The sequence below is a fragment of the Manis pentadactyla genome, chromosome X (genome assembly GCF_030020395.1).
Source record: "Manis pentadactyla isolate mManPen7 chromosome X, mManPen7.hap1, whole genome shotgun sequence".
Classification (NCBI taxonomy): domain Eukaryota; kingdom Metazoa; phylum Chordata; class Mammalia; order Pholidota; family Manidae; genus Manis; species Manis pentadactyla.
Window position 1 is genome coordinate 2,387,726 of NC_080038.1, and position 72,089 is coordinate 2,459,814.

Here is a 72,089-nt window from a genome sequence, read left to right on the forward strand (position 1 = left end):
TTTATTCCTAAGGGAAGTCATATGATCATTATATCGTGTCTTTTATTTAGTATTGTCCAAAACAGGTGGAAGGGGTAGACAGAAATAAAACAAAACTGCTCCTGGAGAAGGTACAGGAATAGACAGACAAAGGATCTTCTAGAAAAGTAGAAAGCAAGTCCTATGGAAAATAACAACTTTTCCAACACGTGCTGGAAAAACTGGATTACACCCCAGACTTCAACCTGTACTTGCTCCATATGCTAGAGCTGACCCAAAGTGATTCACTGACCTATTTGTAAATCCAGCACTAGAAAACGTCTACAAGAAAATAGACAAGAAAACTCCAATGTCAGGTTAAGCAATTATTTCTTTGATAAGACAGCAAAGCATGGTCTCTGAGAGAAAAACAATATACAAATCACATGACCTTTATCAAAGTGCATGTATGTGGATATTTGAGAGACTCTATTAACGGAAGGAATAGAGAAGCCATAGACTGGGAAAAATATTTGCCAGTCTTCTGTCTGCAAAAGGAGTCTATCCAAAATATATAAAGAAGTGATGATGAACTGTAGGAACACAAACAGAGCAACCAATATCGGGCACACGACTTTATCAATGAAAATATACAGATGGCAGAGAAACACAGAAAAGGAAGTTCCCCAACCTTACTCACTGCGTACCACAGCCAGATACCACTACATACTTATCATTACAAAGTCTAGAATGCAAAGGACTGACAGGGGGTATTGGGAGGATTTAAAGTGACCACACAGTTGTCATCCACTGTTGGTGTAAAACGAATCAAGGCCCTTTGATCGGCCATTGCACACCGAAGTATCTACACAAGAGTAGAACTTTACAAAGGCTTTATGTATACATCTGTGTTGAACTGGTTAAAAACATGATGTTTCCACAGACTGTGACACAGTGGTAAACGGGAATGTACCCTACCTGGAGAATAGGGTTAACCAATAAGACTCTTTTCTTGTGGGAAACATTTTTTTGAGCTAAACACAGATTCATTTGAGGAATGCCTTGGTAACTGATTCATGGGATAGATGCCACATTAATTTTATTAAACTAGGCAGTAACATGGTGAGTGTTAGACAATAAGTTTAAGTGTACCCCCTCAATATTAAGGAAATAACACCAGGTTTGGGGGCACAGCCTTAGACTATTTATCCCATGTTGGAATTCAAGATAAATAGGAAATAAGTATTACTCTCCTGGAACTACCTCCTCAGTATTGTGCTCTGTCATTTACTCTGAAGGTCAAATGCCTGGACCAGTTGAAATTTCACTTAAAAGTAATCTTACTCAAATAAGAGAATGTCATGGGTACTCATCACTGCCAACCAGGATATTAAAAGAAGACTTCTATGTAAACAAGGTCTCCTGATTGATGACTATAGGTTCACGACGTGTTTCTTCAAACATATCTAATCCTATAAAAACTGGTGCACATTTCAGATCTCCTGCAACACCCGGCAGTCTCTCAGCTTCAGCAGAAGGACGACAGGCACCATGAAGATGCAGATTTTGCTGCTGACCCTTGTACTCGGTCTGGTTTGTGCAGACCAGGTACCTGTACTTGAGAACGACGTGCTGGTAGGAAGGAAGTTCTTCTTTGGTATAAGGTGTTGGGTGTTTGTTGTGTGTGTGTGTGTGTGTGTGTGTGTGTACGCACTCGCACTGGGTTTTATATATCAAAATACAGGTGCACCTACATCTAGACATTTACCTCCTACTCCAACATGCTCTTTGGCTGACTTCTGATACACGCCTACTGGATATGTCTTGAATTTTCTCTACACGGCTGATATGTCCATTAAAGGGCTTCTTTACATATCTATTATCATTTAGATGAGAAGGTTGCATTAGCCAAAACAGTGCTAACTGGCCTTCTAGAATTGATAGCAGAGCTTATGCTGTTTCAGGAATATCTCATTTCTTGTTTACCACAGATGTAGGTTTTCACAGTATCTTATAAATCCATCTTTGTTCAGTAAAGTTACACAAGTGTTGTGCTGATGCAGAAGTGAAGGGAAACTCATGATGGATGAGGTCAAAGGAAACTAAGAGAGACTGACTAAAATCGCTCCTGGAATTTTGCTTTAGATTTCAATTCAATTGAACACTCTTCAGATCGCATCCTCTAACAAAGGGAAGATAACGAATGAGGGGCCATTCCAAGCTTATGCCCGTCAAGTTGAACTGAACCCACAAAACGGCAAAATCTTCTTCACATTCTATGTCAAGTGAGTAAAAATAACAGAACAAAAATGCCTGGGAATGCCTGGCCCTGACAGAGGGTCTGTCTGATGCTGGGTCAGCAGGGAAGTATACCGATTATGGTCAAGAACACAAATCTCTGGGGTTTGTGCTGAAGGGTCTTTAAATATGTTGTCAATATTTAAAGAAGAGCCTCTAGAAAATGCCCTGAGCATTTGTTTGGAGGGAAAGGTGTCAATGGTGCTCCTCAGAAGCACCTCATGGGAGAAAAGAGATGAGAACAGCAAGAGGGTGTGGGGTCCTCAGCACCTACAGATTCTGACCGCGACCAGACTCTGTCCTGCCAAATTTGTAAAGGACCTTCACCCTGAGAGGAATGCAGCTCCTCAAAGTGTGAGCAGGTGGTGACGCACATAATCTCTATCCCCATGAACTTTCTCAGAGCAAAGTTTCATCATGACTAAGCCATCACAGCCTTCATGGCATCAAGTATTCCTGATGGAAGTTGAGTGTCTAGTAGCCCCCTATTAAGAACCCCAATGACTAAGAGAAGATGAACACTGGTTTTCAACCTTCCTTAGTCAAAACAGAGCCAGGGATACAGTTACATAGACTCGTAGCAATAATGCATTCTATCATCCTGGTATGGATGAGGGGAAAGAGGACATCAAAGCAGAGGAATGGTGTGTGAGGGGTGTAAGAGGGTCACAGCACATGGGACAGGGACATGATGCCTCTGAAGGGGGACTGGGATCATCAGACAAAGGACACTGGAAAGAGAAGAGTTGGCATCATCAGAGGCACCCAGTTATTTTAAAGAGGTGTTCAGGAAATGACAAGTAAGGTCAGGGTTAGTAAGTGCAGAACAGACGGGATGGTTCCAGGTGAGATTCGTTAAAAGAAAAATTAGGGGTCCTTCTGAAGGCTCTTTATGTCCATGTATCAGTTTTATCTTTCCCCCCATGAGAAATGGGGACGTATTACATTGGGGAGAAGCCAGTCAGTGACAACTTCTTCCTGATTCTGCTTGAATTATGGCCTTCAAGAATAGCTTTTCTTACAAATATCATATTCTCCTTTGATTTCTCATATTTACCGTTTTTGTGTCCTTCCATGTTTAACTGACATGTTCTGATCTTTCTCAAATCAGCTGAACTGAACAGTCATTGGCATGGGATGATATGCATCCCAGTGAAGAGCGGCGTTCATGAGTTTGAGGCCACGCACACACCCGTCTCACCACTGCTCCCCTCAAAACAAACCCATTTCCGTGAGCACAGAAAGTTCTCTTTGCAGCATTGTACTAGGCCACGTTCAAGTACTTTGTATATGTCAGAAAGTGGACATCGTCCAGCTATCGGATCAGGTTGTGGGCATTCCGAGTAACTTCCATGTGAATAGCTCAGTATCAGCGTCTCAGTTACCATGTGTTTTCAGTGTTGAATGGCTGCACTAGAGTCCGCATGTGTATTGAAGTATAGCAGAATGTCAAATTATTTTCGAAGTGAATGAGACTTTTCATTATCACTTACAACAGATGAGGTGTTCTTTTCAACACATCCATTGTAAACCTTGGCATTGACATAATCTATGATTTTATCCAGGCTTGTGTAACAGAAATGGAATCTCAGTATGCTTTTACTTTGCATGTCTCTGAGGACAAAAAAACATGAGGACTGTTTCCTATGGCCATTATTTCGAGAACTGTCTGCTCAATGACTTGCCCGCTTTCAGCTGTATTATTAACTGTTTCATCATTTGCATTATAGTACGCATTCGTTCCACTTTCCAAATGCAACTTTCTTGCCATAGACTCACACAGAGGCACATAGTGTTTGTTACACACCAACACAGATTTATAATCATAACATTCATTGCAAGGGTATATTTCCCTGTATCACATACTAATATCATGTGCATATGGGTGCTCCTTCTGGGAGTGCATACACTGCCTCTGTACACATACATGTGCCTTGAGGTACATTTTCTTAACCATGTTTTTTTAGGAGATGAAGGTGTTGGATTTGATTACACTCTTAAGTTTTTTCTTTCTTCTTGTGATTCCTATCTCTTCTGTCATCTAAGATCTTTGCCAGGGTTGTGACTACCACTAAGCCCTGTGTGGAAAGCTGTCTCTCTGTTTGCAGAATGACCTGTTTTGCATCTAGAGCATGTCTTTGACACAGTTGCTCAAACCCCACCTGAACGAAACATCCTTCACTTGAGAGTTACATGATCCTGGATAACTCATTTCTTCTCTTTTGATGGCACTGGTTCATGGGCATTAAAATGAGGCCTGATACAGGGTCACAGGGAGTCAAACAAAGAAACTACTAGTGACAGATGAAATGTAATTATTGCTGTCGATCCACTGCAATCTGTTTTGTTTTTAAGGGAAAATGGAGTATGTGTACAAAAACTGGCCGAGGGAACAAAAGTAGAAGACAATGTTTACCAGGTTACCTGTAAGTACAACTATTTTATTCGTAAAAGCATCTCAGGGCTGGAATCTTGGCCCCTTCTTTCTGGAACTCCATATATCTGAATTCTAGGCCTCCAAAGAATTGAAAGTGTAACTTAAACACTGCCTGATAAGGGACAGCTGTGAGATGTCATTTATAGTTGACCCAGAGAATGTGAAGTCAGAGGGTTCAGTTGTAATGCAAAGTATAAAAATACGTATTGCCTTCCCTGCAATCCCGGCAGAATGATGGCACAGCTGGAGAGATGTAGGGCCTCAACCAGGTGGAATGTAAATTAATTGTTCCACCTGCCATAGCCAGCATATCCTCCCAAGTGAAACTGTCATATTACCACACTGACTTGGTAGGGGCAGCCACACATTTGTGAAGAGATGCCCATAGATGCAGCGTCAGAGGAAAGGCCGTCATTACTATGAAGTGTTCCCTCGGCTGCCTGGTGTGGCAGGCCCTCAAACAGTTATGCAATATTTTGAAGGGCATGTCGAATTTGATCTTCAAGAGAAATCAATTCATTGCTTGAGTGAAGGAGATACAAATAATTTTAAACTTGGAACTGGTTTTATGCCATTTAAGAACATGTACCGTTGTTTAAAGAAACCTTGGCTTCACTAGAACACAGGGCTGGAAACCATTTTAGTAAGGGCATGATGTGAAGTGAGGCGACCGTGGGGAAAGGCCTCCCTACCGTCCTCACTGCCATCGTCCATGGTAACACCACGGCACGGCTGCAGGGACACAGGGATCCATAGACAATCTTGTTGCCAATGGTGCTTTTACGCCATGATGAAGCGAAAACCAATGAATTAAGTCAGGCAGATATTTATTGACTTACCTATTTATGTATATTTACATATCGCTTTAAGGATGTGAGTGGGTATATGTATAGCTATGTATTCCTCTACCACAGATTCCGGTGAAAATGTATATAAAATTCTCTATAAGGATGAAAATGCTATGATCGCAGAGATAAATAACAAGGATGCGGAAGGCGTGGAAACGAACATAATTGTATTGTATGGTATGATTCTCTCCTACTATATACCACTGACCCTGTCGTACATGTCTCCACTGTCCCTTTTCTAAATCACAAAATCAGTGTGTGCTCACATGGATCCTTTATTCCGTATGCAAGGCCCAGGTCCTTCTGTCCACGGAGGGGTGTGGTCGGCAGAGGAAAGTGGTAAGAAGGACGTAGGGGAGGGGCGGCAATGTATCGGATCATCGATGACATGTGAAGCCCATTTATTAAAATTAAAAATGTTTTAAACTTAACTTTTATTAGGAACAGTTATTGACAGAGCAACTTATTTCAAGTCATGGTTCTATTCAGTTGACCCCAATTCCTTCAAATCTTAGAGAATTTAAGAAATATATTCTATTGCCAGGACAGGAAAGCATTTAAAATTCACCTTCACGATTAATCTTCCCATCACTGTTCTTATGAACACTGACAATTACACTGGGGCGTGCACGGGTGGGCTGCAGTCTGGGATACAGGGTCTCTATTTGGACGAGGTTGGGTAGATCTGAGGTCTAGTAAGATGGAGATTCGAGCTCCCAGTTTACTTGGGTCCAGACCAAGGCATGAATGTCAGACATGGGGTCTAGGAAGGAGGCAGAGATGGGGCAGATCACAGGGATTCTAGATGGACTGGCCCCAGATTCACAGTGCTCCTCATGTGTCCGTGGAGTGAGTGGCAGAGCTCGCAGAGGGCACGGGTACTGAGCTGTGTGGGTTTCCCTGTCTTACCCACCAGAGGCAGGCAGTGGGCACGGTGATGTGTTCAATGTCCACCCTGGTTACTGTTCGATCACAGTCTGTGAAGACCGGGTTTCTACATTCATTTTCCCCATTTCTGGCTTCAGAAATTCTCCACATCTCTAACTGACAGATTTCTGCATTATGCATGCTGAATTTCAGGCAAAGAAAGTGATATTAGTGAGAAAGCCGTGGCAAAGTTCAGGAAGATAACGGCAGACCTGGGAATTCCAAAAGATAATATCGTCAATATCATCAGTTCTGGTAAACGGACTCTTATTTTTTCCTGAATATATCAAATATCCGTTATGGCCATCGACCACTGGGAAACAAATTAACTCATTTTCAAATTCCTCTCCCACCATGTATCACCTATAAAGTCCCTTTTAAAAATACAGATATTGTCAGAAAGAATGCGAAATGGAGTGATGCCTTTTTATCTCATATACTTTTGTTTTCTCTCCAGACGACTGTCCTGCAATTTAATGAAAACAGGATGCACAACCTCTCAGTGGTGTAAGTAAACATGACCTGTTACTAGTCTGCTATGCCAAGTAACTCAGTCAGCCCAGGTGCAGACTGCATGGAGGGCCATGTTCTTAAAAGCAAGTTTCTGGTCCTACTTCCTAATGTCACTAGAGAACATGTTCCTACTGGGTGAGCTCCTGAGATTGGTCCTGTGCCTGATGAAACTGCACCTGCATGAACAGGTTAGTAATGAGCAGGTTTGGTGAGAAAGCACGGCCAGGCCGGGACTATGCAAAAGACGGTCGTCAGAGATTGGCAGGACCTGGTGGGGACGCATGGAGACATGCTTAGTTTCCCAGTGCGTCCTGCCGGATGGTTGTTCACATGTATCCCTACCCATACTTGGATAAGTGAACCCAACAGTGTCTCAGCAGCCATGCTGACTTCCCGTCATGGGGAGAAACACGTGGGAGGGTTCCAGCCACACCGTCACACCTGTACCTTCCACGGCTTTTCCCTAAGAACACCATTTCCCCAGAAGTTGTTTCAAAGAGTCTGAAGTAACATAGCCTCAAGAAAGGATACTGATCTGGGCTAAGATGTGCCTTATCTAGGTTGGAGCAGAGGGCTTGGGGAGAGCCATCAAGAAAAACAGCAAAGAAAAATGTCAGCTCCCAGGATGAATGGAGTATCTTGATGACACACAGTTTGGAATTCGTGCAGGGGGCGTGATTCAGTCACACACTCTGAACTCATTTTTAAGAGGGCCATTGCCATGTCCATGCTTTCTGATATCAGGAGAATTCTGGCATGGATCCCAGTCATGAAAGGCACCGACTCGTGTGCATATCTGGGAAAGTTCGCATGGATCCTCTCCTACCACGGACGTGGGGAGCAATGTGTTCCCACTGGATTAACTGGAGGGCCTGCAGCCCCGCTTCCTGAGGCTCCCCCCTTACTGTGTCATGCAGTCAATGCACACGAACCCCGTCTCCTGTTTTATTCCCCCTTAGTAATGCCCCTGAGAACCGGTACAACGTCTCCCCCATGGAATCAGGACCAGAAGATGAAGAGAACATCCCTTGCGTCTGCACTACGTCACCTCTCTCTGCCCATAAGCGAGCCCCGTTTCCCATGTCATCTCTGTCACAACCACTCCTGTCCTGCTTGGTGCAGTTGGATTTCTGAAAGCTTAAATAAACTGATTTAAGATAGCAACTGCATACGTGTCTGTCTGGAAAATCATTTAATTTAGAAAACATGCTTAAATATCCACGGAAAATACATGGACACGTCCTAAAGAGTCAAGGGCAGAGGGAGTAGAGGGTCTGCCATCATGGAAAGAGGAGAGGGTCATGGACACTTTTACTGTATTGGGAGGAGGCAGTTTGCCCAAGAAAGAAGTCCCTGGGGAACATCGTGTGCATCACAGGGAATGGAACACCTGGGCAAATCCATGACATTAACCCCAAATGCATATGTATCATCATCGAGGGGACACGTGGGTATAATACTGACACACAATTATATACTGAAATTACAGAAACATTTCAAGAATTAAAGAAAGATTCCCTGCATGTGTTCAGCTGACTCCTCTGTCCCACAAATGTGCATCTCTGTTCCACAAATGTGTGTGCCTGTGCACCCTATTTGCAAGGAAAAGGGGTTGTAACCACAAACCATACAGAAGTGAAGAGAAGGGTGAGGGAACACCACAGATAACATTAGGCCAACCAACTTGTATGAAAGGGGCTCAAACATGATAGTTGTGTTACCCAAACTGACACACGATGAAATAGAAAATGTGTACAGTCCTTTCCTATTAAATAAATTGAATCCACCTGCCAGAACTCTGCAAAAAGATGTTGCAGGTCCACAAGATTTCATTAGAGAATCCTTCCAAACAGCACAGAAGAAAGAGCATTTAATGTAGACACAGTTTTTACATGAGATGCTGTGGGAGACGAGACTGTCCAGCTTACTTTGTGAGGTCAGGAAACTAAAGGCCCCCAGTGACAAGGACATCTTCAGGTCCACAGTCGTATGAGTTCATATTAAACGTGATCCTGTCCCAACTTGCTCCAGGCCAGCATTAGGTACTCTTGACAGATTGTATAAACTCTTCATTATATGTCTGTACATATATTTTGATATGTTTTTATTGAAGTATTGTTGATATACAATATTGTTTGTGTATATTACATATAGTTTCAGTTGATATACCATAGTGTGCATATATATATATATAGTTTATATACAATATTATATTTGTACATATTATATATATTTTCAAATATATGACATATGGATTCAGCAGGAAGATACATTATTGTATCCTAACTTCAAGTGCAGTTACTACCTGTCAACATAGGAAGCTGTTACAGAATCATTGGCTGTATTCTCCACACTGCCCTATCATCCCTGTGACCAACTTATATTATGATTGAGAATTTTTGTGCCCTTTTACCCCCTCACCCTTCCCACCCTGCCCTAAGGTTACCTGCCCTAACCTTCCCCCGTGGTAACCACCAGTCACATCTCAGTGTCTATGAGTCTGCTGCTGTTTTGTTCATTGTGTTTTGCTTTGTTTTTAGATTCCAGACATAAGTGAAATCATATGGTATTTATCTTTCTCCACTAGGCTTATATCACTGACCATAATACCCTCTAGTTCCATCCATGTTGTTGCAAGTGGCAAGATTTCTTTCTTTTTTTTACAGCTGAATAATATTCCACTGTGTATATGTTTCACATCTTTACCCATTCATCTATTGATGGACACTTAGGTTGCTTCCATATCTTGGCTATTTTAAATAATGTGGTGATAAACATATGGGTGAATATATCTTTTTGAGTCAGATATTTTGTTTTCTTCAGGTACATTCCCAGAACTGGCATTAGTGGGTCATATAGGATTTCCATTTTTCGTCTCTTGAGAAAGATCCAAATTGGTTTCCACAGTGGTTGCACCAACCGATATTCCCACCAGCAGTGAAGGAGGGTTCCCCTTTCTCCACATCCTCGCCAACACGTTATTTCTTGTCCTTTATATAGTGGTTATTCTGACTGCTGTGGGGTGATATTTTGATTTGCATTTCCCTGATGTTTACTGATGTGGAGCATCTTTTCATGTGCTTGGTGGTCTTCTGTGTTTCTTCATTGGAGAAAGCTCTGTCTAGATCTTCTGCCCATTTTTAATCAAGTTGTTTTTTCGTAGTTGATTTCTTTGAGTTCTTAATATATTTTGGAGGATAAGCCCCTTTTTAGATGCATCATTTCATTTATGAATGTATTCTTCCACATTGTAGGTTTCCTTTCTGTTTTGTTGATGGTTTCCTATGCTGTTAAGAAATTTTTAGTTTGATGTATTCAACTTGTTTATTTTTCTTTTGTTTCTCTTGCCCAAAGAGATGTGTTCAGAATAAAGTTACTCATGCTTACGTTCAAGTGATTTTGCCCATGTTTTCTTCTAGGACTTTTACAGTTTCATGTCTTATATTTAGCTCTAATTCATTTCAAGCTTACTTTTGTATGTGCACTTAGACAGTAATGCAGTTTCATTCTCTTGCATGTAGCTGTCCAGTTCTCCCAACACCAGTTATTGAAGAGGCTGTCTTTTCCCCATTGTATATTCTTGCCTCTTTAGTCATATACTAATTGACCCCAAATGTGTGGGTTCATTTCTGAGCCTTCTATTCTGTTCCATTTATCTATGGGTCCATTATTATGCTAGTACCATACTGTTCTTATTACTGTAGCTTTGTAGTAGAGCCTGAAGTCAGGGAGTGCAATCCTCCACCTATCATGTTTTCTCAGGATTGCTTTGGCTATGCACAGATTTTGTGATTCCATATAAATTTTGGGATTATTTGCTCTAGTTCATTGAAAAATGTCATTACTATTTTGATAGGGATTACATGGAAACTGTAAGTTTCTTTGGTTAGGATGGTCATTTTGACAATATTAAATCATCCTATAAAAGAACATGGGATAGATTTCCATTTGTGTTTTCTTCAATTTCTTTCATCAGTGTGTTGGTTTTTAGAATACAGGTCTTTCACTTCCTCTGCTTACCTTTATTCCTAGGTATTTTATTCCTTTTGGTTCAACTGTAAATGGAGTTGTTTTCCTGATTTCTATTTCTGGTGGTTTGTTGTATGTGTGTATATTTCAAAAAACACAAACATACTACATACTGGAGGTAGTCTTTGTGCTACACACATATGACATACATAAAATATGCAGAGTATCACATTTTGGTTCTTATTTTTGTATTAATGCTTTCAGGGAATATTCATATACTGATTCAGAGTGATATAATTCAATACTTTTAATTTCATGTAATTTCTATTTCGAATGTACCAAAGCTTGCAGAGTATTAAATTTAGTTTTAACTATTTCAACATTACAAACAACAAACCTGTTTAAAATTTCCATAAATGGAAATACCGTATCAAAGTGAACACATTTATAATTTTGACCAATACAAACAAATGGACCTTTCTGAAAAGCTTGTATTTTTTACTTCCGAGCATGCTCTGCCCACAAATCCACATTGACCGTGTTCTTCCGACTTTCTCCAGAGCTTGCATGCAGACCTTTCCTGGGGTGACCAATTTCCTATTCCTTCTGAAATAGGACCCCCAGACACTCCATGTGCCTACCTGGCTGCACTTTCACCCTACAACTTAGAAACAGGTCATATTTTGGCAATTTTTGGTTATCTTGTGTGCTTTCTATCTCCTTCCCCTGAAAAAAGGAACAGTGACTGAGCCTGTCTGGTTTGTGCTGACTTTGGAGACCCTGTCTGCTGTGGGTGCATCACATACACAGAATCAGAATTCATGGAGCCCACACAAAACACGAGGTACTAGGAATCCCGCAGAAGACCCTTCCTTATAATTCATGCTTGGATTAAAGTTTATACCAATTGGACAATATTTTTTAATTTTGAAAATAATAATAAAAATTGTTTTTCTGCAGAGAACTGGGTCTTGCTGATGTTGAGTGCAGACAGCTTGAGAAGGCCTGGTATGAAACTCGGTGTTGTTGATTATGGTTAACAAACTGCACAAACTGATGTTTACCAATCACTCAGGTGGTTGGGAGTAGATGGAAAAAGCAAATCCTACTTAACAGAGAATAAACATTTTACTAAAGGACTATGTCCAGACACTCGTGGATTAAAATAAGGCTGCAGGAAATAAAAGACCCTCATTTCTTAAAACAAACACACATGTGGGATGTGAAACAAAGAACAAACAAAAACCAACGGAAAAATGCCAAGACACTTTCAGAAAAGCAAAAGTAATCAGTGGACAGAGACAAGGTGACATTGCTTTCTGGAAGCTTCCCTTCCATGTCTCCTATTTGTATGACACTATATCCTATCCTGTTCATACACATTTGGAAGCCTAAATGTATCCAGAATTTTCCAGAAGGACTGGGGAGGTCACGGACCATGTCACATGTGGTTTTGGTCCCTTTCCGTCCACATGGATGGGCCTGAGGGATTCTCAAGGGCGACCATGGGCTCGCAAACAGCTCCAAGGAGGAGCAGATCTTCATGAGGAAATCTGAGGTAAGGCGCAAATGTTCCTCTCCTGCTTGTGTTCAGGGTTTTTCTACCCTTTGCCTGGGCTCTTTGCTACTTGAGAGTAGATCCAAAGGACATGGCCCTGCCTGGGACAACGGCAGCCCTCCCCTGGGTCACACTAGACAGGCGCCTTTGCAGAACATGGTGAAATGCACACCCTGGGTAACTTTTTAATAGAGAATATGTATCTACTCTTGCTCTGCGTCTAGGAGAGGACTCCATAACAACACTTTGCATGCTTTTCTTCCTTATTTTCACATTCCTATTCTTTACTGCACCCACTACAGCCATTTCCTGTTTCCTTCATGTATCTCACATATGACCACCAACATTCTGACGTCCTTGTGCACACACCTGGACCTGTGCACCCCGCCTCCTCCAGCCCTGCTTCATTGTGCACCTGAGAAGAACGCCTGCCCCTTGCACTGAAGAGGTACTCCCGTGGGTGTCACTGAATGCCCCTTGGGCACGGCTCTTAGTCCAGGTTCTCAGCAGGGACTTTGGAGTCTCCTCCCACCCAGAAATGTCCACACTACGCAACACTGACTTTAATTTACCCAGGAAACAACAACGACCCCCAACCCCAGGACACACACAGACTCATTCGTTTACCAGTTTCAGCCACTAGGGATGCAATGAAAAGGAAAAATAAAGCCTATGACGTTGTGAAATGTACTCTTTAGTGAGTGGACACTGTGTATAAGTAAAATACAGAGGGAAGGAAGAGGAGTTAGGGTGTGTTGGGAGGTTTCCCACACTGCAGGGAGAGGCAAGCTTCTGAGTGACAATAAGTTGTGCGGCTGGAGCAGGGGAAGGGAGGGGTGCTGGAACCGAGGGTGGGTTACGGAAATTACTGCCCGGCACGGGGGTTTGATTCTGTGCGAGAGGAATGTTACCACATATCATCCAAGATTTCTCAGCCAGAGCATGCCTGGCAGATCTGCTAAGGACCCCTAAGAACTGTCTGCTGGGTCAAAAGATGTCCATGACTCTGTAGGAGGTTCTCTATCCCCTACCATTTTTCACTCACATTTTCATGAATAATAATGAAAAGAGTTGGGACCTGAATGTCATGTTTCTTTAGGAAAAAAAGTAAGAGGATTCAGAGGCTGGTAAGAGCAAACTGTTGTCATCATCACTTAACACAACTACTGTTTACTTTCCTCTTGGTTGGCCGATAGAATGATCTTCCTCCCCTGGATGGTACCAGGACACACTCTAAGGGAACAAAAGTGGATCAGACTCCAGGAGGCCCAGCTGGGAATGTGTGCGGTACTGAGGAAGACCTGGTTGCTGTGATAATGGGTGAAACCCCACGTCGGTGCATGAGACCCCTGCTCGAAGTTACCCAAATCGGGGAGCTGACCAGAAAGTGGATGAGGACACTGAGACACAAAACCTTCTCTCCTAGACACTGCATGAGAGATTCCCTAGGGCAGTACACGGAGATGTATGTGAATGACAGCAAGGAAAGCATTCTGGGACCAAGAGGTGGAGAGCCAGTTAGAAAAGACCATAATATTAAACAAAGGACTTTGATGTGTTCTGAGAATGAAGGCAAATGGACAGTCAGGGTGCAGGCTGAGGAGTCCTGAGGCCAAGCCATCCTCAGAAGTTCAACCCACAACAAACGGAAAGGTTCTGGGGTTCAGATGTGCCCTGAAGGAGATGGGACTGAATTTTCAGTCAGATGACTTGGAAATCATAAGGATACCATTGTTTCTTCTTTTCTGTAGTAGAAGCACAATACATAGTGAGGGTATTTATCTGATAAATTGATAGGCATGAAAATAAACATATGTGAAAATATGAGGGGAAAAAAATATGTTCTTTGGCAATTTCAATGTCCTTGACATTAATACATACACAGAGATAGAAAGAAATTTTATTCTTTCCTTGCCAAGTTCTAGAAATGAGGGGAAACTCCTTATATGGTCTCTCCTGTAAATGAATAAATAAGAAAGATTTTTTTCTATGCAGCTTAAGTCTTATTTTATTTTATTTCTAAATGAAGGCATGTGACCTTCCTATCCTCTCTAATTAATAGTGCCCAAAACATGAGTAATGGTAGGGAGGAACAAAACAGAACAAATCCTATTCCTGGAGAAGGTACAGAAATTTATAAACAATGGATCTTTGATAAATGCATGATGGAGATTCACTGGAAAATAGGATATTTAATAAAACTTCATGGAAAATTGGATTCCACAGGCAAAAAAAGAAGAGCTCCACCTTCAAACCATATTCGCCCCATATGTGGAAATGACTCAAAGTAATACAGAGGCTTATTTGTGAAATCTAACACTAGCAAATCTTGGGATAACAGGAAAAAACTCATGTCAGGTTAGGCAACTGTTTCTTAAAGCATAGTCACTGTGTGAAAACAATACATTAGTGACCTGACCTTTAACAGAGTGAAAATATTTGCATCTTTGAGGGATTCTATTAAGACAGCGAACAGAGATGCTACAATCTGGGAGAAATTTTTGGAAACTTCAACCTGCAAAAGGACTCATCCAATACTGGACACATGATTTGGAGAACCCTTACCAAAGAAAATACACAGATGGCCGATGAACACATTAAAAGGTGCTGCACCACTTTATTCATTGAACAAATGTAAATTAAAACTACAACCCGATACCACCACATACTTATCACAATGTCTAGAATGTAAAAGACTAAGGGGTATTAGTGATGATCTGGAGCTACCAAACTGTCCTCCACTGTTTGTGTAAAACTGTAGAGGCACTTTGATCAACAACAGCACAGCTGGGCACCCACGCAAGAGTAAACTGCACAGTCTGTGCAAAGACATGTCCATGGATATGCATTCGTCATTATTTACATGGAGAAAAAGTCCACCTATCCACAGAATGGCACTCCTTAGTTACTGGGAATGTGCAATACAAGCCACAGTATAGCTACTATCAAAATAAATTATGCTGAGAAAAAAGGAGCCGGAAAGCACACACACAGTGTCCTTGAATCACCTCTCCTGTATTATGATCCATCTCCTTTGCTAAAGGTCAAATATCCATACCAACATAAGCTTCTTTTAAAACAGTACCATTATTAAAATAAAACAATGTCCTAAAAGCACACCACTGCCAAACAGGACATTATAAGAATGCATGAGAAGCAAGGACGCAAGACTGGCAATGATTGGCTCATTGTGGGGCGTGCCCACAGTCCAGTCCTATAAAAAGGGGCACAGACTGAGATGCTTGCCAACACCCGGCGATCTCCCAGCTTCTGCAGAAGGACGTCAAGCACAATCAAGATGCGGGCTCTGCTGCTCACCCTCGTGCTTGGTCTGGTTTGCGCAGATCAGGAACCCACGTCTGGGGACGGTCACCCACCGGTACCAGGGGTCGGGCTCTCGGGGAGTCTTGCTTGTGTGCGCCACTGTGCTTGCCTCTGGCTAGTTTATACGACCGGTTTAGGCTTTTACACACTTTGGTCTACGAGGATAAAGCAATCCTGTCTTTCAGCTATTTATATTTTTCCATTCTATTTGTATGCAGTTGAAAAATAAAATAGGCCAAAATGATAGGTATGAGCTGGCACGGAATTCTTATCTCTTTCAAGAAGGTCCCAATTCCATGTGTTATTTGAGCAAATAATAGTATTTCCATTTCCTATCATTCTACCAGCGAGAGAGTGGAGTCGTGCTTGGCTCCGTAAAATCAGATTTTTATTTCCTCTGAGGTAAAGTGGAAGCAATGATTACGATGGGTGCGAGTCACACAAAAAAAGAGACTGACTAACATTTCTTTGGGAACTTTGTGTTTTAGATCGCAGGAGTCTGGTACACCCTTCTCACAGCGTCCGATGACTCTACAATGATTGGTGAAAATGGTCCATTGAGGGGATACATACGTTTGATTGACTGCGAGGATAACTGTGACACAGTCAGAATTCATTTTTATAGCAAGTAAGTAAAATTTGCCTAAACGTGAGCCACAAAAAATGTGGACTTGTGCCATGCAGTCCAGTCAGGCATTTACAGTGAAATGTCTACACTATGTTCAAGAATTTGAGTCTCTGGACTTGATCCACCACCGGAGTCGGGAGACAGTTTGGGTTCATCACATATAGGGGTGGCGCACAGGGGCATCGGGAGGGCTGAGATGAGGGGCTGTGCTCTACACCCTCCTGTGGAAAGGACAGCCCCCCAACAACAAGAATTATCCAGGCTAACATGTCAGCAACGGCTGACGTTGGCAAGCCTGTGCCGGAGTAAAGCACCAGTGGTGTGGAGAGTCTCCAAGATTATTCGATTTACAGCATTTCCTGTTCTTAGCAATCAAAATGCACTGTCCCTCTGGCAGGGCCTCAAGCGTTAACAAAAGCATAGGGAATAAAAAACATTGTCTTTAATTTTAAGGATGAATGAGGAATGCCAAAAGCAAGCAGCGGTGGGAATTAGAGCTGAAAATGATTTTTACAACACGGACTGTGAGTACATGATCTCTGCCCCCAAGGGTATCTTCTCAAACCATGCAATGTGTCTAAATTCCTGGTCTTTGCTCTATGCAAAATATCCAGATCTGGAACCCAGACAATGTCTACTACTCTTTACAAATGCAAACTTGGGAAAGGCATTTCCTTTTCCAAGCATTTATCGTCATTCAAAGTCAGGATAAGGGCCAGGTCTGGAATGTTGCTATGGACGATGCCTTAGAACACGTCCCAGAGCATTGACCTCATCTGTCCTCAGGACGTGGATGTGTTTAAACCTACTTAAAATTATAGCAATTCTATAATAAATGTCCTATCTTTCACTTGACCAACATGGTCAGCTTTGCCTTTAACCACAGTTCTTTAAATATTAGATGTTGCTTATTACATAAAGTATTTAAACATGACCTGGTGAACTGAACCCCAAAGGTAAGTATGAGAATGTAGTTGAACTAACAGGAAAATTGGAAACCAATCTCTACATCATTTGAGTTTTTGTTGAAAGCAATGAAGGCCCTTAGGTTAGACTTCTTTCTGTACAGTTTAAAATAATTGCACATAACTTTCAAACATCAATATTGCAATATTCAGTGACCAAATGTTGGAATGTTTGATTTTTATGGGGAAAAAAGTGTGTAATGTGGTGTTCTAATCTTTGGCAGTTTTTTTTTTTAATTTTAAATATAAAGAGCAATAGAATCTAACCAGAATGTAATTACAGAACATATGTCTCCCACATTCCAATACCCTGCTTGCTAACTCCCTTATGCCCTATTGCACAAAGAAATGATATGTTTCAAATGTGTACTAAACTGCACTTCAATATGACTGACTTTAGGTGTAAGTATAATACAGCTGCTTTTTAATAAGGGCTGTCCTGGGTGAGTGGGTCACACAATTCCTCAGAATCTCACATCAGCTCTCACGGGGTGCTGAGTGGGCTGCTTCCCACAGCCTGTCATGCACCTCCAAGTACTACGAGAAGGAACATTGCCATCTCCCACAACTGTTCATGTTGGGGCAAATCCTGTTCTTGTTTAGCTAACTTTGGAAGCTGAGAAACCTGTACCATTTAAGAAGAGGCAGATACCTAAAAGCATCTTTACCTCAGTTCCTTTCTTAACAGTTGGTACCACAGTGCGAGGAACGTTAGCTAAGAGATTACCACCGAAGGACAGTTGGTAGCTTTTAATCTATAAAAGTACAGTGTGTTGAGATGAACACTGGTAACTTCATCAGCTGGGCTGAGCATTTAATAATGTAGATAACTAACCACCGTGTTGCATACTTGAAACCAATATGGCATTGCATATCAACTACAATAAAATGTAAAGGAAGTAAAATTTAAAGGAAACTTTAAAAAAGTGAACAACATTGAGTTTTGAATTTTTTTTCCTACCACAGATGAAGGGAAAAATCGTTTCCAATTTAAATTTACCCAAAGTAACTTTTTGGCGATTTATGCTGAAAATACTGATGCTGATGGCAAGAAGACACGTATTACTGAACTCCTAGGTATGGACTGCAGCTGGAGTATGAGTGGTAGGGAGAGAGGGGTGTTTCAGGTAGTACAATTATGAGTTAGACAGGTCCAAATTATGAAATGATAAGGGTTCTAATAGATATCTCCTCCGCATGGTTTGCTGTGAAATGCAGGAAAGACACGTGAGACCAATGAAAATGCTTACAAAGAATTCAAACAAGTCACAGAGGAAGAGGGTATTCCAACAGAAAGCACACAAAATGTCATCAAAACAGGTAAAGTCCTAGGGCATGACATCCCTCTGGAAGGAACACCTCTCACTGGGATTCTTGGTTCCAATTGCCTTTTCCCATGACCATCTTCTATAAAGGCTGCTCTGAAATAACCTCAGTATTTCAGAGGTTCTTCAATGCTTGTTTCCTCACCCTCTATCATTCTCTTTCACAGACACCTGTCCTCTGACCATCGATTAGGTGAGTAGACACCATATATACACCTCTTGATGTGTTTAGTAGGTTGAGACTTTTTGATTTGAGGGTTACTTCTTCAGCACAGAAGGACAAAACAGTTCTACATCAAGGGTGACAATGGTTAACACTGAGGACACAGATGTGTGTGTGTGTGTGTGTGTGTGTGTGTGTGTGTGTGTGTGTTTAAATCATCCAAAACAGTAACACAGATCTAGACCCTACAGTGGGATTCTGGAAGGACAAAGGGAAGAAATCTGGGGAGGCAGTGAACTGAGAAATGTGTAAGCTCTGGAAAATTCCAGTGTGAAAACAGTATCTTGGGCTCACACATCTTTCACAATTATACATAAGACTTACAGAAGATGGAAGTGACACAGACTTACATGGCATCTCATTCCCATGCCATGTAGCCATGAATAGGTACCTTAGGAAAACCTCCACAGAGGTCCAGATGGCTCACAATAATTGCATCCTATGGAATAGTCTACACAGACCCCCATGTGCAGCAGGGTGTCACATACACAGACGGTGTTTGCAGCATGAGTTTCCAGGAAAACTCCTCCACTGTTTTCTCTAGAAATCATGTGTATCTTTCATTTCTCACTCTTGCCAAAATCATACCATTACTATCAGCTCACTTATTTTTTTTCTACATGCAAAGTGGATAATGACGCCAAGGATATAAGCATCATCGTCCCAATGCACCAGACTCATCGCCATGAAGAGAAAATCACCTTTTCTTCCAAGTCATGATTTCTTCTTTCCTAGGAAGCCACAGACTTGGCCTCAATGCTTTCCCCCAGTCACCTCCTATACCCTCTTTGTTACTAGATTCCTAAGTGATTGAATAAATTGATTCATATACACTCATACTGTCTGTAAAGAGAGACACTGTATTTGTGTGGCACAGAAAGAACGCACACACAGTTGTCCAGAAAATCGGATCGACAGACATCCAGGCGGCCGTTCTGGTTAGGATAAATTGTGCATTTTGAGGACTGCCTTGGTGGGAAGGGAAAATGGGAGGTAATGCATTATGGGTGGTATCATGTGAGGTGCTATTAGTTGAGATGATAAATTTACAGCAGAGGGAGATGCCCTGGGGCAAAACACCAAGGAAATGTGTGGCATTGAGAGACTCAGAGAAGACCTTGGAAATGTAGTCGACAAAACAACAAGATGAGATTGGGTGTCCCAGGGAGGCTGATGGCAAACATCTGTCACAGATCAGTGAGCTCAGGAAGGGGAGGGACAAGGGATGGTGGATCATCTGACACAAGCAATCATTGGACTTTTCACAATGCACAGCTGCACACGTAGGAATGAAAAGGGTGAGTCAAAGAAAATCTATGTCCATGAGCACATGAACTTCAGATCCCAAGGAGCAGGCATGGCATTGTGCACAGTATGAAGGCAGGGATGCGTTTAAGTACACCTCAAAACACCGTGAGTGTGCTGTGCCCTTTTTCTTACTCCTTTACGGAGATCAGAGGGTGGAGTGAGAGAGTTCTCCACAGTCCACGAGGAAAGACACTTTGGAGAAGAATGTTTTGGTCTGTAGTGTGGAATCTTATACTCGCCCGGTTTGGAAATGATTACAACCACTTTTGCTTCTCAGTAAGGAAAGAATGAAACATTCTTTGCCTGATTCTGTATCATTCAGAAATAAACAAATAAACATGGACTGATTAAAGTGAGTCTAAAAACTACACACACACACACACACTCAGAGGAGCCCCACACTCTGTTCTGCCCTGGCATAGAACTGCAGCCTAGGGGTTGACTCCCCGGCACCCTGGCACAGTTGTGCCTGGCTCTGCAACCAGAATGGCCCAGGATATTCTCTGTTCTCCCGGCTACTCAGTAAGGAAGGGACTCAAAGGGACTACACTGAAGCTCGCTCTTATTTGCCTCCTAAGGACGTCTTCTTTGCCTTAACATCTGCCTCAAGAATGAGTGGGGAGGAGGTCTTCCAACAGGAATGAAAGCGCTCAGCTGCCGGTAATCCTAGAGATACCAAATAAATGTGCTCTATGTCCTTGCACTTCAAGGAACACAGCATGGCTAATTAACCCCGTTTCTCCCTCCTTGTATAAGGAGTCTAAATGGTATTCCCGGTATTTGCAAAGATGACATAGGTCTCCAAACAGTTGACAAAAAAGATAACATATATAATTGCACATAGTAATGTTTACCTCATGCATAAATTTAAAAAAACACAACATATGCAGCAGTCGGAAACAGATAAGATTCAAATAAACAAAATGCATCCCTAACATTTGTCCAGAGTCGTCATGTGAATAATAGTTCGATTTTCTTCTTACCATTATGATAACCTGTTTCTGTTTTGATTTCTCCTTTTCCTGTCTTTTATTCCTCCTTTGATTAATCATCAATTTTTAAAAACATCTAATTTAGACCTGCTTTCCTCTGTCTTTTCTCCTTCTTTATCTGGACTCTTGACAGCGATAAAGGAAGGAACAGCAAGAGAATTGCATGGTTTATCATTGAAAGGTATTTTTAATGATGAATTAACAACTACACACATCTGTATGGAAAAAAAAGATCTTACATAAGTTACTCAAACCAACTCCTAGCAATTTCTGGAGAGAAACTTTCCATGAGACCAATCATCTTCTCAAATGTAAAAGTGGGCGAGATACAGGATTGCTACCAATAGATGGTATATTTTACAGCCCACCTCTAGAACTTAGTGTATCTTGCATGACTAAAAACCCACCTCACCAGTTTCATCTCCCCAGTTCATGACAACCACCAAACTAATCACCATTTCAATGGAAATTGTAATCTCAAATGGTCACTGTAGGATCATTCACAACAGTGAAGATACGTCAACAATGTAAATGTCCATCAATGGATGATGAATAGAGTAAAAGGGCATATAGATAAACTGGACTATCATTCAGCCTTCAAAAAGAAGGAAACGCTTTCATACACCACAACATGGATGAACCTGGAGAGCACAGTGCTATGAAAAATAAGACAGTCACACAAGGACAGATACTACACAATTGCACATAAATGAGGTAGGGAACATAGCCAGAGACTGCTTGGATGCATAACAGGACATGAGACCAATTAAAACCTGCTATACATCTCATTTTCTTTTTAGAATTAATCTTTATTCTGTCTTCTTTTCAAACATGATCAACACATGTGTGGATACTAACATCCCAGGAGTTCAGCTTACCTGTGGTTTACATTTCTCCAGAATATCTCAAGGTATTAAGCTCTAAAATATGCATAAGATTTTTATACATGGTTTGGATGTGAAAAATAGCAGTTGTTTTTACTTCTAGCTTTTTGAAAGGGCTGCGTTAGAACAAAAAACAGGGGGAAAGCAGTTGAAAACACCAAGTCCTGTTGCTGAATCATTCAGTGTTTTTATAGTGTGACTATAAAAGAGCTGGATAAGAAGTTGAGATATGAAGTTGAGAGTATAAGGGTCTTCTCACCACCATATGTACTTCATGGCTGATGGATGGCATTGAGCCTTCATGCCTTGCAGAAACATGAAGCCATCAGGCAGTATAGTGTCTCCCAGCCAGGGATGGCATGCTCACCAGAACCTTGTGATTTTATGGAAAAACCATAACCCCAAAGTTTGACCCTCTAAAAGCATTTGAAGTCCTTTCAGGAACTATGAGGTACAGAAATTTGAGAGAAACGTTCATCCTCCTCTTTGCAAGGAGGTGGGTAGAGAGCACAGGCCTATGAGAGATGTAGATGGGATCTTGTCCCAGATATCACTAGATCTAGATGCAGGGATCAGCAAGGCTGATTAAATTTCCCCAGTGTGAACATTCCTACAAATAACAGTGGCTTGTATCTATTACCTAGCACCTTGTTTTACTGACTTATTTTAAGTACCAAGCACTTTATTTTTAGATACTTGTTTTAAGTACCTTCTACTTATCTTTATTAAGTAGGCTGTGGACTGTGAGGACAACAAAATGCAGTAACCAGTAAGAGTATCAAAGAATGCCTTGCAGAATGGAGCCTACTGTGTACGTGCATTTACTTGAGCAACATCCTAAATAGTTCCAACATTGCAGAAGTTTTTCTGCTTATCAATAACATGTAAAATATTGAAAATGCCACAATATAATAGGACATACCAAAGTAAGAATTTTGATGCTTGAGGAATCACCTAAACAGAAAATTTCTATACTTTGTAGTTTCCTCAAAGGACTTCTAATGATTTTAGAGGATCATAATTTGGGGTTATGGTTTTTCTATAAAATCAGAAGATTATGGTGAGCATGCCATCGCAGGCTAGGAGACACAACACTGCCTGAAGGTTTCATGTTTCTGCAGGGCATGAAGGCTCAATGCCATCCATGAGCTATGAAGTACATATGGTGGTGAGGAAACCATTATACATGACCCCGTGGGTACTTCCGGTGAATAGAATTTAATTGTGCAAATTATAGAATAGTAATCAATAGATATAAGATACATATCATCAGGGCAAGAGATCCTTTGTTCTTTCTACTATGTCATTTCTAGATTGTTGTTTATACATTTCTTTCCATGCTACATGATATACACTTTGACATAAAGTTTGTTGAGACATATCATTACCATACAACCAGCATTTACAAACAATGCTTTTTTCTCATGAATGGTCCAATAACAGTTATTGGATTTGCTTCTTTTCATATAAACTCATTTTTTTAACCCTAAAGGGTAAGTTTATGTCAGCATTATCTTCACATAAATGCCACAGAATGTGAAAATCTTTAAGACACTCTCCAGAGAAGTGGCCTTTGACCAAAATTCCTTGGGAAATTCTATGTGTCATATCCCTGGATTGCTAGTCCCTGACATCTCTATCTTAAAACCTTTCATAAGAAGGACTATTTCCCATCAGGAACACAGCAGCCAGAAATTTTTCTCTTGCCATGTAATTTTATAACTGTGGGAAAGATGGTAGTTTTCTATATTTCTACACATTGTTTTGCCACTCGGACAACACACTTTACACTGATGTCTTACCAGTTAGCTTCATGGAAGGTGAATTGATGTGAAGGTTGACACACACAGACCTGTGATGGTCTTTCCCCACTGTTATATCTCTTGCCATGATATTTGGCACAGGAGAGTGTATTCTTCATGGCTATGTGGTTCTCTGTGACATCCTGACTTTCTCTCATCTATTTCATGACTTTAAGGTGCAACAGCAGATGCAATATTTAGAGGTCAACTTGCAGATACAGTGCCTCACATATCTGACTCCAGCTCATGTTCCAGGTAGTAAGACAGGCGTGTGACACAGGTCATGCTGCTTTTAAAGCTTGGTGCTCTTATATCAGCTATTTATACATGATGACAAGTGAAAATCCATAGTCATTTAAACAGAAACCAGAAATCACTAATAGTGTTATTTACCTTTTTAGCACCTGTTTCAATCCAGTACCAAGTGACATTTTATTAAGATGTATTAGACTAGGTAACGTTCTACTGTTTTAGGACGCATTTTGTGTAAAGGGAGAAAATGTAATCTATGAAAATCGAAGAGTTCCTGAATTTTAACTATTTTGGTCATGTCAAATAGGCAAAGATGTAACAGTGAAGATATTTTTCAGATTTATAACAATGTCTTTGTTAAGATGGCCTAGCAAATCAACATCTATATAGGATGGAGAATTTTCCCCTTCAAATGGGGAAGCTGAGGAACAGAGTATTTTGATCACAATTAAACTCATTAACCACTCGTTTACAAATCACTGGGGTAGGTAGACAGCTGTTAGGGAATAAATCCACAGTGAATTTTTAGAAATGTTCTAGCAAAAGTCCTGAGATTTTCCAGACTGGCTTAGAGGGTGATCTTTTAAAATATTTTGTAATTCTGGCTTCCATATTCTCTCCTTATGAAAACTCACCCACCTGCTGAAAATCAATAGAAATGAAAGATTAAATATATGGAATATGTATGTGTCCATATGAGAAATCTGCCTGTGGGCAGCAATGATAGGTCTGCTTATAAGCACATGGGGCTTTGCTCTCAAACACGTGGGTACAAGGTCCAGAATTGGCCAACAGGGTGAGACAAACATATCCCCGAAGAGGTACAATATTAAAATATGATGCTAAGCCTGTCCCTTTAGGTTTGAGTCTAGAGAATCAGACAACATCTTCTCAGGGAACACCGTGCTAATGTTTCTCACAAGGGGTAGGATGCTCAGGAGTATACCCACAAGAGAGAGAACTGCACAGACCTTTAAAGACTCGTCCATGAGTATGCATTCATCAATATCTCAATAAATAAAAATGTGCTATATCCATAAAACACCACTCCTCAGTTATTGGGTACGTGCACTGCAAGCCACAGTAGAGCTAACAGCAGAATAATAATGTGGAGAGAAAGATGCCAGAAAGCTTGCACACACTGTCCTTGAATCGCCTATTATGACCTCCCTCATATTATAAATGTCAAAAATCCAGACCACAACTTAAGCTTCTCATAAAACTAGTCTCATTGTTAAAATAGCTGCATAGTCATCATTGCCAAGGAGGATATTATAAGAAGACTTGTACACAAGCAAGGACACATGATTCACAACCATTGGCTCATCGGGCATCACGCCCACAGTCCAATCCTATAAGAAGCGGCACAAACTGAGAAGCTCGCCAACACCCGGCAGTCTCTCAGCCGCTGCAGAAGGACGCCAGGCGCAATCAAGATGCACGTTCTGCTGCTGACCCTTGTGCTTGGTCTGGTTTGTGCAGACCAGGAACCTACATCTGGGAACCATCAGCCATGGACGCTAGGAATCAACTTATTTGCGGTGAGGTCTTGCATGTGTGTGCTTCTCCATCTCTAGGTTACAGGAGTGCATCAGCTTTTATATACACTTTGGTCTATGCATCTTCAGAAGGATTAAGCAATTCTGTCTTTCAGCTATTTATACTTTTCCACCTCATTGGCAGGGGAAATAAACTTACATGTCAAAATGATAGCTATGAGCTCCCACGGAATTCCATGGCACGGTTTTGGATGTTCCACGAAGCTTCCAATTCTGTGCATTATTTTGTACACTGTTCTTTCATTTCATATCAACATACTAGTTAGGGAGTAGAACCCTACATCGCTCCATAAATATCAGACGTATTTTTTTCTTTTGAGGTAAAACAGAAGCAATGATTCTGGTGGACACTGGTAAGAAAAAGGGGAGTGATTAACATTTCTTAAAGGAACTTTCTTTTTAGATCTCAGGAGACTGGTACTCTGGGCTCAAAGCAGCGGATGATGTCAACATGATCCGTGAAAATGGCCCTCTAAGGATTTATGTTCGTCGGCTTCAATGTAGTGACATCTGTGAAACAATCAACGCTGATTTTTATAGCAAGTAAGCACAATTAGCGACACTTTGCACAGCAAAACAGTTGACTTATGACTTGAGGTCCACTTCCAAATTTGCAGGGAAATATCAGTATTATGTTCAAGAATTTGAGGCTCTGAACTTCATTCATAGAATGGTGTTCTCAGTTTGGTGTACTATCCTTGGCTTCAGCCCCCTGCGCAAGCATGTAGCCTTGTCTTCTTGTCTTAGAGGGCATCATAGTTGGGCTGCTCTGTTGGGAGTGTATTGTTCATAAACAGAGCTAGGAAGGCTGTCAGGAAAGAACCTTGTCCTCAAAGTATGAAAGTCATGGCCATGGCAGTCCTACTCTGAGGACCAGTGTGTCTCCTTCTTCAGACTTTCTGTACTTATTGGAACCAGATTCTGTAATGTTTCTTACAGATTAAATCCTTGCCGTGTAATAGGTGTCTCCAAGCCAGGCACCCTTCAATGTGAAGGGCTACACACAAAAGATTACCCACCTAACGTTTTGGGCACAAGTTTCAATCAATAAATATATCTTTCATGCAATAAGTAATGTTTTTAGGATGTCTAGTCTATTGAAGACATTGTATTAAACAAGTGAGTTGCAGAACATGACATTGGAAGCAAACACTCAGACTTTGTTCTAAGGCATTTCATGTCAAAAATGCGTATTTTACATGTACCATGTGGGAAATCGGCATGAATGCAGGTTTTAAAATGATCATCTACACTTGCCTTCTTACAGCACTAACTTATGCTTTCTATTTTTATCTTGCATCTACCTACCACTTCAGCATTTTATTAAAGAAAAAAAAAGGTAGAAATGTGGGATTCACATATAAATCAAGTATAAAAATCAAATGAATAATCATATCTGACTTGTTTATAGTTCATGATGCATGATCAAAACCGAAAGTTTCTGTGATGACTGCCCTTGCACTGTTCACCATGTAAGAACTTATTCACTATGTAAGAACTTATTCACCATGTAAGAACTTGTTCACCATGTAAGAACTTGTTCGTTATGCTTCAGAAGATTGGAGACTGTTGAGAGTTAGGCTTGGGGTTGATTAATGATTGTGCATTGTCCCCTATACAGAATTTTATTGTTGTAAACAACCATTTGATCAATAAATATGAGAAGTGCCCTCTCAAAAAAAAATAGGGGAACATAAAATGAATTTTCTAAATACAACTCATAAGGTAGAGACTGTGCTCAAGAAAATAAATCAGGGGAATGTTAGAAATGCAATAAGTAAATAGGGAAATGAGTGAAAGAAATATTTAGACTAGGAATAGAAACTTTAATTGTCAAATTAAATGCTGAAGTTTGAAATTGACCAACTGTAAAAATAGTGAAACTATACAACCAATGGAGAAATAACATAAAGGGTGGAGAAGAACAACTGTTAATTAATAAAATAATACAGTTGTATGTGAGTTATAAGTTTGAGAGGAATGATGGATGGATAAACATGATATTGTTGCTTCTGTGTGCATTATGTTTACATCTCTGTCCATGTTTATATATGTCTCTGTCTCTATTTTAATCACTACATATTTCTCGGTTTTCTTGCTAACTCAGTATAGCCTGTATTCCCAGAAGTTGAAGCGTTTGCTTAGAGAGCTTGGGGACTTCAGAATCTATACGAGCACCAGCATTTAGGGCAGAGGCAGAGAAACGGACAGCAGAAAGAAAGAAATGGAAAAGGTGGATGGTTTATATCAAAGGAATTGAGCAGCAAACCTGAACACGAGGTGACATTCTGCCCTCCCCCTGCAGGCTACTTGGCGGTGCCTGCAGGCAGTTTGGGAAGTCACTTTTAGGGGCGGGGCCACCGGCATCACAGGGGCGGAGCCCGGGGACTCTGCTCCTCCCCCCACCATGCACAGCGCACCCCACATCATGAACTATCCAGGCCAACATGTCCACAGCTCCGAGGTTAAAGCCCTGTATTAGACTAAAGGGAAAAACCCAGTGGTGTGGGTTGTTAGATGACTATAAATTCACACCACCTATTATTTTTAGCAATCAAAATGCATTCACACTTCTGCAGGTCCTCAAGTGCTAAGGAAAGAGTGGGGAGTAAAGGGTGCTTTGTTTCATTTTTAGGGTGAATGGGACATGCCAAAGTCATACACTGGCATTAAGGAAAACAGAAAATGGCATATACGAGGCCGACTGTGAGTACATGATCTCTCCCCCTGAGGGTTATCTTCTAGAACCAGGGAACACGTTCAAATTCCTGGTCTTTGCTCTGTGCAACATATCCAGATCTGGAACCCAGACAAAGTCTACTACTCTTTACAAATGCAACGTTGGGAAAGACATTTCCTTTGCCAAGCATTTATTGTCACCCAAAGTCAGGAGAGGAGCCAGGTCTGGAATGGTGCTATGGACAATGCCTTAGAACACGCCCCAGAGCGCTGACCTCACCTGTCCTCAGGATGGGGACAGGCTCAAAGCTACTTAGAATTATACCAATTCTTCCATAAATTTTCCTGTCTCTCACTTAACCAACATGGTCAACTATGCCTTTAACTAAAATTCTTTAAATATTAAGTGTTGTTGATTATGTAATGTGTTTAAGTATGACCTGGTTAATTGAATCCTAAAGATAAGTATGAGAATGTAACTGAATTAATGGTTATATTTGGAAACCAATTTGTACATAATATTGAGCTTTGGTTGAAAGCAATGAGGGTGTTTAGGGCTGACTTTGATCTCTATAGTTTAAAATAACTGCATGTAATCTTCAAACATCAATACTGTAATATTCAGTGACTTCTGAATTCAAAATTCTTAGAAGTTTGATCTTTATGGGGAAAAATGCATAATGTAATGTAAACTTGTTCTGATGAATTTTATTTTAAAGATTAATACTCAGCAACAAGTTCTAACTGGAATATAATTACAGAATACATGTGTCTTCTATATCCTGATACCCAAATACTAGTTCTCTTACTCCGTATTTTACAAGGAAATGGTATGTTTTAATTATGTCCCAGCCTATAATTCAAAATCACTGAAATTTTTATGTGTAAGTTTATAGAATTGCTTTTCAATAAGGGATGTAGTGGATTTCTGGGTTGCAAAATTCCTGAAACGTAACATCAGCTCTCATGGGCTGGTAAGAGAAGGATCCTTTCTACAGCCTGTCATATACCTACAAGTACTACAGGAAGGCATGTTGCCATCACCCACAACTGTTCATATTTGGGGATATCTAAGAGCATCTATACATTGGTTCCTTTCCTAACAGGTCCTAACACTGTGTGAGGACATTAATGATAAATTACTGATGAAGGTCATAATCATTATGTAAAAACTAAGACGAGTTAAGAGGAAATTACAAATGTTAATCACAATGATTTTTGGAATTTCTTTTCGTCCTATCACAGTCCAGGGTAAAACCCATCTCCAGGTGAGTTTTTCGCTGCGGGACATCTTGAAAATATATGGTGATCATACTACTGCAGACGGAAAGAAGACGGTGTTCACTGAGCTCCTTGGTGGGTACTGCTGCCGGGACGGGGGACTGGGAGGGAGGCAGGGACCACACCCTGTAGCTTTGACCTAGGCAGGTCCATTCAGAAACAGGAAGGGATCTAATGGACATCTCTTCTGCATGATCTGCTACAAAATACAGTGAAAAGACGGGACATCAGCAAAGAGGAATATGAGGAATTCAAAGTCTTCACTGAGTCCAAGGGTATTACAGCAGAAAACATTCTAGAAGTCATCAAAGAAGGTAAAGTCCTTGAGTATAACATTTTTCTGGATGAGCAGATCCCCAATGAGATTCTTGGTTCAAATTTCCTCTTGCCACAACCACCTTTTATAAAGGCTGGTGTGAAATAATACATAATATTGAGAAACTTCAGGGACCAACCTCACCCCTGTCATTCTCTTCCACAGACACCTGTCCTCTGACCATCGGTTAGGTGAGTAGATGTGGTAAGATGTGCCATGATTTTCTTGGTAGATAAAGACTTTGGTGTTGGGGGTTTCTGCTTTAACTACTGATGACAAATGAATCCTACCTTGTGACTGGCAATGGCTAAGTCTTAGGATTTGGAGCAATATGCAGTTTTAAAAATCCAAACAAAAAAAATAACACTGAACAAGAGTCTACAGTGGGATTCTGGAAGGACAAAGGGGAAAATCTGGGGAGGCAGTGAACTGAGAAATATGATAAAGTCGGGAGAATTTCATTGTGAACAGAGTATCCTGTGCTCACATGTCTTTTACAATTATATGTAAGAATTAAAGAGTATGAAGTGACACAGGCGTCCACGGTATGTCATTCCCATGCCATGCAGCCATGATTAGGTACCTTAGGAAGCCTGCACACAGGTCCACATACAGATGACTCACAATAATTGCATTCTAAAGAACACTCTACACAGACTCCTGTGTGCACCAGGGTGTCACATATGCACATGATATTTGTGACATGCGTCCCTAGGAAAATTCCTTCACTGTCCTCTCCAGAAACTGCATGGATCTTTCCTTTGTCACTCCCACCAAAATCATACCATCAGCTCACCTATGTTATTATATGTTTTTTCTACATGCAAAGTGGATAATGGCCCCAACGATATAAGCATCATCGTCCCAATGAACAGACTCATCGCCGTGAAGAGAAAATCACCTTTTCTGTCAAGTCATAATTTCTTCTTTCCTAGGAAACCATCTTGGCCTCCAAGCTTTCCCCCAGTCACCCTCTAAACGCTCTCTGTTACTAGATTGCTAAGTGATTGAATAAACTGATTTATGCACACTCCTATTGTCTGTAAAGAGAGATACCGTATTTGTATCGCACAGAAAGAACCGACACACAATTGTCCAGAAAAACCGGGTCGACAGTGAGCCAGATCAGTCTGTTTAGCATGAATTGTTCATTCCCTGGGAGTGTCTTGGTGAGAAGGGAAAATGGGAGGTACGGTGATACAGGTGGTTCTTTTATGATGTGACATAAATTTCCCACCGATGCCACGACACAGGTGGGAGAGGGTGCTCGGACTACAGAAAAGGGGCTTGGGCTTGGTCTCCTGACACAAAAACACACACATCTCAGTAACGGCTTTGAGCCTCAGGAAAACCAACACACAGTGATCTGATGTAACAGAGGGGGATGAAACAGCACTTTTGAAGGAAAAGCATTAATACTGATAAGAAGGAGCAAGCCTCTAGGCAGGGAATATAGGGTCCAATGAGAAGTCGGGAGAAGGACTTGGAAATGATAACAAGGCTTTTAAACAAGAAGGATTTGGAACGAATATAAAGTGCAGGGGGGACATTTAATGAGACAAAGCAACTACGGAAGGATGCAATATCATTAAATTCAATGATGTCTTACCAGTTACCTAGCTTCATGGAGGATGGACTGAAGTTCATGAATGTTGACACACACAGACCTGCGATGGTCTTTCCCCACTGTTACATCTCTGGCCCTGAAACCCTGCACAGGGGAGTGTGTTCTTCATGGCTGTGTGGTTCTCTGCAACATCCTCACTTTCTCTCATCTGTTTCATGACTTTAACATGCAACAGCAGATGAAATATTTAGAGGTCAATTTGCAGAGACGGTGCCTCACATATATGACTCCAGCTAATGTTCCAGGTGGTAAGACAGGTGTGTAACATGGGTCATAGTGCTTCAAAAGCTTGAGGCCCTTGCATCAGCAATTCATACATGACGACAAGTGAAAAATCCACAGTCATGCAAACAGAAATAAGGAATCACTAAACAGGGTTGGTTAGCTTTTAGAGTCTGCTTAAGTATTAAGGGAAAATACCCACTTCTGCTCCCAATCAACAGAAACAAAAGATGAAATATATGAAATACACTCATGTCCACATGAGAAACCTACCCATGGACAGCCCTGAGATGTTTGCTTATAAGTAAATGTGGGTTCATTCTTCAATATTTCACATACTAGGGGATGATAAGCACCATCGCTGGTTCACGATAGATATGGGTCCAAGGTGTAGAAATGGCCATCTGAGCGAGGGAAAAAACCCCAAAGGGGGTGCAATACAAACATAAGTTGTCAAGTCTTGTCTCCTTATGCCTGAGTCTGCAGAATCACAAAATATCTCAAGGATACTCTGCTATTATTTCTCATGAGTGGTTAAGTATCTCATGAGTATGTGTCCAAGAGATAGACCTCTGAGACGTGTCCATGAATATGCATTCATCAGTATTTCAATGGACATATATGGGACAGATCCATAGAACACTAATCAGTGGTAAAATGAAACAGCCTCTATGAGCAACAGTATAGCCACTATCACAATAATCCTGAGTGAAAGAGGCCCAAAGGCACACACACACACACACACACACACACACACACAGTATCCTTTAAATAGCTCTATGTATTACGATCTGTCACTTATTCTAAATGTCAAATATACAGACCAACTTAAACTTCCCTGAAACCTACTCTCATTATTAAAACAACAGTATGCCATTAAACCTCATCATTGCCAAACAGGATAAGAAGACTTCACGTGTAAACACGGTCTCCTGATTCACAACCACTGGCTCATTACGTGTCACGCCCACATCCAATCCTATAAGAAGCGGCACAGACAGAGATGCTGTCCAACACCGGGCACTCTCCCAGCTTCTGCAGAAGGACAACGGGCACAGTCAAGATGCGGGCTCTGCTGCTGACCCTCTTATTCGGTCTGGTTTGTGCAAACCACGAACCTGCATCTGAGGACGATTACCCGTCAGTAGCCAGGATCCAGTCATCTGGGTGGAAGTCTTCATATTGTGTACGTTTGTTTCTCGCTCTTTTGTTTGTATGACTGCATCAGGTTTAATGCACACATTGGTCTATGCCTCTCCATAAGGATTAAATAAACCCTCTCTTTCAGCTATTTATATTTTTACATTTAATTTGCAGGTGAAAAAAAAACATGTATGTACCAAAGTTATAGCTATGAGTTGCCATGGAACTCCAAGGCAAGATTATAGCTGTTTCAAGAAGTTCTGAGTCCATGCTTTACTTGGAATATGTATTGTTCTTTCATTTCATATCATTCTACTAGGTAGGGACTAGAAACCTACAGTGCTTGCTAAAAATCACATTTGCTTTTTCTTTTGAGGTAAAATAGGACCAATGGCAATGATTGGTCAGAGGAAAGATAAAAAGATTGACCCACGTTTCTTAAAGGGACTTTCTCTTCTAGATTCCAGGGGATTGGTACAGTGTGCTAAAAGCAGCGAACGACACTAAGAAGATCACAGAAAATGGCGAACTGAGCTTTTACATCCGTCGGCTTCGATGCAGCGAGGGTTGTGAAAAACTCAACATTGATTTCTATACCAAGTAAGAAAAATTTGCCTGGCTTAATGCGATAAAATTTTTGACTTCTGACTTGCTTCTGGTCCACTTTCAAATTTGCAGGGAAATGTCAGTATTATGTTCAAGAATTTGAGGCTCTGAAGTTCATTCATCGAATGGTGTTCTCAGTTTGGTGTACTGCCCTTGGCTTCAGCCCCCTGTGCAAGCATGTAGCCTTGTCTTAGTGGCATCAGAGTTGGGCTGCTCTGTTGGGAGTGTATCATTCAGAAACAGAGCTAGGAAGGCTGTCAGGAAAGAACCTTGTCCTCAAAGTATGAAAGTCATGGCCATGGCAGTCCTGCTTCTAGAACCAGTGTGTCTTCATCTCCAGACTCTTTGCACATACTGGAACCAGATTCTGTAATGTTTCTTACAGGGTCTCCTTCAGTGTGAAGGGCTACACACAAAAGATTGTCCACCTGCTGTTTTGCAGACAAGTTTCAATCAATAAATATAACTCTCATGCAATCAGTACTGTTTATAGAATGTCTACTCTCTTGCAGGCATTCTGCTAAATAAGTGGGTGCAGAAAACCAAGTTGAAACAAACTCAACTGTGTTCTGGGCCATTTCTCATGTCAAAAATATGAGTTTTATTTGTGTTGTGTGGGGGATTAGCATGGATGTAGGCTTTTAAATAAAGGAATATAACATTTGTTTTCCAAACACCAGTCGTCTAGAAACTCTTATGGTAAGACTGTGTTCAGGACAATAATTCAGGAGAATTTTGACCATGGTATAAGTATACATAGGTATGGGGGGAGAAACATTTTAAGAAAAATTTAGACTAGGAATAGTTTAACTCTCAATTTAAATGCAACAGTTTGAACTTATCCATCTGTTCAAATGGAAGAGGAGCAGCCACTAGACCAAAGTAGAGAATAACAGACTGTAGAGAAAAATATATATTTAAGTAACAATAACAAAGTTGTATGTCAGCTGTAAGTTCAGGATGTGAATGATGGATTTATAATCACCAGATCAATGAGTGGTAGTGAGTATGACCATGTCTCTACGTCTGTGTCTATCTATATTTATATCTCTGTATGTGTCCGTCTGAATGTTCTTCTTAAATCTCTGTAACCTATAGTCCCAGAAGTTGAAGCGTTTGCTTAGAGAGCGTGGGGACTTCAGGATCTATACGAGCACCAGCATTTAGGGCAGAGGCAGAGAAACGGAGAGTGGAAAGAAAGAAATAGGGAAGGGGGGATGGTTTATATCAAAGGAATTGAGCAGCAAACATGAGGTGACATTCTGCCCTCCCCCTACAGGCTACGTGGCGGGGCCTGCAGGCAGTTTGGGCAGTCACTTTTAGGGGTGGGGCTACCAGCACAATGTGGGCGGAGCCCAGGGACTCTGCTCCTCCCCCTACCATGCACAGCACACCCCACATCATGGACTATCCAGGCCAGCATGTCCACAGCTCCGAGGTTAAAGCCCCGTATTAGACTAAAGGGAAGAACCCAGTGGTCTGGGGAGTTAGATGACTGTAAATTCACAGCATCTACTATTTTTAGCAATCAAAATGCATTCACACTTCTGCAGGCCCTCAAGTGCTCAGGAAAGGGTGAGGAATAAAGGACGCTTTGTTTATTTCATTTTTAGGGTGAATGGGATCTGCCAAACTCATTCAATTGAGTCAACGAAAAGAGAAAATGACACATACGAGGTAGACTGTGAGTACATGAGCTTTTCGCCTGAGTGTATCTTCTCAAAGCAGGGAACATGCTTAAATTCACAGCCTTTGTTCTATGCAACATATCCAGATCTGGGACCCAGTCAACGTCTACTACTCATTACAAATCCAACCTTGGGAAAGACATTTCCTTTGCCAAGCATTTGCTGTCTCCCAAAGTCAGGGTAAGGGCCAGGTCTGGAATGTTGCTATGAACAATATCTGAGAACATGTCCCAGAGCATTGACCTCACCTGTCCTCAGGATGGGGACGTGTTTAGAGCTACTTAAAATTACACCAATTCTTCCAAAAGTTTCTTATCTGTCACATGACCAACATAAGTCAACTTTGCCCATAACTAAAATTCTTTAAATATTAAATGCTGTTTATTTTGTAAAGTATTAACTGAATCCCAAAAATAAGTATGAGAATGTAGTTGAACTAACTGTTAAACTTGGAAACCAATTTCTATATAATTTGGGCTTTTGCTGAAAGCAATGAAGGCCTTTAGTGCAGACTTCTCTCTCTCTAAATTAAAAATAACTGCACATATTTTCAAAGATCAGTACTGTAATATTCAGTGACCAAATGACAAAATGTTTGATTTGTACAGGGAAGAATGTGTAATGTAGTGTTCTAATCTTGCTCTGACAAATTACTTTAATTTGAAATATAAATATACAGTAACAGGATCTAACTGGGGTGTAATTATAGAATATATGTGTCCCACATTGAATAGCATGTTTACTAGCTCTCTGACAAGCTATTGAATGAGCAAATGACATGTTTTGAATATGTACTAAATTGCATTTCAATATGACTGACTTCAGGTGTAAGTATAATACAGCTGCTTTTTAATAAGGGCTGTCCTGGGTGAGTGGGTCACACAACTCCTCAGAATCTCACATCAGCTCTCACGGGGTGCTGAGTGGACTCCTTCCCACAGCCTGTCATGCACCTCCAACTACTTCGAGAAGGAACATTGCCATCACCCACAACTGTTCATGTTGGGGTAAATCCTGTTCTTGTTTAGCTAAGTTCAGAAGCTGGGAAATCTGGACCATTTAAAAAGAGGCAGATATGTAAAGAGTGTTTATCAGTCCATTCCTTAATGGATGGATTCTAACACAGTGGGAGGAACGTTAGCCTCAGGTAACTGATGGAGGAAAGGCAATGATAGTATGTTAAAAGTAGGACATATTAACCATGTGGAACATCTTTTCATGTGCCTGTTGGCCATCTGAATTTCTTCTTTGGAGAACTGTCTATTCAGCTCCTCTGCCTGTTTTTTAATTGGATTATTTGCTTTTTGTTTGTTGAGGTGCATGAGCTCTTTATATATTTTGGATGTCAACCCTTTATCGGATCTGTCATTTATGAATATATTCTTCCATACTGTAGGATACCTTCTTGTTCTATTGATGGTGTCCTTTGCTGCACAGAAGCTTTTCAGCTTGATATAGTCCCAGTGGGAAAGGGGGGCATTATGATTAGCACACATAATGTACAGGGGATGCGCACGGGGAGGGCTGTACAACACAGAGAAGACAAGTAGTGACTCTATAGCATCTTACTACGCTGATGGACAGTGACTGTAATGGGGTATGTGGGGGAACTTGATGATGGGGGGAGCCTAGTAACCATAATGTTGCTCATGTAATGGTACACTGATACCAAAAAAAAAAAGTAGGACATATTAAAATGAAATTGAAAAATCTTAATCCAATTCTGTTCTGAAATTTTTTTTCCTATCACAGTCAAGGGTAAAATTTCTTTGAAGTTTACTGTTACATCAAGAGGCATCTTGCTGATTTATGCAGAACACACTGACGCACACGGCAAAAAGACAGTTGTGACTGAACTCCTTGGTATGTATTGTAGCTGGTTCTGTGCAAATGAGATATGATAATATTATCTATATTATTTATATTAAGGAGAGAAGTACATACACTTGCCTCCTGAACAATGTGGGGCTTCGGGGAGCCTATTGCTATGCAGTCAAAGACTCATGTCGAAAACATAGACAGTCAATTGACACATATTTTGTACTTTATACTGTATTCCTATGTTCAGTGAACTAGAGAAAAGAAAATGTTCTTCAAATGGTCACAAATCTCCAAAGATTCTTCCAATATATTGATGGAAAAAGAATCCATGCATGTGTGGACCCATGCATCTCATACCAGGTATTGCTCAAGGGTCACCAACATATGTGTGCTTTTTTTTATTAAGCACACTCATGCAGAAATAGGTTTGTGCTTGAGAATTCAAGCTGTCTGCTGTGTTAGAGATGCTGAAAATTTGTCTACAGGAAATGAGGAAATGGATGTCCTGCAAGGCTCTACCAGATAGCTTTTCTAAGATGCACACTTATTCTGGATATCTAATAAATACACCAGGATAATCCATGAAGCTCTGGACAAACGTCACACATGGGAATGGCTGGGTTCTGTCCCTGAACGGAGCCAAGATTTAACATCTGAGTTCTAAAGACGAGCTTCCCGTTGTAACTGAATCTGTCTCAACACAAATGCCTGATTTTATTGCTCTTGTGGAAATAATGCCTAAGACTTGAACCCCCTGCCCTGCAAATGAACAGCGCATCATATCATAGCACTCAGAGGCACTGATGAGGGCAAGCCAACCATGTGACCTGTGGTTAATTCCACCTGGATCCTCACTTTTCTTTATTACGTCCACATTGGACGGGGAAGAGGGTGGAATCTCGTCTTTTACAACGATGAAGACTAAGTGTATTTATTTACTTCTATCGACATATGTGACAAGGCTAGTGTGCGTGGCGGGATGTACAAATCATGTTTCCCACTCCTTAGATTTGGGTTCAGGACGATCAGGGGACAGATTCTAGAATGCAGAGTCAAAGGGACCCGAGTTTGCACGAATTATGAACTCTCAGGCCCAGACACATCCTTTCCCCAGATGGACATTTGCAGATGGTCCAAACGGGAGACTGTGATGGCGCTGGAGTGAATAGCGCTCCATGTTCTTAGTCGTTCTAAGAGCACAAGACAAATAAAAATGTTAAATATGCAGACTCTACCCATGGTAGCATCTGAAGACCACATCTAACACTCAGGCACCTTCCTTGAAAACCATGTTGTTGAGCAGCATGAATGGACCTGGGGTAAAAGGTAAAAGGGTGGGGAGAGTGAGATGTATGCAACAATACTGTTATGACACAAGGACTAATTTCAAAAGTAGGAAGGGTGCTAATGGACATCTGTCCATCTTATGTGCTTTCAATGCAGCCAAAGTACCTCAAGTCAAGAAAAGGGAGTATGACAACTTCAAAAACTTCAGTCAGAAAAAGGGTATTACAGAAGAAAAGATAGAAGATGTCACCGTAACAGGTAAAGTCCTACAACAGGATATTCATCCCAATGTCATCTCAGTGGGATTCTCGTTTCACATTTCCTCTTCCCAAGACTACCTTGTATGGAGGCTGCTATGAAATAATCTTTAAGAATGTTGAGACCTTCAACGCTTGTTTCCTTACCCCCGATCATTCTCTTTCACAGACACCTGTCCTCTGATCTTCCATTAGGTGAGTAGACACCATATATTCACCTTCTGACATTTTTTAGTTGATTTGAGGGTTACTGCTTCAGTCCAGAAGGACAAACAGTCCTGCATCAAGGGTGACAGTGGCTAAGGCTTAGGACATAGAACAGCGTGTGTGTATAAATGATCCAAAGCAGTAACACAGATCTAGACCCTACAGTGGGATTCTGGAAGGACAGAGGGGAGAAATCTGGGGAGGCAGTGAACTGAGAAATGTGATACGCTCTGGAAAATTCCGGTGTGAACACAGTATCTTACAATTATATGTAAGACTTATAGAAGATGGAAGTGGCACAGACTTCAACGGTATCTCATTCCCATGCCATGTAGCCATGAATAGGTACCTTAGGAAACCTCCACAGAGGTCCAGATGGCTCACAATAATCGCATCCTATGGAATAGTCTACACAGACCCCCGTGTGCAGCAGGGTGTCACATACACAGACGGCATTGGCGACATGAGGTCCCAGGAAAATTCCTCCACTGTTTTCTCCAGAAATTGCATGTATCTTTCCTTTCTCACTCCCACCAAAATCATACCATCAGCTCATGTGTGTTATTAAATGTTCTTTCAACATGCAAAGTGGATAATGACACCGAGGATATAAGCATCATTGTCCCAATGAGCAGACTCACCACCATGAAGAGAAAATCACCTTTCCTTTCAAGCCATAATTTCTTCTTTCCTAGGAAGCCATGACCTTGGCCTCAACGTTTTCCCCACAGTCACCTTCTATAATCAATCTGATGTTACTGGATTCCCAAGTGATTGAATAAATTGATTTATATACATTCATACTGTCTGTGAAGAGAGTTACCATATTTATGTTGCACAGAAAATAATTGACACACAAATGTCAAGAAAATTGGGTCGACAGTGAGTCAGGAGAGCATTCTGTTTAGGATGAATTGTACATTTCCTGGAAGCATCTTGGTGTGAAATGATGACACCCAGACTGTGATTTTCTTAAGGGTGTGAGTTTAAAATGCCTATAATGGGAGGAATATTCTCACCCAAGTATTAGTGATCCCGGCTCAGTTTGGGATCAGTGAGCAAGACGTGGAGTGGAATGAAGCCTGCTGACTTCCCAAATGAATGCAAGAGCTTCAAGATCAAGATATTTCACAATTCTCAATGAAACTGGTAGGAGAGAGGTTGTGTTGAGTCACAGACATACTATCAGGAGTTGTGTTTGTTTTTTGTTCTTGTAGTAAATATTTTGTCTTTGTGGCCAGTAGATCACATACTCTGCTAATGCAGCAGAAAGTAACCACAGGCAAAAAAAAAAAAAAAAAAAGGAAAGAAAGAAGATAAAAGCATGTCTGTGCAAAACAGTCAACAGGCTGCATGCATACGGTCCATAGACAGTGGTGTGACAGCAATGATATCCTCTTCCAACGTGGTTTGGGGGAAAACAGCCACATCCATGAATACAGAGTGTCTTGCATAGGACAGAATCCTACACAGATGTTAAGGACATAGGGACATTCACAGAATTTGACTTATATCTCATCAACTTCAAACAAAGTGATTGTGAATATGGCAGAGTCATCCCATGAGTGGCCCGAAAGAGGCTCTTTTGCAGGTAGAAAGAGAATTTTAAATCTCTTCCTCCTGAGTCGAGGTGTCTGAGTCCCAGGCTCAACCGATCAGGCAGGGAGCATAGAACCCTGGAGAATTCTGAGGACCTTATCAAACCAGTGGGCCGTAGGAAATTGCAAATTTTTTCTTTTGCTAAAAATGATACTCCTTTGACTTTATAGTCCATCCTCCCAGTCTTCACCTGGACTCAAAAGTTCTTTATATTTAATACTTGTCGAAGCATGAGCAAAGAATCATAAAGACGCTTTGCTCTTCATATGAGCTTCTAAGGTGGAAGAGCAGGATGAATTACCTGTGAAGAAATGGGCATCCTGGTTGCCCCCCCAAAACTGGTTGTATTCCCTGAAATAAATTAGCTCTATAGGACTGAGACGCTGGCTTTCCTAATTGGTGAAAACGACAGTAAATATGGAGCTTATATGTTGTTTTCTCAGTGCCAAGACTGTAAGCTTTACATGAGCATTGGAACTGTGTTTGTGAAAGCATATGACACGCCTATTTGTTAACTCTTACTTAACAAAACTTTCAGAAAACTAGGCTAGAATCCTGGGGAAAACAGAGGCAGGGTCAGCCATAGGGATGGAGCGATTCAGGTGACTCGGAACCATGGTCCCCAAGGAGGTGTCCGAAGCTGCCTACCCTTGGGCAAGCCCCACACTCTATTGTGTTTTGGGGTGTACCTGCAGACTAGGGGTTGACTCCCGAGCATCTTGACCCAGCTCCCTGTCTTTGCAGTTAGCATAGCTCAGGCATTCTCTGCTCTCTCGGCTGCTTGGCAAGTGACACAGAGGGCCTAGGCTGAGGAGTCTTCCTACTTGCCTTAAGATCTGCCTTGGGAAGGAGTGGGGAGGCGGTGTTCCCCAAATGTGCCATCCTGCTGAAGCACTTGTGCAGGAATGAGCACCCCTGAGACGGGCAGCTCATTCTAGCCCAGGACCTGGCCCTTCTGTTGGACATCAGGAGCCAGAAACATACAGGAAGAATTAGGCGATGGTCACATGGCTGGTCCCATGCGACCAGGTTCACACTTATGCAACAGGCTCCAGCCTCAGTTTAACGCCCAGATCCAAACTAATTTGCACACCATCAATGCACCCACATGATGACTGACTCGGCATCCAAGTTTCGACCTTCAGAGTGGGTGGCCTCAGCTGTGGCAATATTGACACTTGCAGGTGAGATCATTCTTTGCCGAGATTCCTGGTATTGCACAAGGTTTAGTAGCATTCCTGGTCTTCACCCACCAGCTGCCATGATCACCCATCCAGTGAGTCATAGCATTTATTTTTTTCATATTAACTCATTTTGTTGTTTTTTTTAACTCCTAAGGGGTAAGTTTATGTCAGTCTATCCTAACCTGGGTTCTCCTCAACAAGACATCTTTAAGGTGGTTTCCAGAGAAGTGGCCCTTGGCCAGATTCCTTTGGGAAATTCCATGTGTCATATCTCTGGACTGGCAGGCATCCACATCGCCAGATCCTAAACCCTTCACAATAAAATTACTAGTAAACAAGGAGCCTTGAGTGTCTATCTGCAGCAGCTGGAAGTTTTTATGTCCTCGTGTAATTTTGGAACTGCAGGGAAAGCTGGTAGCTGTCTGTATTTCTACATTATTTGGAAGGGGACTCTCAGTAGTCCACAGGTCCAGCTTTTCTTTTAAACTACATATGTCAATACTCCAGGCCATTCCTTAGAAAAACCATGTTCAAGATCTACCCTTCATTATCATGAAACTGCAAAATTATTTTGATAAAAGTGGATAAAATAGAACATGTTTCAAACAGCAGCAGACTTACAGAACCCAAGAATGGACTAACAGTTACCAAAGGGAAAGGGACTGGCAGGGGGGTAGGTGGGAAGGCAGGGATAAGGGAAAAAAAGGGGCATTACAATTAGCACATATAATGTTGGGGGCGGACACGGGGAGGGCTGTACAACACAGAGAAGACAAGTAGTGATTCTATAGCATCTCACTATGCTGATGGACAGTGACTGTAATGGGGTTTGTGGGGGGGACTTGATGGGGGGAGTCTAGTAACCATAATGTTGCTCATGTAATTGTAGATTAATGATACCAAAATAAATAAATAAATAAAAATGATAGGATATACAGAAAAAATATGAAACATGTTATATTATGGAAGAACAGACATATCGAAATATTGCTATTACACAGCTTTTGATTGAGAGCATTAGAGTCATCAGCTCTAATCATGTAGAATTTAAAATGTCCCTGAATGAGGTCAAATTTGGGCATTCTCTGCAGCAAATCCTCGAGCTTTCACCCTTGGAGAGATGTTTCCATTACAGGAAAGCAATCGTCTGCGTGCAATTGCCACATGTGCCGGAGAACGAGTCTGGAATTCAATAAATAAATGCTCCTATTGGGCAGAGCTGTAACACATGTAAAACCATTAAATGCGGCTCTGAGAATGCCTCACTGTCCACACGGGCTGACTGCCCCTCCATCGTCCCCCTGTGCCCTCCATGTACATCCACGTGTCCTCCAAGTGGACTTTGTCCTTTGTCCTTTCCTTCCACCTCCAAGTCTTTCTAACACCTTCACACTGTGTTTTCTGAGTCTGCTCACTGGTATATCATCTGAGATGGAGGTAAGAAAGCAAAGTAGGATGAAGAATGAATGAAAAATACACACTGCATAGTCCACTGTAGGGATTTCCCACTTTTTGTATATCCAGCAACCCTTTGACAGGCACTGGGGTGGGGGGTGCTTCCATCTTTGGGCTGTTGGAATAGCGCTGCTATGAACATTCATGCCCAGGTAACTAGCTGTTCGAACACCTGTTATCAATACCAGACTTGTCATGGGTCTACAGGAAGGGGCAATGGAGAAAGCTTAATTGAGAGGCGTTTCCTTTGGGGATGATGAGATGGTCTGGGACTGGAGTGGGGAGATAGTTGTACACGCAGTGAATGTGGTCAAGGCCACTGTACACTTTAAAATGGTTGAAATGGTGAAATATAAGTGCTTAACATGCTGTTTCTGAATGCTAGTTATATTGTAACTGAGAGAAATCTCTTGATTCCAATATGGCTGTAAGATCTTCTATGATATCTAAGCCAAAAAAAGTACAAAAAACACACAAAACAACCCACAGGAAGTATTAGGTGTATTTTATCTAGCCCCAAATACCACATGGTTGACTGATGCTGGTATAGATGCTATGTAGCATCTTAAGTATTTTACTGTACTGGACGAATGTGAGACTTCTGAGAATGGGTCATCAGTACAACGCACTCTAGTGAGGGTTAAAATACACTATATAATAGAAATGTGCTGTCATGGTTTAAGTGATATAATACAATGTACAAATATTTAAATTGATTTACATGCAAATTACAATGCATACTTCTATAAGAATACATCATTATAAATGGTTATGTGGTTGTACATATGTTTTCAATACCTAATGCAGTAATACATAATTGCACTTATATATACTTAACATTTTGTTAATCATGCGTAATTACAAGCTGCTTATAATTAAATGCACTGAATATACACTGTGTTAAACTGATTTATGCTATTTATAAATAGATATTTATGTGTATTTCCCATTTGCATATTATACAGCTATATATATATTAGCTGTGGTTATAGAGAACAATACCCACAGGGAATATAGTTTATGGCACATCGTAAATGTAGGGTGCCTTACATTGTGTATGGACTATTGTGCTATTTCCAGTGAGTCACTAAAGACTAGTGACAGGCACTATCGCTGGCCCTGCAGGAGTTTGCCTGGTCACAGATACCTGCGTTCCAGGACAATAAGAGCCATACAAGGTACGTGGAGGCCTGAGCAAACACTCAGGGGGAGAGAGCAGGGCGCCCCCTGGACAAGAAGCTCCCCCAGGAGGAGAGAATGGCAGCAGCCCCAGGAGTGTGGTGTCACCGTCCCCACTAGACAACCAGTGATGTAGCCAGGAGACTTCATTTCTCGTCTTTGCACAGAAGGACCGTGGGGGGGGGGGGAGGCAGGACCGGAAAACAGAGCCAGACCCCGCATGCCATATCCCTCTCTACAATGCCACACCTGTGCCAGCTCTTATCAGACGTAAATCTTCATAGAACAGACACCCACATGTACACATTTCTTTCTTCTTTTTCTATGCCCCCAGCTTTCCTAACAAACAGCACTGTATCCGCCTAAGGCATACACACGCTGACGGTGTGACTGACATCCGCGGGGTGCATGATCACCGCTATCAAACGAAAGAGCCCAGCCATCTGAGACCTGCATGGTCTCTTACCAGATTTCAAGAATGCTCTCAGGATGATTAATTAGTCACTGTGCTGTGTGTGAGATTTTTCTTTAAACCACAAAGACTTCTTCAAGAAATTATGATTTTTTAAAAAACCCTGGGAAGATGTTTTATTGAAGTCACGATAACCATTATTTTGAAATGGGTATTTGCTCCTGTTAAGCAGTGAGTATGTCTCAGGCACTGATTCTATAATTATTTACTAGAATCTGCCATGTGGCTCACCCGGTGTGTGCCTTGACTAGATGTTAGGGTACAGAATGAGTGGCCCCTGCATACATGAGGACAGTTAACACAATATTCTTACAAGTACTCCATGCAAGCGTGTGATCTGTGGGTCTCTCAGTCTTAGATATAAAGCTTCCTAATAGAATGCGCTTGGCTCTGGGTTCAAAACTTCACAAAAATCATGCCTTAGTGTTCAGACAGACCCTTGGAAAAGTTCATAGCGATATATGATACTGCAATTAACTATAAATATATCAGCAAAGCTATTTTCACAATTGTACACGCTGCCAACGGTTTGTGTTTTGAACACTGATTTGTTGACAGCTGGCTTCAGTGTGTCCCAGGAAATTCACATTTTCTCCTTAACTGTTTGAATTGAATAAATATTTTCTGGTAGAAGGCTGACCGATCCACTTGGAGGTCAAGCTTCCAGGGACATTAGCTCTCTCCTTCAACAAACCAAAGACATTTAATTACAGAAGTTCCTATTTAAACGTGTTCCACTGTCTATTAGCAAATGTTTCCTCTCAGCTTCACATTTGAACTGCTTGTCCAGCTCAAGAGCAAATGAGTCTCTGTCAAAGTTCACCTGGCAATCTCCTACAATTTAGCTCCATCTGTTAAGTGCTGTGTAAATGGCCAAATAGAGAAAGCAATTGAACAATTTAATAAAAGCTCCCTAAATCTGTAATCCTTTGAGCAGAACCACAGCAGAGCCCTTCAATGACTAGTGTAAAAGAGACTGACAGGCTTTTTCTAATTTTGTAATTTACTCAGTCTAGGACAGAGAATCTCTTTCCAGAGTCCTAATAAAGAGAAAATCAACTGACAATCCAAAAAAAATAAGAAGACACTAGATACCTGATATTTCAAATGCTAGCATTCTCGATCCCTCCCCGCCGAATGTAATTTTTAGTGTCTCTTAGTACAGAAGTCATGCAAAGATACCATTATTTTTAAAGAATGTAAATAAAGAAGGGAACAAATGTGTTGAAAAACTCCCACAGGGACGTGTGTAAAAGACTTGCTCTCGCTGTCTTTGTAATAAAAGAACACTGTTTCTATTACCAGTTTTGAGTTTGTAAAAAATTAGAACTATCTAATTTTGTATCAAATTTCCTTTTTGCTTTATTTTTTTTTGTAATAAACATAGGCGGTAGGTGAGAAAAATGAAGCTCACACAGAGTAAATCAATTGTCATTTACAGGTTTCTAGTAAGTATTTGTGCTGACTGTTCGGCTGATTTTTACCTATTTCCCCTAAAGTCATGATTTCCAGGAAAGCATCCCCATCTTAATAAACCTCTCTTCCTGGAAAGAAAAAGAAAATGGTACTAGGAAAGTTATTTTTATAGAATGTTGGTTCATTTCCTGTTTAAATAATTGAGCTAATACTCTTGTATTTAAATACTCTGCATTTTTCTGTTTAAGTAAAGTGTTGAGAAAATTTTAGAAAGATTCTCTCTGGTAGTTCTATAAGTGGTGCGGATGCTAAGGAAAGTTAAAAGGAAAAAGTATATATGTGTGTGTGTATAAACATGAAAACATGAAAAATATAGAGTTTGTACATTTCTGCATGTATATATGTATACATGGGTTATATGTTATATATATCATATAATCTGGAATTATATAATTATTAATATATAAGAAAATATATTTACCATATCTGCATAAAAGTATCTGATATATTATATGTATATGGTATATAATATACATTCCTATGTTAACACATATATAAAATGGATGCATATATACATACACACAAATATACACATAGCCATACACATGACCTAATATATATGTATGTATTTTCCTGTCCAAAGGATTAGAATTGCACCATATATGTAACATTTCATGTTTTATATGCTCATGAAGAGAAGATTTCATATTTAGTTTTTTACTATTACCATTCATTTCCCCAATCTTCGTTATTATATATTATATATTCTCCAGTCTCCTGTAACTCAGTGACTCCAGAAACATATATTGATCAAATACTCTACAGAAATGTACCATTTTCAGGGATAGCGCCATAATTATGTGGTTTCATGTAAATGTATGATAGTTATGCCATGCATTCCTATAACTTTCAGTGATTTTTAAAATACTGGAATTCAAGAAAAATCAATACATGAAATAATGTCAATAGCTACTTAAAATATACATTGCAAGTCCAAATTAATAAAGAATTACCAAACTGAGTTCGTATAGGAGTATATCGAGTTCTGGATTCACTTAAAGTAGCCTCAAAGGTAGAGGTAAAGAGGAATATTGGCGCGTGGTTACTGGAGATAGAAAGCACGTTGGACAACCATTCTGCCTGCTAATGAGTTTTCAACGATACGAGCAGAATCTGATAACGCAGCTTAATCTAGAACCTACTCCACACAGGAAATTAGCTCTCAAAGCATGTTTCCAAAGTTTTCACTTTTACCAAACTTAACAGAATTAAATTGCGTGTCAAGAGTCCTAAGGAAAAGTTGGGGGTTGGGGGGGGGGAATGAAGGAAAGATTCAAATGGATTATCACACGGCTTCAGGTGTACAGGAACTTGCTGTATAGGAAAAATGGGATGTGAAGAATGGCAGCCAAGGTTCATGAGAAGAAGACAAAAGACAGCCTCATGAAGCCAGTGCTCCACAAGCCGCACTTTGCCACGTATGAGTAACTAAGTCACATACCAGAACTCTAAAAATTCTGTAAAATATGAAGGCGACTGGGTCATTTGCTAGAGTTAGGAAATGGAAGTGATCTGTATATTTAAATATATATATATATATATATGATATATATACTCCATATATAATATATGGTTTTAAAATTGTAGGTGTTTTGATTAATCCATCAAAACACCTATACAAATAATCACTGTTCTACATGTTTTCTAGTTTTATGGATAAAAAAAATCATACTTTTGAATGCAAATGTATTTTTCTTATTTCCTGGAAATAAAACCACAATTGCAGTGTAAAATCCTACCACTGTTATTCATATGAAGTTGCCATTTCTCACTGCAAATTCTTGATTTAAAGTTGACATCCAATTTATAAACTGGCTATAGACCATGCCTTATTTGCCAACCATTTTAACAGAAGTTATTTTATACATTTTATGGATAACCACTAACATTAACAATTATAAGTTGTTTTAAATGGGCTTTTCCCCCTTTCCTTTCTTTTTTATTATAAAAGCTTATATACCTTTTTGGCATAAACATAAAACTCAGGCAATTATAAAGAAAAAAGCAGAAGTCTTCCCCTGCACTACCCTTCTCCACTATCCATACACTATTCGATTGTTTATCATCTCACTGCAGATAAAGGTTAGATAGACATGGATGGACAGGGAGATGGAGATGGACACAGATATCTAAGTTAACATTTCTGCAGATACATATTTAATAATTCCAGGTTACTCATGTAAACCTGGAATTTTTTCCAGACACACACAAAGATACATCATTGTAAGAAATCAATCTAATGATGATTTTAAGAGAGCAGTGTGGTAAAATTGTATTTTAGGAAGCATTTGAATGGCCGTTGCCATACACTGAGTGCTATCCTCGGTTTTAAACTGGAGGGACTGAAATTTGAGAGTCTATCAAAGTCACCAATGAACAACAGGAGAAATGGCATTAAAGAATACAGGTCTTGAGTAGATGAAATGCATAAAGTTATGAAGTAACTTTATCCAACAATCTTAACAAAAAGTCCAACTTCCTATTAGCATATAAAAATTGTAATACTCTAACTCAGCTCGAAGTTTGTCTTGAGCAAATCTTAGTTGTCTGGCAATGGACTCTGACGTTTGCAAAGATGTAGGTTATAGATTGGCTTTCTGATCTGGGTATGCAGTGAAGCCTACAGATTTAAGACTCATGTATGTTTAGACATGTGGCTCCAAAATGTGATTACACGTGATGTTTTCTGACCTTTCATTTTCAATTCTGATCAATACTGCACACCCTATTTCTCATGAATAATCATCTTTCTGCTGGATATACAAAATGTGTCAAATATGGTCAATGGAAAATGGAAGATATTCATACTTACAGGAAAAGAGCTATCCATCGACAGGTATACACAAAGAAGTAGATATGAAATTTATTTCTGAAAAATAAAACATCAACTTACACAGTGTTAATATTTATAGGGTCATAAACTCTCACAGATTCCTCAGTTTGATTAACTTCTCATCAGTATGCAAGCAGGGAGATTATTATGCTCGAAATTAGAAAATAAGGCATTTCTATTTGCTATACCAAGTTGATTTTCCGTTGATTAGACTAATTTCAGGTAGAGAATTTCACACTAATCAGAGAAAGCATGCACATTTAGTAGTCTTCAATACAAATCTAAATTTATCCTCACAAATAAGAATCATGGAAGTGGCTTCCAGTATATCAATATGTACACGTCTTCCAATTCGAGTCCTGATCAGTGCAAATGAGATCATTTACATTACACATACTTGGTTTTTTTTTTTTCTTTGAGTCATACTGCAAAACTGGTATGTAGTACTTGCTCCCCGTTTGGCTAACAATGGGATGTTGACTATGTTCCACATCCCCAAGTCATTTATTAATGCCCGAGGGTGAGATGGGTGTTGGTCCTCTTTGAAGCCCTGACTCCAGGGATCACGGTAAACAGTCAATACCCTGTGCTTCTATTGGTGCCCATCTACCTAGAGCAATAGGATGGGAACCGTGGTTCCAATGCCTATCACCAGGGCAGATGGGAGGGGGCACAGGGAGGGGCTCCCCGGGAATGCGTGAAGCCCAGTCATGGAAGGAGGAAGTGCGTATCTGGGGCAACCACGTACAGAACTGCTTTGCTGACGATGTGGATGTTTTTGTCAGCCCTTCTCTTGTTCTAGCCATACAGTTTCCATTTTCACACAGGTGTACCAGTGCGTGACCCAGCCACACAGGTGAGCATGTACCACGACATGCACAAAGAGAAGCCATAGCACAGGCTCTCCAAACTGGGCCCCACAGAACCTAATCTCAGCAAGTTCATTACGGGGGAAAAGGTCTCAGGGACACACACACTGGAGAAGCACCATACTCCATCCATCCCCCATCCCTAAGGAGGCGTGCAGGCAGTCTGCCTGGTAACCTGAGAACAAATAAGCACGTCTGATAGTCACTGTTTCTATGAAATGGTGTGTCTCAGACTCATTTAATTACAAATTACTGATTTTTTTTCCTAGTGACATCTATGAACATCTGAAAACATGGAGAAACATTAAATCATCGCTTTAATATATTAAATTTCCTAAACTTGGGAGTTTAAGTCAATTAGGTTCAAAGGAGATTAAGTCTGCTAGATTTTCATCCTTCCCCATGCAATTTAAACAACATACGTGTGGAGGATTTCTATCAAATGGCATTAAACTTGAAATTATTCTGCACCTTCTCAGCAGGGAGTGAATTTGTGAACCCTGAAAGTGGTACAGCATTTATATATGGATGAATATGAACTTAAAGACACCAGATACGTCACCAACAGTATAAAAGCACACATTTTCATTTTAGTTTATGATGTGCACTGATTTTATGCATGTGTGTGAGAACATACATATATATACATATATGTAATATAGTAAACAATGGTCAGAAAATTGATAAGCAATATTTCTGTTTATATTCCTGCTTTGAAATCTCCTCTCAATTCCCTGTTATGTCTTGTGTTTTAATGACAGGAACAATGTGTTAAAATATTAAGCGGAGCCCTTTCTCTGGGAGAAAACACAAAAGCTGGAAATTCAGTAAGACTTCCGTCATTGATTATAACCTGCACTGTGCCCCGCCCCTGGGGTCATGTGAGGGAGCCCTGACCCCAGGACCTCAGAATGGGACCACGTTTGGAGACAGGGTCATTAAAGAGGCGATTAAAGTGGGCATTAGGGTGGGCCTTGATCCCATAGGACGGGTGTCCTTCTAAGAGGAGATCAGGAGACGCAAACACGCAGCTGGGTGACCCTTTGAGGACACAGGGAGAAGACAGCGTCCACAGGTCAGGAGGGAGGCTCAGGGGAACCAGCCCTGTCCCCGCCTGGACCTCGGAGTCCAGCCTGTGAGAGTAAGTTGCTGTTTTATCCTTAAAGAGAGCAGTCTCAAAATGATTATATTTAGTGTAGTCACACCACCTATGCACATTTTCATGAGCAACACCGTTTTCTGAACACTATCATTGGAATAAGACGCTGATATAACCTTCAGCCTATTACAGGTAAACTCCACTGTTTTTGAGAGCTACTTGGCATTTGCCAATGATTACAAATAACACTGAATTTGTTAACCAACCATCCATCTTACATTCGAGAAAACCTTCCCCTTCATGTTCCCGCTGTGTCTCTGAAATAATTTTCAGAAGATGACTTAGTGTTCCACATGGGAGGTCTGTGTGGGTCACCGACTTTTTTCTGAATTTTTGACATTGCCAAGAAATTGCAGCTACCAGAAATTTAAGCCAGAACAAGACAGAACTGATATTAATTATCCTTCCTTGAAATCAACAATTTCTAGTTTGTCATTAAGAAGTGTAATCAGATTACAGTAACCACTGAAAGCAATTAGTTCCAAACACTGCACTTTTAGAGTGTAGGGTGAACTGAAGTCAGGGATCCATTTAGCACCGAATACTGCGGTCCTCTGATTCCTAATGTTCAAGCAGGCCTTCACATGTGTAAACAGAGCATGGGCAGAGGGTCAAAAATTAGTCAGTGAATTAGTGAAAGTGACTGTCCTGATTGCTAATGACCTCATATGGCTGTTTAATCATTTATCATCATTTGTGAATTGAACCAATTGACAGAGTTTGTTGAGTGTATACTCTACATAAAACATTAAGCAAAAATGAGCAAGCTACGGCCATCTGGGCTTAATACACACAGAAGTATCAGAAATAAGGATTTTTTTCCCAATTGCAATGCAGAGATTTCTACTCCCAAACACCCAGCTCTAGAGCCAGCAGACTTCTGTGTTTTTTTGGGTTTTTTTGCATCTATTAACTATTCTTAGTATACAAAAGAAAAATTGTCACTTGATTAGAAGCATCTTCTGCTCTCCTTGATGTTTCGGTGGTATGTCCCACCCTAGCTCAGACGAAAAGCTGGAAGTGGAATAAAGAGAATGAGAAGGAAAACTGAGCAGAATGACACAGGACGAAAAATCGAAAAGGAGGAGCAAAGGTACAGATCTTCACTTTGCCATGGATTTCAGGGTTTGGGACCTTAGTCCCGTGAGCCAGCATGCTGTCTCACACAGCCAAGAGCACGCATTTTGGTCTTTTATGGCTCAGTTCTATGGGGTTGTTCATTCTTTGAGGTTGCCCTTGTACCAACATCTGGCACGCACCTGGTGAGACCATGAGGCCCTTCCACGCACTGGGGTGGGAACATAGCAGAAATTCTCCAAACGGGATCTCTCCGTGTGATGTCTGGGATGTCTGGGGGTCATTGTTTTGACTTGAGACCCTGAAAGCTCTGGTTTAGATGTGAATATATGTACTTCATGAAAAGTAAACATTTAAAACAGTGCACGAAACAAGGATTTGGGGTAGAAAATAGCACCGTTTATGTTCCTGGACATCTACTTTTTTGCAGAGGAACTCAACAGCCGAACAGAGGTGATGGACATAGAGAGCAGTTTGATCTATGCCAGAATGTCTAGCCTTCCTGTATGTGATCTTCCGTTTGTGACCACCTGCATATGGTTGCCAGGCATGTTCAGGCAGCCAAACAATCCCTTAGAACAATTGCTTGTAAATTAAAAAAAAAAAAACCTATCTACTAAATGCTCTTTACTAGATAGGTATTTTGTAAATAAACTATCTATTAAAATTCTACTCACCTGTGGGCTTTTTGTGCAACACACAGGGCCTTGCATATTATCTGGCTGTTTCTTTTTAACAACTTTTTGTGTAGAAATAGTACAGTCTGAGGGAGTATTGAGGGCGTCCAATTCCTTCTCCTGAATGTATGCCCTTAAGTGTTGGAAACTTTGATGTGGGAGTGTCTGATAGGCGTTACAGATGAGCACAGACACTGCAACTTAACCTTTAAGGGAGAACAGTGGTTGTTAATAATCACTGGGACAATGGTGCTTTATCAACTGTGACTGCCAAGGTCTGCAGTGAGAATGATTCATCCACGACGTGACTGGTTGTCCTCAGAATTAGGAACAGCAGCCCTGCCCTGAGGTTAGCTTCCCTTCATTCTCCCTGCACTCACCCTGCATTTCCTAGAGTTCTAATCCACATCCCTGTTGGGGATCAATTCTTTTATTAGTAGTTTTGGAGAAGGGGGACAAAAAGACTCTATTAACAGACTTTCAACTCCTTATCCGTCTGTCTCTCCCCTCTCTCTCTGCCTCTCTCTCTCTCTCGCTTTCTCTGCACCCTGAATCTCACACCTAGAGAAAAAGTAATGATCTTTATGCTTTCATTTCAAAATAGTACAAACGTACGTTAACTTGCTTTGATAACCTCTGTAGCACCGAGGTTGATATAATCATATCTAAGATCCTACTGTGAATCTAAAATATGAGCACATATAGGACCTTAAATTTCCCCTCCTCCAAACCCGCATCGATTCATCCACAACCAACTTCACTGGTTGTGTTGTGTTTTGTTTTGTTCTGTTTCTCAGTTTCTTAGGAAACAGGAAAATGGCCCAACTCTACAATCCCTTAGAACAACTGATTGTTCTACAACCAAAGAATTGATCCCCAACAGGGATGTGGAAAATGAACATTTCCAGACAAAACAGAAACTTTCTAAAAGAAAGTTCTCTACATTATCAAAAAATGTTCTAGTCCCTGGGCCTGCTTGTTAAATGAACCAAGACAGGCTTCTCGCTCCAAACCCACTGCTGGAAAGAAAACATAGCTTTACTGAGTTTCAGGTTAAGTGGATGTGAAATTTAGAAAACTTCCAAGCCAATCCCTTTCATCATAATTAATTTTAAATTAAAGAAACACATCCATTTTTAAACCTTAGCTCATTTCCATGCAGATCATATGTATATATATGCAGAATGGGTATTATTTATTCCTACTTTAAATTCTGTTAATTTAGAGCAGCATATTTCACTCTGCTAGAATTTTTTCCTCAAAGATGAGGTTGATTCAATTAAAATCCCGCTGTAGTGCTCACTAGAATAAGCTTTTGGGAAGCACGCTAAAATTGTTGCTATTTCCACGAGGAAGCCAATAAAACATAAAGCTAAAACAGACACACACACCCCTAATAAGATAAGTTCTTTAGAAGGAATATATAAGTACTTTTATACTTTTTGATTTCGTTTAATTTCTCTGTTTCCAAGTAATCAGGATTACCCTTCCCATTCTTTTTCAAATTGATTTTATTTGAGAAAAACCCAGACTTCTGTATTTTCATGTCAAAAGAGAAGATTCTTAGTGAGTACAGAATGGCATGTGATACAAAATAATGATACTGGATTTGGAGAGAAAATAGTATTTATACAAACATGATAATCTCCTCCCCTCTAAAACGGCACATTGAAATTATTTGGGGCACTGAGCTGTCAAAGTAATTGTAATTTCTTTCAATGAAAAAATTACATGCCTTTATTTGAGTATTATTTGAGTACATGCCCTTATATACTATATATAATCACGTTTTTTCAACAAAAATTTGTAATTTTATAATTCTTTTATTTTTACATTTTCTAATTTTATTATTTTTGCCTTTCTTGAGGTGAATAATGCTTTAACAGTGCATTTATTCCAAAGTTCATGCTGTTTTTAGCAGAATGGGGGGTGCAAATAACCTAATAGACCACAGTACAAAAAACACCACCTTACTACACTGGAATCTTAGTTCTGTTTTATTCAATACAAAGGGTTATTATCTTCCAAGCACTACTGAAAGTAGCTAATTCTCCAATATGCTTTAGTTTAAAATTGTATATTCCATGAATGACTGATGTGTTAAAATAATTTCCTTGATAACAGCATCTCAGCCAAGGAAATTTAGTACATAGTCATTTTTCTTTAAATATTTGCAGAGATGTAAGCGGATTGCTTTCTTCAGAAAGCTTAAATTGAACCACTTTTATTAAACATGAGCAATAGAGTTTAATATTTTATTTCAGTCAATAGTCATAAATCCTTACCATCACTATTAACTTAATAGAAAGAGATGAAATAAAACTAATACACAGTTCCTTGTCCACACTTAAGAAGAATAGTTATTGTCACAAAGGGGAAGAGAAATATAAATCTTGTGTTGTCTGTTTAACAAAAAAACAAACTGTTAACTGAAATTGCCATGCATGAACAAGGATTAAGTTTTTGTTTTGTGATATGCAAAGAACATAAGGGAAAGAAAATTAAGATATAAGTGTATGTATACATATATATATATGTCATACATTACATGATATTTGTAATATTTATAATGTATTGTATTTGTTATAATACTTTTATTATATTAGCATATTACATACAATTATATGAGCTTGTATTATTTATTATATATAGTTGTATGTTATATATTATATATGGTATATAGCATATATGTATTATAGATGATATATAAAGTATATAAGTATTACTATAATATATACTATAATAAATGCAATATGTAATGTATATGTAACTATACATTATCATAAATATACACCTATTATAGTTATATAATGAACAATATGACTTGATTTTATATATTTTATACGTATAACATATATGTGTTGGAGATACTTTGTGCCCAGTCTTGCTGTTCATCCTTCTTTAGACAACAATGACTGATAACTAATAAAATAATAAAACCGCAATTCAGAGAGCCTGGTGACTTACAGGATGGTAACGCCTCGGTGTAAGTGAGCACTCTGTCAGTCCCTCTGCTATGACGAATGGCCCCAGGGACTGCCATCTCTGCCTCACCCCCACGGTGCCCACCCAGCACACCTGTCCCACTGCGTTCTGCTGGGCCAGGGCCCCCCCTTCCAAGGATAGGCTCCAATCGCACCTTCCATGTCTGTGGCACCCCCCTGCCTGCCAGGGCTCCCCATGCCCTGCTCTACCCATCCTTGTCCTCAGCACGTGTGCTGCACGCACATGGTTATTTTTTAGCAGATCTGCGAGTCTGTTGTGTATGGCCATGTCTGGAGTGGTGTTCCAGGAGGGTAGGGCTCTTGATTCCTTCCTTACCCTGCCGATTCTCAGCTTCTGAAGATACTGTTCAGTATAGCACGTTGTTCGATAAGTTATTGTTGAAAGGATAAAAAAGCGTCAAAAAGCCGTTTTCCAAAAATATGCTTGTGAGAAAGTCAGGATGTAGTGTATTTAAATCCATTCTGCCAATGTTAAATTCAGTGAACTGGACATGAAACGTCCAGGGGAATCCCACCTGACTCTAGACAGTTCCCATTTCGAGTCTGCAATGCCTTCTAGATTGTGTGCTAACATTTGCTACTTTTCACAGAGTTATTCCCATTATTCAATCACCCACTTAATAACCATGCATCTGTACTGAATTGGCAACCTTAGCCCACACACTTCTCTGAGTACATGCGCAGTCTCTTTTCCAGAAAAAATCAGGCACTGATATCCCCTATGTATCTGACTCAGCCTCTGGATATTTACATTGGTGTCTACTATCATGGATTTGGAGGCACCAAAGTCTTATGTCTCTTAATTAAGCGCAAAACAACACAGCTGAAGAGTAAAATGAATTAAAACGTATATACTATTCTAATACATAGCATAACATGGCACAGCAGAGCATAATTTAATATATATATAACCCTGAATCTAGGATATCTTATTATCTGATTCACTTTCAAAAGTTTCAGCAATCTTCCAAATAAAATTCTTATCTAGAAATTCTTTTGATCCAGTATAACACTGTTTCCTGAGGAAGATTTATTACCCAAGTCAAGAATTTTATAAAAATGTATTTATCTAATGGGTGAAGGGAGTCAAAAAGTACAAACTTGCAGTTATAAAATAAGTCTTGGGGATGCAATGTACATGGTGACTTTAGCTAATAATACCGTATTGCATGTTTGAAACTTGGAAAGAGTTTTAGATCTTAAAAGTTTTCACTGCCAGAAAAAAAATGTATAACCATGTGGTGATGGATGTTAACCAGACTTACTGAGCAAACATTTCCCAGTATATACAAACACTGAATCATTAAGTAATACCACTGAGACTAATGTTATATTCTATGTCAACTACAGCCCAGCAAAAAAATTAAAATTCTAAAAAGTACTCAAGAGAGAGAACTCAGAAGTACCAAATGGCATAACAAACTATAAAATTGTCCCCCTTAGAAACTCTTCACCCAATTTTGTTATGGATGGTCACCCTTTAAAATTGTTTCTTAGTGTTTTTATTGATTCCAGGATCACAGTTATTTACCATTTAAATGTGAATGTATAATGCACCATTTCCCTTTAGCTATGTAACAACTACATGCATAGACACACAAAAGAGCAACTTCCCATATCAGATGTAAAATATAAAGAATGCAACAGTTGCCTTTCGCATAATGTTACTCAATGTCCTTGACAGAATGTACCGTGGCTTATTGAACATGTTCTTTCTTAATATGCATTGTTCTCATTCCAGGGCTTTATGTCATGGTACTAGTGGTTATGAGCATGTTAAGCTGTTAACAGAAATCTAACATTTTCCTTCCTTAAGTACATGAAAATGGTAACTTGTATGTATTGCTACTCATATGTTTTGGCTTCATTAAGTGATTGTATTGACTGTTTCAGGGTCTGTTTTCTATCTAGTGCTATGGGATGCTTATTTTACTAGTTTGTTTGATAATTTTCCAATATAGAAATTGGAAACACACCCATGCGCACACACAAGCCCAACACACTCATAAGCCAATTTGACATGATAATAAAGATACTGAAGTAAGACAGTGGAGTTGAAATCATATAATCACTACTGACCATGGTAACTTTTAGAGTAAATCTGTTCTGTGTCCTATAATGGGCATAAAGTTACTGACTTATTCTCAAAGCTATTGAAAGAAGTTAAACAAATAATCTTTGTAAGAACTGAGCAGATTGCACAGCACCTAACTCAGAAAGGTTAACTATTACATTATCAGGATTATGCTAATCTTTAAATTGTGGACATACACCTCTATTTCTTGATTTATCCTATATTTTTAAACTCTTTGCTATAAAAATGTGATCATTAACACTATTTCCCTTGCTCCCTTAAATCTTCTTTTTCCACTAGTATTTTTATATGTAAGAGAGAGATCATTTACACTCAAGGCTCACTGACCATCATTTTAATCCTAGCCCTAATTCCAATCTCTTAGTTTCTTCCAACACAGCATCTCTCTCATTACTTAAACTCTCTAATATATTCTATATATGTATTTCTGTCTCAATCATATCCCCAACACAAAAATCCCACTACGGAGTGTTCCTTTTTTACTTCCCTTCACATTTTCCCCTTAAGTTTCCTGTTATTTTAAATATTAGCGTAATATCCATCCAATATACCAACAGGATTAGGTATCTCATGGCAACTTTCCCAAGCATTTTCCAAATGGAACCTTGTCTGTTTTTGTGCTAACCAAACCGAACCACTATCTAGATATGCAACATCTTTTGACCAACACAGAAAACTTAACTTAGTTTTGTGTCCTATCTTCTAAGTGTATCGATGCTTCCCCCACCCCCATTCCATTTCAGATTGTTTTCTCAGCTGTTTTTTTTTTTTAGTACTGGGCTGCGTAGGAGCTTGAAAGGCAAATTTCCTTGCTTCCTTTCTTTTGCTTGCTTGAATATCAATGTTAACGATCTTTAAGCTGAGACATATCAGATGGAGGGGAAGCACAGGGTGAGCAGGTTATGGTCTGTTAGCTCCTGCAATTTTCTCTTCATGTCCTCCCTACCCCTGAATCGTTTCCCGTTTGCACACACAGTCCTTTTTCCATCAAAGCCTGCCTGTTTATTCTCCTGTAATCACAAGCCGCAGGGAGCAGGGTGCACCAGGTGAATCCCCAGGATCCCACCCAATACAACCCTCCGGGCTCATGTCAAAGTCAGCTCCCCTCAGCCCTTTCAGAGGACACATGTCTGGTTGGCAAAAGGCACCTCCACTCCAAGGGTGGCTGCAGGAATGACTTCATTGACCACAAAGTTGCCCGAGTGCTGGGCAAATGTGTGCCTTCCTGATCAACCCTGAGCTCTGCCTTTGATCCAGTTCTCTGGAGAACCCAGAGGGCATTTGGATGCAATGTATCGACTCAACTTCTCTGGCTGGGTAGTTCAAACGGGAGTTATTGTGGTAATTCACCATTGAGCAAAAATCATTCATTACTGACATTATGCAACATAAAGTGCCACTAGAACAAAACACCCTAGACACTTTTATGTGTTTCTCACTCACATGCATCTTCCTCTCAATAAAAAATAAAAGCATCCACCTGCCCATTTTTACACAAACCTACACATTTTATAAATGCCCTGGGCCCCATGGTCACAAGGACTGATTTATTTCTTCCTGATAGAAACTGACAGTGTCATGTCAAATCATTGCCAAGCGAAAGCTCATCACTGGGACAGTCACATTTACTATTAATTAAATGTAAAGAAGAATGTCAAATCAGCCCATTATAAATGGCAAAAAGAGAAAAAAAAAGAAAAAAGAACCTCTGACCGATATATTTAGAACATCATTTCCCCATTCACATATTTTGTGATATTTATATTCTTTTTTTAATCATTTGGTATTTTTAATCAAGTTATGATATGTATTGGCTTGGACAGTGAGCTAATTTGTTATGAATTGGTTGATTCATTTAATCTCCTTTTATATATTCCTGTGTTTCATCAAGCCATTGCTTTTCATGAAAACTTGGTCCTCCCAGACATGAAGAAAAGCAGCAAACAGCAGGATCCTGTTATTAAGTAAGCCTTTAGTGTCTTCTAAAAAAAAAAAAAAATCTACATTTTAGAAACAGTTGCTTTGTAAAAAGAATATTTTGCATGACTGGCCACTGTTTCAAGTTTGAATGGAAGCCAGAAGACAGTGTAATAGTTTGAAGGGAATGATAAAGCCTAACATAAGCGTTCTCACGATGAAAAGTTTTATTCCTCTTTTAAAGACAGAAACTGTTTCCTTGGAAACATCAACGCTCATATTCAACAGCACGAAGGAGGCAAGTCTTATTTTAATTCTTACTTTTTTTTTCCTCCCTAATTCACTCAAGTGTTGCCAGGATAAAAGACTTTTTGGTTCTCATATTATCTCAGTAGCATACTTGATGAGACAAGTTTTTTCCCCGCAGTGCTCACATCCCAGGACATGACAAACAGCTCGGCAGGACACGGCGATGCAAATTACAGTCTTAAAAAGGAAGCCTTTCCTTATCTAAATACATACACAATGTAATTTTGTGAAAATATGGCAATAGTTTATCTAGAAGTCCACTTAATTGAAGCTTATTTATCTATAATTTATAATCATCTTCTTTACTAGTACTTTAAATTGACATTTCTCTCACTTACTTATTAATCATACCATTCATTTTCCTTTCTTTTTTCTCTGTGTTCTCAACAGTTCTACGTAAATTTTGAGCAAATGAAGAGTAGCCAGTGAAACAGAAATATGCATTGTGTTTACCTATCAGTGAATATCTTACAATTTGGGTGGAAATAGAATTAATCTATGCTCTATAATTTTTCATTGTATGCTTTTTTCTTTTATTGAACTTTTCCCTCACACAATGAATAAACATCAAATTTGTACTCCATTCCTGACACTGTTATAGGTACTTGTAAATTACATCAGTGATGTAACCCAAATTGTCAAAGACATCTAATCTGTGGGCCTTACACTCAAGGGGCTATAGAGAATGGACATAATCAATAAATAAAATAAAGCATGGGCAATGTGAGAATATTATAGCAGCTCTGGAAAAAACAATCTAGTCTACTGTTGGATTCCATAACAGTGGATTACTATACGTTTCTCATAATTTCATTTTTAGATGAAGAAAATCTGTGAAGTCTAACTATAAAGATCTAAGATGATTAGTCCTTGTTATTCTAAAACTCTGAAGTGTTTCCTGATAAATGCGATGTTTAATTTGACAACTATAAGAACCAACAGGTATTTTGTAAAACATTTTAATAGAATGGAATTCAACGGAATGTTCATGATGAACTAATAATTTAGATTGGCATGATCTGTTTGCTGGTCATCATCAGAACTACCACAGAGTTAGAAAAAAGTGGTGCTATACAGTAAACATTTATGGCCCATCAAATTTATGGTAAATCCCAATGGCCAAGGTGATGGTATTTGGAGGTAGGACCTTTGGGAAGTGATCGGTCCCAAGGGTGGTGCTCCCAGGAATGGGATTAGTGCCCTTAGACAGACACCCCAGAGGGCTCCCTTATTCATTTCTCCACATGAGGACACAGCTTCCATCCGTGAGCCAGGAAGCAGGCCCTCACTGGACACCGAAGCTGCCAGCACCGTGACCGTGGACGTCCAGCCTCCAGACCTGGGAGAAATGAGTGTCTGTGCTCCGTAAGTGTCCTGGTTGCCGGGATTCTGTTCTTGCAGCCTATAGACAAAGAGTACCATTCAAAGTGCATTTCAAACTTGAACTATTACAGAAAGCCAGGATGTGAAAGTTGGCTGAGGAAATGCCAAGAGCCTATGAGAGCATGTTTTCCAGCCTTAGTGCAGTAATAGGATCCCCTCTGAAGCTATATTCAAACATCCGGGATCACCTGGAAAAAGTTAACAAGAGAGCCTCTCGAACCTCAAATCTCACACTGTGTTTGATCTGTAGACCTCACCTGGTACCACCACCTGCCAAGCATCCTGTCCCCACCTGTTTTCAGAGATTTGATTTTGTCAAAGGGATACCACGCAAACTGAGACCCCGTGGTTTTCGCTGGAGATCCTGCACCCCAAAGCTGCCGTCATGTGCTTCTGACCGGAGCACGTCTGCTCCGCGCAGTCTGTCTTGAATGCCCGGTTCAGAACTGAGTATATGACTGCAGCTGGGTTATCTGCTTACATTCAAGGGGATGCACGAGAATATCTGAGCTTTCCTTACATCACAGAGAAAGTGCCAGGGGACCAGAGGTAAGCAGGAGACAGTAAGGTTGTAAGGAGCATTTTGGGAGCTACTGGATGGAGTCAGTTATGCTTCTTGGTTTGAGGAAAGTATCTTCTACTTATGGATCATCTATCTCTGTCTGCCTAACAATCCATCATCTATCTACCTACCTGTGGATCTTTTCTATCATCCATCTACACCTATCATTATCTACCTATCATCTATTATCATCATCATCCATCCATCTACCTATCATCTATCTATCTTTTATCCAACTGTGTCTCTGTCTGTCTCTTTCTTTCCAAGCTGAATTCATTTCTCTGCCCCTTGGCTCCAAAACAAGCCTAACCAATCCTGATCTTGCCTTGCAACAAAGACATTCCCATCAGGCTGTTGGGAAAAGTTCCTTTTTTTTGAAACACTCAGTAGGAGACAGCCCTGACCACAGGCCACACAGCAACGATGTCACCTCTGCCTGCCACCATCTGAACAGGAAGGCAGCTTGCAAGTAAACTGCACACGGTTGAAGTGACGCAAATATGAGGAGAAAGAGGTTCTGTTGGCAAGGAGGTAGGAGTGAGCCACTCAGCTTCAAGGAAACATAATTACATTTCTCTATTTCCATGACAACATTGGGAAATTATTTAGCCTGACACCACAGAGACCTTGCAATACTATTAATTCCTTTGGAATGTTATTTTGGAGAAGAAAGTAGAATTTTCAGTTACTTTAAAGCTGGACATGATAGGACAATATAAGTCATGATACCCACTGCATAATCCATATTTTTGGACCATTCATTTTCTTTTAAGTGACAGATGGAGTGCATGAAGCATGACATGGAAGGTCCTTACGTAAGTAAACATAAAATGCACTTTCTACAGGGATTTAATGTTTTGGGTTGTGGAATATGTGCTTCATCTTTGATTCACAGTCTGCATGGCTGTTTGACTTAAATAGTACCAGTTGCCACAATAACAGAACAGCTGCCTACGGATTTCCTTATAGGTGTGGGACCTGTGTTATAGCACGGCTGCGTGCTTGGAGGAAAATCAGCTCTGGCTGTTGTCTGGAAAAAGGCTGTGGTCACATATACCATGTCTCCTATGTCACAACCCAGAAGAGCTGCTTACCACGTCCGAGTGCAATGGGCAGGCGCAGCGGGCATCCCCGGGGAATATGTCATCCCGTCCTTTGCTCTAACACCACCCTGATGTTGTCAACAAAACCTTTGTAAACAGAGTGCCTAGGAATCTTTGGGATCCTTTTTCCTGACCTTCGTTGATTCTTAAATCACAGATAAAACAAATCATCATGGATCTATTTCATATAAAAAATAAATTGTAAAATAAGGAATGTATCCTTCTGACAGATATTAATTACAGTGTATTACATATGTATAATATATTGGTAAGATGTAAAATATATTAAATATATGTGACATATAAATACATTTATACATTAATATATATGCTATTGGTTAATATAATGTAATTGCTATATATGGCGTTCTTTCCCTGACTGTGGTTGTTTTTAAATTATTCAGAAAACAAAATAGCATGGACTTATTTTGTATAAAAATAATATTTAAAATACTGTCTAGCCTTTTCACAGATTATATGTGATTAAATTATACCAATATATTAATATGAACTGTTATATATGTATTTCTAATAGCTAATAAATTGATTAGATACACGGACACATTTATAGATATTTAATATATAATGTAACATAATATCTATAATATTACCATACAGGGTAACTATTCTATTGTATATTGTAAATGCATGATTCCGTTTCCACACATGTCCATTTTCGTCTGGGACAAAGTAAAGGGTCTCCTAAAGACGATGACCAATGCTTCACGGTGCAAACACAGTTAACAGTCTGTGTTTAATGTCTGTTCATGTCAAAGGAGCAAAAGTTGGTTTGTCTACAAAGGAAAAACCCTTTTGGGGTGGACTGTGTGGCAGTTTTTTCTCATGTGAGTGATGAAGGACACTGGCCAAGCCAACAGTTTAAATCTGACCAGACATCTTAGGTCTGCTCAGGACAGGTGCCCCCTGCCCCCTGTGCTGTTAGGGAACAAACAGGGCTGGCGTGCGGCTCAGTGGCGAGCCGGCCAGCCCGAGAAAGAGACAGGCAAGCAGAGAGGTGTGGCCCAATCGGAGCTGGTGACCTGGTAGCTGGTGTACCACATCTAGGGCAGTGGCCGGCCATCCGGGTAGTCGGGAGTCAAATCACACCTGTTAATGCTCAAGTGCATCCTGTGACAGTTACTGGACACGAGTGTTAATGCCTACCTGCGGTTGAAACCAGAAGATAGAAAATTACGATCATTACATCAAAATATGCGGATTGGAGAAATGCACATGGCTGGCCTGGGAGGGATGTAGAGAATGTGACCAGTAGAGAAAGTTGTGGGATGACATTTATGCCAAAATATTACCATAAGGATGAAAAACTGCTTCGTAATGCATCCCCTCACTGTGTCTTTTCGGTCGGCTACGTTTTAATTTCATGTGCTGGTGGATTTTATTTTCTGTTATTTAAACAGATCTAGGATTTGCTTTACCAGCATTTCATGAAAATTAATATAATCGTAGCAAACATTTGCATGCATTATCCTAGGAGCTTTGAATACGTTCAATTGTTTAATCCTTACAAAACTTTGATACATTGTTACTATACTTTTACAGAGAGGCATCTGGTCCAAAGGGATTAAATTAGCCAAAATCATACCTTAGAGACAAAACTGGAATAGAAAACCAAAGACAGCATTCCAGAGCCCATGTCCTATTCCACTATATGTATTTCCTCCCATTATGACATTACAGACACAATTACCAACATATAAACTTCAATATAGATACTAAAGATATTACATTATTATTTATCTATAAAAATTATTTATAGACCAGCACAAATAGGTAGATGATAGACACATGTTAGAGAAAATCAGTGATTAATATTTTTAAAAATATTTGACTCACTTAAAATTATAGATTTCAACTTAAAAACCTTTATATTAGGGCTGTATCTCTTGATAGTTACTATATGAAGACTTAAACTGAAAAAATATATCTTTTTTAACTCATAACAATAAAATCCCATTACATTTAATCATTTACAACATTATGAATATAACTGTATTTTCAAAATAAGAAAAGGCAGCAAGGTTGGCTGGTGTTTTATTTCCTTTTGTAAATCTCCTTAACGTCTGTTTTAAATAGAAGACAGGAGGATTCTCACATCTGCTCCTGTGTTCAATTTATCTCAACATCACATGCCACATTGTTTCTGGAAAACTCCGTTGATGGAATGAGATAGCAAACAAAAATAACATCTTCATATAATTATGAAAATAGAATTTAACACAGAGGCATTCTACAAGTATCTGGGGTAACTCAGGGATCCCCAACACTAACAACTCACTCTGACAATTACTGATTCATTGATCTATTGTTGTATTAATCTATCATCTATCTATAACCTATATACCTATCATCTAAAAATATATCCAGCTAGCTAGCTATCCTTCCGCCCAACCATGTTCTGCCTATCTAGATCTATACCATTATCTAGCTATCTAATTGTTTCATCTCTATCTACTGCATCATCTATCTATCCATCCATGTATTATCTATGTATAACGTATCTAGGTATAATTACATTTATATTTATATTTAAATGTGTACTTACCCTAAAATTTTAAACAACTTTTAGAAACTGAAATTCCAAAGGATTAATACAGAAAACCAACTGTAAGCACATGGGCATAATCATGCCTTTTACCACTGGCATATTTTCAGAATTCTGTCCTAACCCTTGTATTTTTCTTCTAATTAGGAGGTTTCTGCAAAAAGTAGTAAATAAATTTTCTCTTCAGTTATCTTGGAACTTTTTTGGACTTTTTCCTGATCATTTTTGCCTACTTAAAAATGGCACAATTATTGACTCTGAGTAGGCATATCAAGTAAACAATTCAGGATGCACATTAACCAGTCTAACTCTGAGCCCAGAGACATTACGAGCATGGTGAATACATTCCAGATTTATCTTCCTCAAAGTACGCATTTTGAATTTCCTGTCATTTGCCCATTCATTCTTTTGCCCATCATTATTCTAACCACTGTATTATCCTTATAAATATGCAGGGTTTCTTATGTATCCCAATCTTATTTTCTTGATGGTGAAACTAGACAGTGTAAAAGTGTTCCATCAATCGATCAATTCCTCATTTTAATGTGTACCCTTATCCATCTTACATTTTGATGGTAAAATGTTAATTTTTACCCTTCGCCTTGCATTTTAAATAGAAATGCTTCTACAACTCTAAACCACTTGGATGTATTCCTGTATTTTCTTCTATTTATTTATACAACCTTTCCTTTTGACATGTAGGTTTCTCTCTCTAGAATGCCACTCTGCAGAGGGCTGTAAAGATGCACTGTTCTTTCTTATACAGACAGAGCTTCTTTCTCAGATACTAAGTGGGCAGTCCGTCTGCACTGATCAGTGACACCACCTGAACTGTGTACTAAGTTGCCATAGAGTCACAACTCTGCCAGTCTTGGAGCGTTAACACATTGTTTTTAATAGTGCATATGGCTTTGTAAAATATTTACACGGCAAGGCAGCTCTATCCATTCTTACGCTTTAGTGTTGGCTTCGCTATTTTGTGTTTTCTGTCATCCATATCAACTTCGGGATATGTTGACAGAGTGTATGCTAGGGCTCAGAGGGTGTGATTCAGTTCTGAGGAGAACTGACATCAGTATATCAAGCTTTTCAAGATTTGGATAATCCTCCTTATTGATTAGTTTTCTTTACTGACCCTGTATGTTCTTAGTTAATGCCTAGATTTTTAATACATTTAAATTGATGTCACAGTGAAAATTATTTGCCTTGCACTTAGAACTTCATTATTGTGGAACTGAAAAATACACTGAATTTTTAAAGTTGATCTTGTAAGTTAATCTTTTCTCTCGTAAGTTATCTTTTGGGTTCTTTTATTAAATCTGAATCACATATATATATTTTTTCCTCATGTAGGTGATCACATCTTTTGCGAGTAATGGAAGTCTTCACTGCTTCCTTCTAATCTTGACTGAGCAAGTTTTACTTTATACTGTTTTTCAGGATAGACATCATATGCACTAATGATTTTATATGTGTGGATCATGAAATAAATATAAAATATGTATGATGAATAATATGTGTGACATATATTATGCTAATTATGTATTATATGGTATATAAAATTGCATTTAAATACATATTATATAGCATATAATTATATGTATTAAGTATATATGCATATATATATACATATGTATGAATTACATATATAAAATTTCCATATACGTAATGCTCTTAAAGCCATACTCCTGAGTATTTATGCCTACATAGAACTAAGCAGATCAGAGCAGAAGGTGAGTAATATGTAGCTGATCATATCTGGGCAGCCTTGATAATCAGAAAAGAAATATCAGTAGCCATAAAGAAAATCATTTATATAACTATATGCAAAATAATTTTAAAATGTCTATAGCAAAAGACCCCAAATAAAACTCAAAAGCAAATATGACACCCTCATAAGTATGGGAATTTTTTCTTCTGCAAGGGGCCCATTAGAAAAATACTTCAGTATTTGCATGTCATACTTCCTGCAGCAACCAGACTTTGTAGTTACATCTTGAGAACAGCCAGAAATTACATAAAGAATGGCTAGACCTGGGTCACAATGAAACTATTTACAAAAAATGGATCATACTTTGCTGACGTTTCACAGTTAGTTAACAGATATAAAACTAAAATAGATATAAAAGACAAGGATAAATCATATCAATATTTTAGGAAATTTTTACAAGCTGACAATACAAAAATTGTCACAGGGTACAATTTAAGTATATATGCATTCTTTCTGTATGTGCACATTCCATTCTTTACATATAGGTAGGAATTTGCAGAGCAGTATTCTACTTTCTCAGTATTTAGGGTGTCAGGAAACATGGGCCTAGAACTTCTATATGACACTCATTTTTTTTCTCTTTTTCCTATCATTTGTTTTTAGTTACTTTTTGTTTTAATTTCCCTGATAAGAGCTGCCTAGGTTTCCAAAACCTAAAATGGTTAGTCTTAGAGGGGATAATTACAGCCCTGAAATAAAGAAAGCAGGTTCTCCATCATGGAAGACATTTGTTCGTTACTTTGGGATCCACCTCCACATTTGTGGGGTCTGTGTGATTTCCTCTTTAACAGAGACCACGCATGGGGAGGACCTCCATCAAGTATGGGCTACAAATTACAAGTGAGGTGAAGGACCGTGAGATTCAGCTGACGCCCTTGGAAGACCACTTCTGCCTGGATCACCACAACACATGTTTTTTTTGTAAGTTTGGGTCTTTGGTGCAACTGTAACTTTTCTTCATTTTTCTTTCTTTGACCTGAAACAGTCTGACAATGTGGACGTGCCATTTGATGACTACAGAAATAAGGGTTTGAACTGGTGCTTTTCCATGACGTTGAAGGAAGAGGTTCATGACGTCCCCTAATTAAGCCTGAATCCTGAATCACTCAGTGGTGGCTGAGAAGCCAGATCATTTGCAACGTGCTGTTTCTCTGCATGTGGGGAGAGCCACCTCCTGCTAGGAGCAATGGTGGGAGTTGGTGTCGTCTAACTCCTTTTCCCTCCAGACTCTATTTTGGTCTTTTTATATATATTTCACTTGGCTGGTTGGGGGTTAACCATTTTTCTTTTTCTCTTAGAGACCAAAGATAGGAATAGAAACAATGAGCCACAGGAAATAGAAGGTCTATCGTCATTAGTATGTGGTCAGATGCTGAGAAGTACAGGCAGACATATAATTTCATTTTTTAAACCTACTAGTATAGTAATGACTTCTATTCATTAGATGGGACAATAGTAATTCACATGATGCAGAGACTCAATCCACACAGGTCATGTGTTTACTTCATTGCTGTTGACAGTGTATTAAGTTTAACACATTGTATTCTGCTTGTTATGGAAGACAATGCTTATCCACCAAACTGTTATTTTTATGGACATACAAATGCCAGTCCATTCACTAAATTGATTGTTAAATAAGAAAAATCTAAACAGACAGGAGGGAAGAAGGGAAAGAAGAAGGTCCATCCCAAAGGCACCTGCTGGCTGACTCCAGGACTGGAGAGTCAGATGTGCGATGATGGTCCTTTACAGCTATTCCACCTTTATAGCTATTTTATAAGCACTAAATCTCCTGTCTCTGGTATTTAAATAGTGTTTTCTGCCACACCAGTAAGCCACCTTACTGACCACCTTAATTCACGAAATAACATGTCACAAAACATTTGAGATGACTTTTATCCACTGCATCTTTTCAAATCCTAATGCTATGTTCTAACTCTGAAATATCAAAAAAAATATATCACAACTTAACCTAGCATTCTTAAATTTTGTGTCTGTATAGATGCCTCATGCATCATTTATTTAGGAATTCAAAATTAAGATGGTTAACTGTCCCAAAACTGACCAATGTACTTACAGGACAAAAATTTCCAAGTCTGTGTTATTTCTGAGCTGTTGTCATTAAAATGACATAGATATCTGCATTCAGTGAAATTAAAACGGGATTTTCATTTGAAAAATATGTATTGTGTCTTGGATTCTACTTTTGTTATAAGCAGATTTTGCAGCACTCATATTTAAACAATTCATAAACTAAGTGTAAAATCTACTCAACTTTCCGCTCTGGTATTTTCGTGGCATGTCCACATATCATTATGTGGAGAAAATATTATGTTCCCCCTCAGAGAACTGTGTGAGTGTAGAATCAAATGAATTATTATGTAAATGAAGGTTCTGCCATGTGGTACGCCCTAGGTTGTATTATTATTTTTTTATATCCTAATTTGCTATTACTATATCCTAATGAGTTAGCTATATAAGTCTCAATAAAGTATAAAATTAAATGAATGTAGGCAACCCCATCAAATGAACATCACATGTATGACTCCTGTGGTATCAGATAGCATGACTTACCCTTCTTTGTACCCGTCTCAGGGTTCATACCGTATGACCAGCCATGTGGCTGTATTATCATTTGTTAACAAAGCTCTCTTCCCATGTGAAAAATATGATCCTTAGTTAACTTGAGAATTTATTCCACTGGAACCTTGACACGCCGCTACACGCTGCATCGTTTATGTAAAAACAGACACCTGCTTGGAAGGCTGCCTGCGGCTTGGAGCTCAAGGAATAGGAATCCCCAAGGCAGCCACGTGCTCTGAGCTCTCCTGAGTGTCAGACTCCAGTGTGGGGCGGGTGCCCTGCAGCGCCCGGTGGTCCTTACCTCTGGGATGGTTACAGGGGACACTGGTTTCTCTGGGCAAGGAGGGACCTTCTAAGCAAGAGGCAGATGCCATGACAGCACCCGTGGGCAGCTGTGGTCCTCGCTGTGTGCATGTCTAAGGTGACGGGTGACGGGTGACGTGTGCTGCCCGTATCAGGCTGAGTTCTATTCTGCTGCCTCGGCCTCTTCGGGCCTTTGCTGGTCCTGGAGGGACTGCCCCTTCCAGGGCAGGTCGATGTGCACAGACGGCAAAGAATTCAGTGAAGGTTGTGCTTTTCCGCTGCGCACCCACGCCACAGAGCCTATACCCTCACCCTCTCCTTGAAGGGTTCTCCTACCTGCCTGCCTAATCCCTGCAGGGCCAGGTAGGGAATAACTCTGTGGAGCCCCGGAGCCCCAGAGCCCACAGGAATTACGCACACCAGCCTATCCTAAGCTGCCGCACCTGTTCCTTCCCACGACAGCCACACCAAAGGCCCTGCCCAGATGCCCCTGTGGCTTCTGCCTCCTGACCAGGCCTGGCGCTTCCATGTGGAGCGCTGGTGCACCCCACCTCCTGAGGACCCAGGGTAACAGATGGCCCTGTCCCCTGATTTGCTGGCCTTACTGTACCTCGAATTTCCTACCAATATACTAGATTTCAATATACAATCTAGGCTGGGGCTTTAAATCAGGATGCTTTCTGGACACAAGGTGACTCGGTGGTCACTGCATGGAGTGACTGTTTAAATGAGATATATACAGATAGAAGATCGCAGCCTGCATAATTCCTGATTGAGCAATGTTTTCCAAAAGATACAGGGAGTCCACTATCGAAAAAGCAGCTGACTGTCTTGATGCTCAGTCTTCGTAGCATCCAATCTTGCCCCAGTGAAGTGACTGCAAGAATCACCATAAAATGTTCAAAGCTGCTTTCTTAATCAAAATAATTTATCGAATTACTAATTAAAATGATTAAATGAAAATTTAAATAAAAGTATAATATATACTAGATGTCATAAGACATATATATTCTTTATATATTATATACATTATAAAATGATATAGAAATATAGTTAACATAAACCCCCAAGTCTAACTGTGCCCCCTAATGAAACATACACATTAACACCCATCGGTAGGAGTCCAGGACTCAGTGGCGGTCTTTCTGCAGGAAGGAGAACAATTTTAACCATCCTGGTTGTAGATCATCAGGAATATGTTGGGAGCTCATTCACGTGGAGCTGGCGGATTATCTGGGCTTGAGATCTTCTCCATTTTCGTGTTTTTCCTGATTCCTGTCATATTGAGAGCAGCTTACATACCTAGGTATTTAAAATGCAAATGCACACCTCCGTCTTTAAAGATCCTGTCTCCGCTTGTAGGATATTGAAGACGGAGAGTTTATTTGATCATCCTTGGGATTTATGATTCCATCCTCCTAATGGCCTTACTTTGATGTCTCTAATAAAACTGTGATGAATAAAATATTGCCTAATATCAGAGTTGCAAATAACTTCAGTACTAGCGAAGAGACAAGTGAACTTCAGAAAGCAGTATCCAAGTGGGCTTTAACAGAAGGGTGGACACAGGGAGCACCGCGAAGCTGGTGTCGCCTGACCTCTTCAGGAGGG

General features: G+C 39.9%; 3 protein-coding genes across 3 annotated transcripts; all 3 read left to right on the forward strand.

Annotated features, from left to right (window-relative positions):
* The first annotated feature begins 1,448 nt into the window (after positions 1-1,448).
* LOC118935970 (odorant-binding protein-like) lies at positions 1,449-8,150 on the forward strand. Its single transcript, XM_036932677.2, has 7 exons — positions 1,449-1,593; positions 2,104-2,243; positions 4,612-4,682; positions 5,608-5,718; positions 6,622-6,723; positions 6,926-6,975; positions 7,941-8,150. The coding sequence occupies exons 1-6, from the start codon at positions 1,510-1,512 to the stop codon at positions 6,943-6,945; spliced, it is 528 nt and encodes a 175-aa protein (XP_036788572.2). The 5' UTR covers positions 1,449-1,509; the 3' UTR covers positions 6,946-6,975; positions 7,941-8,150.
* A 17,439-nt stretch (positions 8,151-25,589) lies between these two features.
* On the forward strand, positions 25,590-31,076 carry LOC130681851 (female-specific lacrimal gland protein-like). Its single transcript, XM_057495475.1, has 7 exons — positions 25,590-25,752; positions 26,174-26,313; positions 28,406-28,476; positions 29,695-29,805; positions 29,943-30,044; positions 30,212-30,237; positions 30,876-31,076. Exons 1-6 carry the CDS (start codon positions 25,648-25,650, stop codon positions 30,235-30,237), a joined length of 555 nt encoding a protein of 184 aa, XP_057351458.1. The 5' UTR covers positions 25,590-25,647; the 3' UTR covers positions 30,876-31,076.
* Positions 31,077-32,888: 1,812 nt separating this feature from the next.
* LOC118935965 (lipocalin Cav p 2.0101-like) lies at positions 32,889-39,705 on the forward strand. The gene is made up of 7 exons (XM_036932676.2): positions 32,889-33,081; positions 33,499-33,638; positions 35,258-35,328; positions 37,085-37,195; positions 38,597-38,698; positions 38,867-38,892; positions 39,494-39,705. Exons 1-6 carry the CDS (start codon positions 32,899-32,901, stop codon positions 38,890-38,892), a joined length of 633 nt encoding a protein of 210 aa, XP_036788571.2. The 5' UTR covers positions 32,889-32,898; the 3' UTR covers positions 39,494-39,705.
* The last annotated feature ends 32,384 nt before the right edge of the window (positions 39,706-72,089 follow it).

Excerpts from the sequence above, each read along its gene's own strand:
- LOC118935970 (XM_036932677.2), top strand. The coding sequence starts at position 1,510 with ATGAAGATGCAGATTTTGCTGCTGACCCTTGTACTCGGTCTGGTTTGT. Across the intron at positions 4,683-5,607 it reads CAATGTTTACCAGGTTACCT|ATTCCGGTGAAAATGTATAT; the intron begins GTAAGTACAACT and ends CCTCTACCACAG. Across the intron at positions 5,719-6,621 it reads GAACATAATTGTATTGTATG|GCAAAGAAAGTGATATTAGT; the intron begins GTATGATTCTCT and ends GCTGAATTTCAG.
- LOC130681851 (XM_057495475.1), top strand. The coding sequence starts at position 25,648 with ATGCACGTTCTGCTGCTGACCCTTGTGCTTGGTCTGGTTTGTGCAGAC. Across the intron at positions 26,314-28,405 it reads AACGCTGATTTTTATAGCAA|GGTGAATGGGACATGCCAAA; the intron begins GTAAGCACAATT and ends TTTCATTTTTAG. Across the intron at positions 28,477-29,694 it reads TGGCATATACGAGGCCGACT|TCCAGGGTAAAACCCATCTC; the intron begins GTGAGTACATGA and ends GTCCTATCACAG.
- LOC118935965 (XM_036932676.2), top strand. The coding sequence starts at position 32,899 with ATGCTGTCCAACACCGGGCACTCTCCCAGCTTCTGCAGAAGGACAACG. Across the intron at positions 37,196-38,596 it reads AGTTGTGACTGAACTCCTTG|CCAAAGTACCTCAAGTCAAG; the intron begins GTATGTATTGTA and ends CTTTCAATGCAG. Across the intron at positions 38,699-38,866 it reads AGAAGATGTCACCGTAACAG|ACACCTGTCCTCTGATCTTC; the intron begins GTAAAGTCCTAC and ends TCTCTTTCACAG.